General features: G+C 37.6%; 7 protein-coding genes across 11 annotated transcripts in view; all 7 read right to left on the bottom strand.

The window, feature by feature from the left end:
- Positions 1-370: 370 nt before the first annotated feature.
- LOC117596175 (interferon-induced protein 44-like) lies at positions 371-3,285 on the bottom strand. The gene is made up of 5 exons (XM_053229655.1): positions 3,244-3,285; positions 2,208-2,354; positions 1,870-2,041; positions 1,383-1,483; positions 371-1,142 (listed from the first exon to the last, which is right to left on the bottom strand). The coding sequence occupies exons 1-5, from the start codon at positions 3,283-3,285 to the stop codon at positions 951-953; spliced, it is 654 nt and encodes a 217-aa protein (XP_053085630.1). The 3' UTR covers positions 371-950.
- A 2,565-nt stretch (positions 3,286-5,850) lies between these two features.
- On the bottom strand, positions 5,851-12,325 carry LOC113535393 (interferon-induced protein 44). Its single transcript, XM_026928648.3, has 9 exons — positions 12,105-12,325; positions 11,880-12,005; positions 10,871-10,947; positions 9,187-9,220; positions 8,617-8,815; positions 8,330-8,476; positions 8,045-8,216; positions 7,303-7,403; positions 5,851-7,082 (listed from the first exon to the last, which is right to left on the bottom strand). The coding sequence occupies exons 3-9, from the start codon at positions 10,911-10,913 to the stop codon at positions 6,894-6,896; spliced, it is 885 nt and encodes a 294-aa protein (XP_026784449.2). The 5' UTR covers positions 10,914-10,947; positions 11,880-12,005; positions 12,105-12,325; the 3' UTR covers positions 5,851-6,893.
- Positions 12,326-13,480: 1,155 nt separating this feature from the next.
- On the bottom strand, positions 13,481-18,582 carry LOC113535650 (interferon-induced protein 44). The gene is made up of 8 exons (XM_026929114.3): positions 18,465-18,582; positions 17,758-17,828; positions 17,432-17,465; positions 16,202-16,397; positions 15,908-16,054; positions 15,611-15,782; positions 14,561-14,661; positions 13,481-14,324 (listed from the first exon to the last, which is right to left on the bottom strand). The coding sequence occupies exons 2-8, from the start codon at positions 17,792-17,794 to the stop codon at positions 14,145-14,147; spliced, it is 867 nt and encodes a 288-aa protein (XP_026784915.2). The 5' UTR covers positions 17,795-17,828; positions 18,465-18,582; the 3' UTR covers positions 13,481-14,144.
- A 2,513-nt stretch (positions 18,583-21,095) lies between these two features.
- LOC113535678 (interferon-induced protein 44-like) lies at positions 21,096-27,893 on the bottom strand. The gene is made up of 7 exons (XM_034300330.2): positions 27,602-27,893; positions 26,440-26,473; positions 24,757-24,955; positions 24,153-24,302; positions 23,784-23,955; positions 22,525-22,628; positions 21,096-22,350 (listed from the first exon to the last, which is right to left on the bottom strand). The coding sequence occupies exons 1-7, from the start codon at positions 27,636-27,638 to the stop codon at positions 22,189-22,191; spliced, it is 858 nt and encodes a 285-aa protein (XP_034156221.1). The 5' UTR covers positions 27,639-27,893; the 3' UTR covers positions 21,096-22,188.
- Positions 27,894-28,482: 589 nt separating this feature from the next.
- Positions 28,483-33,992, bottom strand: LOC113535670 (interferon-induced protein 44). 3 transcript variants are annotated; one of them, XM_026929147.3, is made up of 8 exons: positions 33,693-33,992; positions 32,986-33,079; positions 32,239-32,272; positions 31,206-31,404; positions 30,674-30,823; positions 29,992-30,163; positions 29,666-29,766; positions 28,483-28,938 (listed from the first exon to the last, which is right to left on the bottom strand). In XM_026929147.3, the coding sequence occupies exons 2-8, from the start codon at positions 33,005-33,007 to the stop codon at positions 28,771-28,773; spliced, it is 846 nt and encodes a 281-aa protein (XP_026784948.1). In that variant the 5' UTR covers positions 33,008-33,079; positions 33,693-33,992; the 3' UTR covers positions 28,483-28,770. The 3 variants fall into 3 exon arrangements, with proteins under 3 accessions (XP_026784948.1, XP_026784949.1, XP_026784950.1); XM_026929148.3 differs by having other exon boundaries at positions 32,986-33,076; XM_026929149.3 differs by lacking the exon at positions 32,986-33,079.
- A 1,031-nt stretch (positions 33,993-35,023) lies between these two features.
- Positions 35,024-38,331, bottom strand: LOC113535771 (interferon-induced protein 44-like). Of its 2 annotated transcripts, none has more exons than XM_034300339.2 (8): positions 38,166-38,331; positions 37,711-37,796; positions 37,209-37,242; positions 36,882-37,080; positions 36,474-36,623; positions 36,023-36,194; positions 35,576-35,676; positions 35,024-35,364 (listed from the first exon to the last, which is right to left on the bottom strand). In XM_034300339.2, exons 2-8 carry the CDS (start codon positions 37,772-37,774, stop codon positions 35,203-35,205), a joined length of 882 nt encoding a protein of 293 aa, XP_034156230.2. In that variant the 5' UTR covers positions 37,775-37,796; positions 38,166-38,331; the 3' UTR covers positions 35,024-35,202. The 2 variants fall into 2 exon arrangements, with proteins under 2 accessions (XP_034156230.2, XP_034156229.2); XM_034300338.2 differs by having other exon boundaries at positions 37,711-37,799; positions 38,166-38,330.
- Positions 38,332-49,385: 11,054 nt separating this feature from the next.
- The window catches only part of si:dkeyp-9d4.3 (caskin-1), a 32,759-nt gene continuing 21,196 nt past the window's right edge, over positions 49,386-60,948 (bottom strand). Inside the window, exons 11-22 of one of the 2 annotated variants that reach the window (XM_034300421.2) lie at positions 58,510-58,749; positions 57,706-57,807; positions 56,792-56,973; positions 56,628-56,697; positions 55,995-56,104; positions 55,738-55,848; positions 55,180-55,281; positions 54,936-55,074; positions 53,746-54,536; positions 52,898-53,486; positions 51,912-52,665; positions 49,386-51,651 (exon numbers count right to left, since the gene is read on the bottom strand). In XM_034300421.2, coding sequence (XP_034156312.2) covers positions 51,555-51,651; positions 51,912-52,665; positions 52,898-53,486; positions 53,746-54,536; positions 54,936-55,074; positions 55,180-55,281; positions 55,738-55,848; positions 55,995-56,104; positions 56,628-56,697; positions 56,792-56,973; positions 57,706-57,807; positions 58,510-58,749 — 3,287 coding nt within the window. In that variant the 3' untranslated portion in view covers positions 49,386-51,554. The remainder of the gene's footprint in view (positions 51,652-51,911; positions 52,666-52,897; positions 53,487-53,745; positions 54,537-54,935; positions 55,075-55,179; positions 55,282-55,737; positions 55,849-55,994; positions 56,105-56,627; positions 56,698-56,791; positions 56,974-57,705; positions 57,808-58,509; positions 58,750-60,948) is intronic. The other variant, XM_053230190.1, reaches the window with a different exon arrangement.

The following is a 60,948-nucleotide window of genomic DNA, read 5'->3' as shown; positions in this document are numbered from 1 at the left end:
TTTTAGCAATGCAAACTTGGTACACTTCTCTATTTATAAATCATGTAATAATAAGGCTTTTTGCAGCTTTGGACCATTACCTTGTTGCATCCCTTTCTCTCTGTATGACACACACACACAGACACACACACACAGACACACACAGGTTTGTAACCTGGTAACACTCCTTCTTGAAAGAGCATGATTTACTGTAAACTGAAAGTGAAAGTATTTTAGACCATCATTAGCATTTCAACTGTTATCGTTGCACTGGTAAACATTAACTTGAACTTACTCTTTACATCAAGTCACGTGTTTTCCAGGTGCACCTAGTGTGCTTTTACATCAGCTGCTGCTGTGCAGTGGTACAGCAGTGGACTTGTATTAACGTAGAGAGTTTTAACACCTCAGATATAGTTTATTTATATAATATAGTAATTATTAATCACATAAATAATCACGAAGAGTTCACAAAATTAGATAATATGTTGTTTGATTCAGACATCTCTAATATTACACATTTCATTAGACGTGTTATGTTAAATCTGTTTAATAGTGTAATTAATGGCAACAGAACAAAAAGCAAGGCACAATTTCAAACCAAAGACAGATACAAAACCAAAACTCTTGGCTAACATGCTAATTTTGCTGATTTTAAAATCTGATTAACCAATGGCTGATCAGCTAGACTCGAAGGTCTGAGGATTGATTATGTTGTATTGATTATGATAGTTACATCTAAGGCATATTAACTCTGAGAAAGTAGTGAAATCTTTGTCTTACTCTAACTGTAACTAAAGTAACACAATCTAATGTATTCATAAAGACAGAATATTTCATTACACTTATTTTAGCAATGCATACTTGGTACACTTCTCTATTTATAATTAATGTAATAATAATGTTTTTTTGAAGCTTTATAAAGCACACTGTGTTGCACTAATTTCCCTGAGGCATTGGGATCTGAGACCTTACTCAGATTTCTCACCAAAGTTAAGGGATGTTTTTCTTTTCACTGCGTCACAGGCGATGTTCACAATCTGATCAAGTGCCTTGAGAATCAGAGCATCCATGCCATCGTCTGTTTCAATCTCCTCATGGTAGTTTTTAACAGGGAAGATGTGGTTCACTGGAATACCCAGCAGATTCTTACACTCTTCCATCTGGAAAAAATGCAAACATACAGCAACTGATGCTGAAGGCCAGTGGGGCTTTCTATGATTGTTTCACTCAGTTTTTCATTTGATCACAGAATCACATTTTTTTCTGTCAACTTTAATTTACAATAACACTACTTTTTTTTTTCAGCAGTACCTGAAGTATCTGGGGAATAAAAAAATGAAATGAGCATGATTTGTGGGACATCCACAAATAAGTCTGCGCCTATATAACCACATAATTACCTTTTCTTTGATCTTCTTGCTGATGTAGATCTTCTTTATGTCTTGTTTAACCAGTGGGCATGCTAAATCTGGTCTTGTCAAGATGACTACTTGAGGCATGTCTGGATGATATAATAAATCATTTACAAACAATCTATGCAACATGAACAACATTCTTTGCAAACTTAATAGTTTTGCGATTTGCATTAAGGGCTGTATTCAGAGTTAAGTGCAATTAAGAAGGATTTAATAATAATTGTGCACATCGACATCCAGACATCAGACATACTGCAAACTACAAATGTTTCACAAGTTACACAAGAGTTGTGCATGCATTTTTAAGTCCCAGTCTAAATATTGCTGTAACCTTTGGACTTGCATTGCCAACTCTGAGTATTGCCTACGGATATTTAAAAGTAGATTGTCCTTGCTTGAGAACTCGACCATAATTTGACAGAACATTATCATTTACTTGTGCACTCTTATAGTGTATAACGATTAGCCTTACTCAATTGTGTAGCTGCCTCACGTATTTTTTTCATCTTTTCAATGACCCCCTGTTTCATCACTGATACTATGTCTGCTGCCATAATGTTGACCAGGCAGAAGGTTTGATCCTCAAGACTTGGGTTGCTTCTGTAGCCAAGGTCCTTCATAGACGCAGAGGATGCAGGATCAAACTGAATGTGTACATGAAAAAAAAGACTAAATAGGCCTATAGATCACCTAATAATATGCAAAATTTCTGAAATCAGCTACTTGAACAGTGGTTCAAAATTTACAATCAATGATAGAATTAATTGTTTATTCTTTCTGGTGAATTCATTAAGTTTTGAATTTTCTCACATTGTATCCTTCCTGAAGAATGCCACTTAAGGCTCTGATGATGTCCTGTGAATGTGCACCAGCTTCACCTACTTCAAGTCCCATGACATCATTAAAGACAAAAGGCAAAGGGCAACCATCCTTTCCTTCAATGTAATGGGTTTTGTACTGTAAGACAAATCAAAATATGTTACATACTGTAATATGTTCTAGTATTTCTTGTTGTGTTTGTTTTTGTTGCGGATGACTCATAAAAAAAAAATCAGTCATCTATTTGTCAAAACTTGACAGAAACTTTAAAAGAAACTTGGATTTAACCAAATGAAATTGTAGCTTTAAATGAAGCTAACCATCCTGGATAGCTGGTGATGTACAGTGATTATACAGTATATACATATAGCATTGCTGTTGAATGCTTGATTCTGATTGGTTGCTGATTAATTTTGTTTTGAGTTTCACAGTAACACAAGCTGCATTTTTATTCTAGGTCACTTAAAGAGAAAGAGAAAGAGAAAAAAACATGTCTGGTTATGGATGACTGTTTATAGCTTCTATAAATGGACAACAGGAACTCACTTGGTTCTCCAACATTAAATGCAATATAATTGGAAAAAAAAAGTATTCTGTAATTTTTCAATAAATAAAAAAATTGTAATCACTGGCAAATTGTTGTGGCACAATCATTGGAAAAAGAAAGAGCACCCTCCTTTAGTTCTATGTTTTTATTTATCAGGGCCTAAACAACAATTGTGTGCTCCTCACCAACTTCTATACACAAACAAATAACCTGAGGTGACAACAAAATATCACAACAGATTTCAATATGTAGTCATTTTTTCCCAAAAAGTAAACCAACAAAACAAGATTCATTAATCATCAAGAAGTACCTCAATAAAAGCAGAACATTTGGCAGTTTGGTATTCTGGAGCACTGAGGTGCGTGTCATGCCAAGAAGAAAGGACATCAGCCAGGACCTCAGAGAAGCTCATCAATCTGGGAAGGGTTATAAGGCCATCTCCAAACAATTTGAAATTTTACGGTGAGAAGGATTGTTTACAAATGGAGATGGTTCATTACCAGTCTTCGCAGGAGTGGGCATCCCAGCTAATTCAGTCCAAGATCAGACCATTTAATGCTCAGAAGAAAAACCCAAGAGCCACATCATGTGACCTACAGGCTTCTGTAAGCACATTAAATGTTTATGTTCATGATAGCACCATCAGAAAAGACTGAACAAGTATGGCTTTCATGGAATGGTGGCTAAGAAAAAGCCTGTTCTCTTCAAAAGAAATATGGAGCACAACTTACGTTTGCAAAACTGCATCTGTACAAACCACAAAAGTTCTGGAACAATATCATTTGGACTGATGAGACCAAGGTGGAGATAGTTTGGTCATCACGCACAGCACCATTTTGGTGAAAACCAAACACAGCATATTACCACAAACACCTCATACCAACTGTCAAGCATGGTGGTGGATGGGTGATGATTTGGGCTTGTTTTGCAGCCACTGGAGCTAAGAAACTTAGTCAATGAAACAATGATGAACTCCAATGTACAGAATATTCTTGAGACAAATGTGAGGCCATCTGTCCAGCAGCTTAAGCTGGTCCGAAATTGGGTCATGTAAGAGGACAATGATCCCAAGTAGATCAGCAAATCAACATCTGAATGGCTAAAGCAGAAAAAAAAAATCAAGGTGTTGGAATGGCCAAGTCAAAGTCCAGACCTCAACCCCACTGATATGCTGTGGTGGGATCTTAAGAGAGCTCTGCATGCATACAAATGTAACATTTACTTTTTCACAAGGCTCAGTTCCAGGGTGACTGCTTACTTCCCTATATATGATGCCTCTGAATACAACTATTCACAAGCATGGTATTAGCTTCCACTGCTACGCTGCAGAGACACAAGCCAGATGACAGACATCAGCTTAATAATGTTGAGAAATATGTAAAGGACTTTAGACTGGAAGCTGGGTGTCTTTCTCCGGCAAAAAGAAGTACTTCTTATAAGGGCGCAGGCAGCTAGAAGTAACCTTTCTGTTATTATAGTCACTCTGGATGTCCTTTCAGTTAGATCATTAGCCGCAGTGCAGTGAAAGACTTGGTGAGATTATTGACCCCAGTCTCTCATTTGAAGTTTGTGTAGATAATATTACCAGGATTGCACTTTTACATTGCTAAACTAAGAAATATAATGTAGGTACATGATTCATCAACTAGTTCATGTTTTTTGGGTTGGACGTTTGTAATGCCTTGCTGTCCGGATGAACCAGTAGGTGCATAAACAAGCTCCAGTTAGTCCAGAATGTCCAGCAGTCAAAGTATAAAAATACATTCCAGGCTCCTATAAACCATGTCAACAACAGTAATGGGTGTTTCTATAGCTTTGTGTAAGAGCTTATACTTACAAAGGGCACTGACACCCTTTCATGCTCAGTATTATGTGACAGAACAAAACAGAACAAATCTTGAAATTCCTGCTCATGATAAAGCAGTAACTCATGGAATGAAATGTCTGTGGATGACCCAAACGTATTTTTATATTTTTGATAGTAGGTGCATTTATTGCAAATTTAAAAACAAACAAAAAATTATTCAGGTTCAAGTGGTGCCTAAAATAAGATGACTGGTAAGTCTGTTACGATAATAATTAACATAATATTTAAATATACTCCCAAGTTTTTACAGTCTCCCCTATCATATTTTAACTTGATGATGCCACATGCCACATGCCACATCCATGCCATAGACACCTGACATCTGACTGGAATTATAAAATGCACCTACTGTTAAAATCTATTTGCATACACTGCATCAGATCCTGCCTAATCACAATCATGGCCAATCACAAAGCTGGGCAAATGACACTCAGGGCATAGGGAAAGACATCAATGGTCAAGCATATCTATTTCAAGCAAAAATGTATGTTTCAACAGCTATATACAATCGTTCCCTCACCAGCCTCTCTTTTTTCTCTATCCTGTAGTTAATAATGCCTAAGCACAGCTTGTCATGTTACAGAAAACCTGCAAAGTGTAAACACCTCCATTCTTTCCTGTACTGGGAAAACTTAAAGTTACAGCTTTACCTCTGACTGCTACAAAGCACCAGCCCCTACACTGCCAAGCTGCCACTGTTGGGCTCTTGAGCAAGACTCTTAACCCTCTCTGTTCCAGGGGTGCCATATTATGGCTGACTCTGTGCTCTGACCCCAACTTCCTAAGAAGCTGGGATACACGAAGAGAACAATTTTGCTGTATTATAATGTATATGTCAGAAATAAAGGCTTTTTTTTTACCTGGCTTATTAGCTGTTTAAGCTACTTGCTAGTCAGCCAAATTAATTTTTATCCTCTGTGTATCTATCTCTCACTCTCTCTCTCATTCTCCTGATTTCTTTCCCTTTCACATTCTGTATCTTCTCTCATTTGCACAGTTTCATGTGCCTAAGACGTGAACATAAACTGCCAACCAGTGACGTGATATCAGCCTCGCTAACCAATCACGCTTTATTCCTGACATAGAACTCTGAACTATGAAGAGTTTTCACCTAAATCTGAATACTACAAAAACTCTATAAATAAATACGTTTTGTACATATTGTTAATAGACGTTTTTATCTATAGTTTTTTTGTAACATTTCACAAGAGGAGACAAGATGCATATGAAAATCTGTTTACTAAGCACAATAGCAAACCAAAGGCAGATACAAGGTCAAAACCAAAAACCTTGGCTAACATGTTGAAAGGGATAGGCTAATGCTTCCAATATGTATAACATATTCACACTGGGTAACATTTAAGTCCTGATTAGTCATCCATCTCACTAATTTACCGTAAGATTGTATATATACTATTCACAACGCATTATTTATTAAAATTATATAGCTACAGGAAAACACATACAACTTTTTACACTAGCCACTACATGAAATGTGATTTGTAACACTTGGTTTTTAAATACTAACCAAATTTTTTATTGGTATTTATTTGGTGTTTTCACAATACCTTAAATTGCCCAGTGCCTTACTTGAATACATTTATTGTATATCTTTTCTCACCAACATTGTTATATATGTCTGTATGTTAAATATTTCCTTTTTTATGACATACTTTTTTTGCTCCAATGCTGTACAATTTCTGTACTCTACTGTATTGCTGTAGAATTGCATTGTTCAAGGAGCTTGTGCATATAATAACAAAGTATTCTTGAATCAATTTGCAGAACATAACATAACATTATTCAGCTCCAGAACTACAGTTCCTCGGTCACTTCAGCTCATAATCAGGTTCAGTCAGATGCCCTATGGAACTTTCTGTCAATATTTCTATTGAACATGGCTGAGAAAGCTAGGGTTCTATCTTTCAAAACAATGGTGCCTTTCCCTATTTAGGGAACTAGTGATTATAGTTGATAACAATAGCCACCTAATGATATTTTATCAGATTTACGTCATGTTTTGGGTTTGGTACTTTCCAGAAAGATCAGAAATGTTGACTGTACACACAGTCAGAACATACTACGTAACTGTACATGTAAAATTCGTAATACATAATACAAAATTTTGTTTTTAATAGTATTTTTTTTTTTTTCATTTAGAAGTAACAACAATGCTATTATGTTTTTTTTTAAACTTTAGAAATCACTGTATGATGCAATAAAGTCAGCATAGTATTAGGATCTTGGAAAGTGTTGGGAGTCTTTACTCATGCTGGTAATCAGAGTTACGTAGTGTTTCCTTCAATGCATCAGTGGCAATGTTCACAATCTGATCAAGTGCCTTGAAAATCAGAAGATCCATGTCATCAACTGCGTCAATCTCCTCATGGTAGTTCTTCACAGGGAAAATGTGATTCATGGGAATACCCAACAGATTACTACACTCTTGCATCTGAAAAAAAATACAAACATGTAGCAAGTGATCAAAAAAGTTAAAGCATTGATATAGCTATATCATAGCTATAGCTAACTATATAATAGTTATATCACAGATTATAGCACATTGTGTGTGTAAATTTAAAGTAAAGTAAATTTAAAGTATATGCACTGGAAGTATACTCATAAAAAAAGTTTCCTAATACTGTATATACTGTATTTAATCAAATAATTACCTTTTCTTTGATCTTCCTGCTGGTGTAGATCTTCCTTATGTCACATTTAACCTTTGGACACGCTAAATCTGGTCTTGTCATGATGATTACTTGCGGCATGTCTAGATGATATAATAAATAATTTATTAAAACAATCTGTGCAATATGAAGAACATTTTGTGCAAATATAATAGTCAATACTGCAATTTAATTACAAATGAAAATGAAAATGAAAGTGTTATTTTATAAGGTGATGAATAATGAGGGTGAATGCCATCTTGTTTAACTAATGATCCAATTTTTCCATGATTAATATGATAATTATTAAGTATTATTTATTAATTATTAATTATTATTAGAACTATTCATGCAGCACTATATTTGCAATTTATAGGGGGTGGGGAGTAAAGGCAAGTGCTTATGTTTAATGGCTGTGGTCTAGACTCTACTGCAAGAAACCTGTCTCGGACACTTCTACTCAAGTATTCAGGCAACCTTGGAAGCATTAATTCCATGCAGGTGATTTTGTTAATCTGAAAGGAAAGCCCAGAAAGCCCACTTAAGCAGGTGTGTAGCTGAAGTCTGATTATGCACAATTCTCCTCAAATAAATATTGGCATAACTTTTGGACTATGGTAGATTGTACATGCTTGTGAACTCTCCTAATTCAACAAAGCATTATTATTTACTTGTACTATGAAAAGTTCTTTGTTTCATCACAATAAGTGATAACTTATAGATTTTCACATGAACATTGGCTTACTCAGCTTTGTTGCCTCCTGGCGGATTTTTTTCAGCTTTTCAAAGACCCCATTCTGCATCAGTGATACTTTGTCTGCTGCAATAATATTGACCAGGCAGAAGGTTTGATCCTCAACACTTGGGTTGCTCCTGTAGCCAGGGTCATTTGGAGACAGCGGGGATGCAGGATTAAACTGTGTGCATGGAAGAAATGATAAATAGGCCTGTAATTCATGTGTTAATACGCAAAAATCAGTTTCTGATATCAGCTTCTTGATCATAATCATGCTCTCAAGGCTATTCTTACTTTGTGTCCTTCCTGAAGAAACCCACGTAAAGCTTTGATGACGTCCTGTTCATGTGCACCAGATTCTTTGTCTTCAAGTCCCATGATATCATTGAAGACAAAAGGCAAAGGGGAACCATCCTTTCCTTCAATGTAATGGGTTTTGTACTAAAAGACAAACTCAAATATATTATGTACTATATTATGTTCCGATATATTCTACTGTGTCTGTTCCTTTGTTGCAGGTGACTTGGTAAGAATCAGTGTATCCCAAGCAGTTGTAAATGATAAATAATAAAAATACTTACTATTTTTGTGAAACTGGTTCCACCTATTCCATCAACAAGAGCCCCACTGGTGATTCTTCCTTGAAAAGCATTATTGACTGAGTTTATGAAACTGGACTTTCCTGCTCCGACTTCACCAACAACCAGAATTCTGACAAACCGAACATTTGGTTTGTTGAGGCTGAGGTCCCTCAGTTTCTGTTCAAGTACATCTTTTCTTCTACCAAAAACAAACAGAAATAAAAAACACAACATTATGAGAGTACTTTTTATTCTCAACCTCATTTATGCATTGAACCGTTGTGTGTTTTCTTGGTATGTTCTTTGGATTATCCAATGGTCTGTTTGCACTGTGATCTCTGACCACAGCCTGTTTACCGACTTTCTTCTGGATTGTGATTTGTGTTTTCTGTGTTTTGTAATAGAAGTTAGAGAAGATGTTTTAATATTTTTTATTTATACTTATTTTTTTTAACCAGTATCAAATCAGAGTCAAATTTTTACAAGTTTTCTTTGCTGACAGTGGCTGCATTTTACTCTCACATGAGTAACAGGAAAATATTTTTTTAAAATAAAAGTTATAAAACTTACCCCCAAGGCATTGTCCTCCATGGCCTGTCAAATTCTGAAAGACAGAGACATCCAAAATGTTAGGTCAACCCAGTCTAGTGAATCCAGATCCCAACTTACACCGCGGCCTCCAAACATGGCCGCTCTGGACTCTTCCCACAACACACACATACACACTGCCTTGCTCTCAGTCACCGGACTTTTGATTGTGCACACCTGCACGCAAGTAGACATCAAGACCTACACCCTTGGCTGTGTCTTGATATCATGTCAGTGAAAACCATAAACAGGTGAAGAGAGAAGACACCCTTGATAGAGTTTGACATCCACCTTAAACAATTTTGACACCAAGCTTGTGGACCCAGCTCTCATTGTGCTCATTCAGACTGAATCACACAAAGTAGTGACTCCGATACCCCAAACTCCTGCAGTACCTCCTACAGTTCAAAGGCTCTGCCCTGATCTCCATGCAACCTTGTCCTGTACCTTCAACCTCTCCAGCCGAATCTCATCAACCCATACAGCCTTGCGACTATGAAGGTTTCTAGCCACCATCGTAACCTCCGCTACAGAGATAGACTCCAAAACACCTGAGATTTCTGGCACTGCCTCCTGAGAGGAGGGCATTTCTACTGGATTAAGGAGTTCCTTCTTCCATCATTCAACAATACCACAAATAGACTTCAGCTCTCCCCCGCACTTGCTCGGAAGGTCTTGTCTGCTCCACCTGAGGCACAGAACCATTTGTCAAAAGATATTTGGGGCCACTTGAAGTAATTTTCAATGGCCTCTCCAAACTCCTCTCATGGTTTTTGCAGCAGCTCGACTGGCTCTTCTATACCTCTCAACTGAACCAGGAGAGCCCTTTGTAAGCATTACTCAGAAGGCCTCCTCCTTCAACTTGACAGCTTCCCTCACTGCTGTCCACCAATGCATTCTAGGGTTACTCCTATGACAGCTTGATCTCTACACAAATACTTTTGTAGAACGAGTGAGTTAAATTCTTCTTTCACTGAAGCTTCGCAGCAACCCAGACTCTCCTGGGTTGACCATGTAAATTTGGCCAGTGCCCACTGTGACCAATCAAGCTTACTACCAAGTGGTAATCAACAGACACCTGTGCTCATCTCTATACAAAAGTGTCTAAAACATATGGCCTCAAATCTGATGATTCCCTCTTGTTCCCTGGAAACTGTAACTGCAAGGTTCCCAGCCTGGGACTAGTGAGTATCCCCTGTTGTGAATTATGATCTCTTAAGCTTTGCTAGGTTGGGAGTTTAGTAAGAGAGCTTGCTGATACAGACAGAGAGGCTGCAACAGAAACTACAGCTTAAGTCCAATGCCAGAACATTGTGCAACTTCGACTTTTGGATTTCTGTATTAACTCAACCCTGAGTATGGCTCCAAACATCTACTACATGTACACTGTTTGAAATGGTGCTTTGAATCTAACTCCTATAAATGCAAAAGCTTGAACACGTGGGCCTGTTGAAAACAACAGAGAAGGCTGTGCTTTGTTCTCTTTAATAATAATAATAATGATAATAATAATAATTTCTTAATTGCAATAATTCCTTGTCCCATGTGCATAACACTAACTCGAACTGTGCAGACACTTGGAAACATTGATGAACATTCTCACAAATGCTATATGAAAGACTGAAAGGAATTTTTGCACTTGCACTTGGATGGTTATTGGAATTACCTGGTGGAGGTACATATGCTGGTGTGGACTGTGATCCTCCCATTTTTATTCAATTAACTGAATTGTGCTGAAAAAACCTGACAAAGAATAATTAAAATAAAAAAATTAATGAAATGGTGAATTTTCATTAACGAATCAAAAACATGTAACATTAATGTAGCAGTGTAGCTCATCTTTTAAGACTATATTTATGCACATCCTGATAAGTCAACAGTGATTTCTATTAAGAAACATAACTCACAATTCAAAACTTAGACAGTGCTGAAAAATACAACGTAATTCACTACTGCTATTAAAGTTTTATTTTAAAAAATCCTAGCTTTGAGCAGACACTACAGTGATAGAAAAATGGAGAGTGCTGAATTCATGTGTGAGTCATCTTATGTTTAGCACCAAGCTGCCACTACTGGGCCCTTGAGCAAGGCCCTTAACCCTCAACTGCTCAGTTGTATAAATGAGATAATTGTAAGTCGCTCTGCATAAGGGCGTCTGCCAAAATGCCATAAATGTAAAAATGTAAATGTAATGTGAAAAACAGCTTTGATTTCAGCTATACAACAACATTAAATTTAACTTTGTATTATTCTGTATTTGTTTGCCTTTTTAATTTTCAATTAAATTTAAAATCCTTTCTGTTTCTATTCTGTCTCCTACAGCAGTATTGAAAAGAAAACTAATCCCAAGATGGCCCAGACATGCATCATAATATAGCATGCACGACCATTTTCTTTTCTTCACAACAACATGCAGGAAAATCATGAACATGGCTTTAAAACGCATGACACTGCTGACCAAATCATTACATTTATCTAGATTGACTGCTGCTTCTCAGATTTCCTGTCACAATCGACTGCTTTAATCTTCATGGTGATTAATTAAAAGTCTCGACACATCTAACCTCTTTTGACTGAGGGGGAAAACAGCATCAATACTAAGCCATGCAATACTAAGCCAAGCCAATTTAAGAGGTTTTAATGCTTCTTAAGGTCCCTGAACCATCTGTACTCACAGTTTAGCTGCTTTTAGTTACTTTCTGTCTGCTTTCATAGCGTCAATCTTCTCCTCCTGTGTTACTTTCGGATTGTCTGCCTTACAGACGCTGGCTCCACCCACTGACTTCTCACAATAACGTTTACTGTAAATCGAAAGTGAAACCAAAAAAATGACTCGAGTGGCGTCTACAAGAAAAGATGATTGTTAAATATAGTATGACTGTTATTAACGTAATAATTACCCTCGTATATATTTCCCACACTCTCCCATATCATCATTTTAACTCGTCTGCGCCCATTTTTAAAAATTATTAGCATATTTATTGCTGCGTTCGAGGCTAGCTTGTAACTTGTAACTTGTAATTCCCTCCTACAAGCGGTAAAAGCCACCGAAAACACCCTCTCGACATGAAATTTCACCTCGTCCACTTGAGGTAGTCTTCTCAGCTACCAGTTCCTGGTCTGTTTCACTCAGTGACGTCAAACCAACATGGCCGCTCTGGTGAGGACTTTCCACTGTTCACTGAGTGAGCGGCCATATTGGTCAATTTTAAATTGCAGTATCGGCTTTAGAGCAGTGAAAACATCTATAACACTGACCATACTAATCTCTGTTTTTATGAAGATAATCATCAGCGTTAGAGTTATTACTCATATAACTAATGCTAGCTGGTGAGCTTGTTGCTAACGCTACTCGCTGTTGCCTGCTGTTGTTGCTGTGCTGCAATTTCAGTCCAAAATGTTGCAAAATGTTTGAAGTTCACTATTAGAACAGTACCAATAGGTGCTCAGGCCTGTAAAAATGCGGTTAAAGAAGCTTTTATGAGCATGATGTGCTCTGATGGAGCAAAAAAATAAAAATACATAATCATGAAGGTGTTTAAGGGTTTTTTTTTCCCCCATTTCGCACATTCAACGTTGTGAGGTGGGAAAAATGTTATTACAACTTGCAAATTACCATTTACAAGGCACCACAAATGCAGCATAATTGTTAGGAATTTTCTCTTTCTTTCTTTCTTTCTTTCTCTTCTTTTTCTGCCATAAAACAAATCATGCAGACCAAACCGTAAGTCTTAGAGACATGAAACTTGGTTGACAGGTAGTACTCCCTCCCACTACACAGGCAAGTGAGATGCCCCTGATCAGACCAATCATGGCACTATAGCATGGGCTTTTACTTTTTGGTCTATATCTCATGAACCATGTATCTTACAAACAAAATTCTTTGCTGCCCTGATTCCCTGAGTTCTCCCAAACAAAATAATCCTAAGAACCATTGGCTCCCCCCACTTAGATTTTTTGCTAATTTGACTGTCCCAAACTTCCTAAGAAGCTGGGATATGTGAAGAGAATAATTTTGCTGTACTGGATATGTAACAAATAAAGGCTTTCTTTACCTGGCTTATTAGCTATATAAGCTACTTGCTAGCCAGCCAGCTAACTTTCTCGTCACTTTCTCTGTATCTCTCCCTCTCTCTCTCTCGCTCATTCTCCTGAATTCTTTCCAACTCACATTCTGTATCTTCTCTCATTTGCCAACTCATGTTCTACTATCCTTTTAAAAATATTTGAAAAAGGTTTTGCCAATAACTCTATAAATAAATACACAGAACATAAGTTAACAGAGGTTTAGCTTTTTAATCTATAGTTTTTTTTGTAATACTTCACAAGAGGAGACAAACTGCATGTGAAAATCTGTTTACTAAGCACAATCGCAAACCAAATGCAAAAAATACCAAACCAAAAACCTTGGCAAACATGTTGAAAGGTCTAGGCTAATAGCTTATAGAGGTTAAACACTGAATATACCAAGGCATGTGCAATTTCAATATTTATAACATATTTTGGCAACTCATTACTTATTAGCTAAGAAGCAAAATGTTTCAAGGTTAAAGGAAAACACATAGAAAACTAGCAACTACATGAAATGTGATTCATAAGCATAAATTCTGAATAACCACATTGTTTATTGCTATTAATGGTGAGGATTTGTGTAACACTAGGGCTCGAATAAGGGTTTTGATTACGCATGACTGAGACTAACTGACCGAGACATCTTTGTAATCATTTTATTTGATCACAAAAGGTTTTCTTCATAGTTTTATATATATGCATAATTTTATAATATATGCCTGTATTATTTCCCAAGACCTTTATCTTTTTTTAAATCTCTTTTTTAGTAACCTACTTCATTTAGAAGTAACAATGCTATCATGTTTTTTAATACATTAGAAATCATTTCTTGATACATTAAAGTGACTGAGGTGTTCGAATCTGCATCTTTACTCATGTTGGCCGTGGGATATCTCCTTCATTGCGTCAGCAGCGATGTTCACAATCTGATCAACCGCCTTGAGGATCAGAACATCCATGTCATTGTTTGTGTCAATCTCCTCATGGTAGTTCTTCACAGGAAAGATATGATTCATGGGAATACCCAGCCGATTACTACACTCTTGCATCTGCAGAAATACAAACATATACAATACCAAGTGATAAAAAAAACGAAAAAGCCAGTGGGGGCCTATCAAAAGCATTTCACTCAGTTTTTCTGATTGGCACAGTTTTTAACACTTAGTTTTAAATACAAAAAAATGTCTTTGATTTTACACAATTATGAAAAAAAAAACCATTAATTGAGCATAAGTTTTAAGCCACCAGCAAATAAGTTTTCTCCATTTATATAACTAGTAATTACCTTTTCTTTGATCTTCTTGCTGGTGTAGATCTTCCTTATGTTACATTTAACCAGTGGGCATGCTAAATCTGGTCTTGTCATGACGATTACTTGAGGTATGTCTGGATAATATGATAAATCATTTAATCTATTCAGTATGAACAAGAACATTCTCTGCAAGCTTCAAAGTCAATATTGCAGTATGCATTGAAAGCTGTGCTCAGAGTCAGTTACATGTGCTTATTGAAAATAAATGCTGAAATTGCAGTATATAGACCTCAGCTGTACAGTAACTCAGGACTTAAATTTAGAATTTAACCAAGAGTTACGAACATGGGATGGAGTTAGAATAAAATAAAAGCTGTGTCTGTGTTACATGCATTTCTGATGTTGAACTCAAGAGCAATTTGGTCGAGCTAGGAGCAGCTTTAGTCCAGCGCCACTGTCTGACAATTTGATGTAACCACAATATGTCATGCTGAAATTCATGTTTTAGGTTGTAAATGCACTCAAAATACCATGGAATGCTAAATAATTAATGCCTATTAACTCCAGCCATCAAGCTAATCCAAATTATCATAGATGGATAAATTTATGAGCAACAATTAAGTGAGCTCTAAGTGTAGCAGATGAGTGCTTGTTCAGTAATCTTTCAAACTGTTTGCACCTTTTCTTTATCAATGAGCACATCAGATTAACAAAAACACGTTTTATTAATTTGACAATTAAAGCATCATAAATTGGCCTACAACCCTCTACACTCAATTACTTCAGCGCCTGAAATTAAAATGAAATGCAAAATAATAGGTTATGCTGGATCAAGTGCTATTTTATAAGCTGCTATTTTATAAATTAATAAACCAAATTTGCAGTGATTAATATAATAGCTATTATTAGGACAATTTATGTAGCACTATTTTCACAGTATTAGCTTGCCAACTTCTCATATATCATTGCTTTAATGCCTGTTGTCTAAACAGTCATAAATAAATATTCAGTACTTGTACTATATGAAAGGCTTTTTATTTCATCACTATATGTGATGATATTGTCACATGAACACTGGCTTACTCAGATTTGTTGCCTCTTGGCGGATTTTTTTCAGCTTTTCAAAGACCCCATCATGCATCAGTGATACTTTGTCTGCTGCAATAATATTGACCAGGCAGAAGGTTTGATCCTCAACACTTGGGTTGCTCCTGTAGCCAGGGTCATTTGGAGACAGCGGGGATGCAGGATTAAACTGAATGTGTGCATGGAAGAAATGATAAATAGGCCTGTAATTCATGTGTTAATACGCAAAAATCAATTTCTGATACACATCAATTTCTGTACATATCATAATCATGCTCTCAAGGCTTTTCTTACTTTGTATCCTTCCTGAAGAAACCCACGTAAAGCTTTGATGACGTCCTGTTCATGTGCACCAGATTCTTTGTCTTCAAGTCCCATGATATCATTGAAGACAAAAGGCAAAGGGGAACCATCCTTTCCTTCAATGTAATGGGTTTTGTACTAAAAGACAAATTCAAATATATTATGTACAATATTAAGTTCCAGTATTCCCTATTGTGCTTGTTCCTCTGTTGCAGATGACTTGGTGAAAATCAAAAAGTATCCAAACCAGTTGTAAATGGCATAATAAAATTATAAAATACTTACTATTTTTGTGAAACTGGTTCCACCTATTCCATCAACAAGAGCCCCACTGGTGATTCTTCCTTGGAAAGCATTATTGACTGAGTTTATGAAACTGGACTTTCCTGCTCCGACTTCACCAACAACCAGAATCCTGACAAACTGAAACTTTGATTTGTTCAGATTGAAGTCCCTCAGTTTCTGTTCAAGTACACCTTTTCTTGTACAAAAAAACAAAAACAAATATAAATGCCATAAAATATGACATTCTGAGAGTGCAAATGAGTTTCCTTACTAATGTAAGTTGTGAAAGTTCTGAGCCTTGTTATTCTCATTTGTTTATACATTAAACCTGTGTGTGTTTTCTTTGTTTGTTCTTTGGATTATCTTCTGGTCTGTTTGCACTGTGATCTCTGACTACAGCCTGGTTACTGACGTTGATCTGAATTGTGATTTGTGTTTCCTTCGTTTTGTAATAAGTCACCTCTGGGCAAGGTTTCTAACTTTTCCTCTGAGTCTAATATGTAATACTGGAGATAAGGGCGCTAACATTGCTAATTTCAACACAAACTTCCATTACTCAGAGATATACGCCAGTTGTCAGTAACAAACAGGATTTTTTCCCCATTTTCTTTCCAGTATGTACAGTGCTTGCAGAAAGTATTCACCCACCTCCAATGGTTATTTTTCTTTTTGCTGTATTACAACATCAAATTTAAGCATATCAGAATGAGACTCACTACAGAAATAACATAAATAAAGTAGCTAAAAGGCCACAGAATTCTTTGAAAATAATGCTTAACTGATAAGTATTCTCCCCCTCAGTGTGAATTGTGCTTTTGCAGTAATTACAGAATTGAGTTGTCCTGGGTATGTCCATATATAAGCATTGTATATTTGAATTCATTTATTCCTCAATACAATTTTTCTCCAGCTCTGGAGAAGTTATTCCTTGTAGTTTTTGCCCTGTACTTTGGCTTACTGTCCTGTTGGAACATATATTTCTGTCCTAAATGCAGATATCTGGCTGACTGTACAAGATTCTCTTCAAAAATTTCTTATATTTTATATGCTTCCTCTGAGAGGCACAAAGAACTTCCTATCTTGCGAGAAAGAACTTCCTGCCCTCTTCTGCAGACAATTGACCACATTTTTTTTCAAGCTTCCTTTGCTGACAATGGCTGCATTTTGCTCTGCATTTCACAGAAAAAATTATTTATTTATTTACTTTAAAATAAAAGTTAAAGAACTTACTCCCAGGACATGGGCCTCCATGGGCTGTTAAATTCTGAAAGACAAAGACAAACAAGATGTGTTTATTTTTAAATGCAATATAATTAACCTCTAAGTGTTTGATTAGATTCAACAACACAAACAGTGACTATATGCAATATAAATTGAAGTCTTAGTGCAAATAGTCTTTTTTTAATTGACTACCACTATAATATTTGTATAAAATCTACAAGAAGTTAGAAAACACAGTTGTTACTTATGTTGGTCAGTCAGCTATTTCTACCACTAAACTATTAATGTAAAATCTATAAGTCAAATATAATCACTTGCACGGTCATTGGAATTACCTGGTGGACTTGCTCCTTTGGACTCTGATCCTCCCATTTTTATTCAATTAACTGAATCGTGCTGAAAAATCCTAATGAAATATAATTAAAATTTAAAAAATTAACAAAATGGTGAATTTTTATTAAAGGATCAAACCCAGTCTCCTTATTATATTATGTGCATGCTAATAAGTGAACAGTGATCCATATTAAGAAACATAGTTCACAAATCAACAAGAATTATTAGAGCTGCTTTGATACAGTGTTGTAAAATGCAATGTAATTCACGATTGCACTTTAAGTTTGATTTTTATAAAAGTCCTAACTTTCAGCAGGGTACAAAAAGAACAAGACAGAGATAGTCAGATAGTGACAGTGAGATACAGTAACAGCTGCAACGGAAGCCATTATTTGAAGACAGGAAGTGGAAACTGTCAACCCCTGACAAATAAGGTATGACTAGAAAGCCTCTTCAATGTCTTTAAAAACACATGACACTGCTAAACTGCTCATTACATTTATCTAGATTGACTGCTGCTGCTCAAATTTCATATCAGAATCAACTGCTTTAATCTATATGGTGTCTAAATAAAATGTCTCAACACATCTAACCTCTTCTCATCCTCTTTTCCAATGACTGAGAGGAAAACAGCATGAAAACTTAGCCATGTATTAGCTATTTAAAATGTTCTAATACTTCTTAAGATCCATGCTCCATCTGTACTCACAGTTTATAGTTGCGTAGGTCTACTTTTATTTCAGTTTTCCTAGTTTCACAGTGTCAGTCTTCGCCACCTGTGTTTCTTCTCTGCCTTACAAACATTGGTACCACCCACTGACTTCTCACTATAACTTATCAGCTGTAAAGTGAAACTGAAAGTAGGTGCATTGCTCTTTTCAAACTGAAAGCAGAGAAAAAAGAATCAAGTGGTGTCTAAAAGAAAATGATTGTTAAATCTAGTATGATGGTTATTAACACAATAATTACACAGCATCCCATATTTCTCCACACTCTCCCATATCATATTTTAACTTGTCTGCACCCATTAAAAAAAAAATTTGCATTCTATGCATCAGGCCCCACTTACTCACAAGCTTGGCCAGTGGGCTGCTTGCACTCAGGGTTATGAAACAAACCCCTTTGAAAGTGCGGTTCTCGAGTTTCCAGCTGCATTGGTTACATTCAGCAGTACTGTTTGTCCTTTGTAATGTGATCAAAATGAGTGTCTCAGTAAGGTATTTAAGAGCAAACATTTTCATTTTCAATATGCAAGTTCCGTTCACACAGGGTGGAGGCGAGAATCTAACCCCCAACCCTGGAGGTGTGAGGCAAACATGCCAACCACTAAGCCACTGTGACTCTCCCAACACACACACACACATTTTATGTTGACTACATTTCTTCTGGCAAATCAGTTAGGGCCTCTAAATTGTTCACATCAGAGGTCATTTTAAAACAGGGGTGTCCAATCTTATTCAGAAAGGGCCAGAAAGCAGGTTTTCATTCCAACCAAGCAGAAGCCATACCTGAGTCTATTGAAAGCCAAGATCAACTGATTAAATAGGTGGAATCAGGTGTGGCTCCTGCTTGATTGGAATGAAAACCTGCACCCATACTGGCCCTTTCTGGATAAGATTGGACACCCCTGTTTTAAAACAATCGATTAGAAGCTCTAATTAGCTATATCACCATTCCAGTGGGACAAAAGTTTACTTACACCAAGATGACTCTCTTTAAACAGTCTAGAAGATTTCTTGATGTGATGACTTTGTGCACCTGTGGCTGTATTTAAGATCCTACCTTTAGAGCCAGTGCCTTTTTGTCCTTGATACCAAAAAAAAAACCACATGTCCAGAGCAAAACTGAAGCTACCATGAGCATATGTACAAGCAACTGTATGCATATATAAAAATCTTGGGACCATACAGACACAGCATCCTCAGAAAAGAGGGAAAACTTTGGTCCAAAATTGAGCTGAACCCCAAGACAACAACAAATGAACTGCTGGAGGAGTTGGAGGCATCAGGTACCAAATGTATGTGCATCCACCATTAAGAGAATCCTACATCACCATGGTGTGAAAGGCCTTTGTGCAAGAAGAAGTCCCTACGCCAAGCCCAGCATAAAAAAAAAATCCAGACTGAAGTTTGCAGGTGATCAGCAGGCTTTTCTCTGCTCAGATAAAACAAAAATTGAATGCATGGAGGGAAACGGAAGAGGCATTTAATCCAATTGCAAAGCATTTTCGTGGCATGATATGGGGGTGACATGAGCCATAAGGTTAAAACTTGGTTGCAACTGGGTCTTCCAGAAGAACAATGATCCTAAGCATACCTCCAAAGTTGTAACAAAATGGTTTAAAAACAACAAAGTGAAAGTTTTGGAGTGGTTATCACAAAGCCCTGACCTGAATCCCACAGAACATTTGTGCACTGAACTAAAAAAGCATATCCAAGTGAGGAAGCCCACAAGCCTGACTTACAGCAGAAGTACACCAGGAATGGGCAAAAATTCTGGTCAGAAGCTTGTAAAAGGCTACGACACGAGTTCAAGTTAAGCAATAAAAAAAGCAATGCCACCAAATACTTCCAGACTGAAGTATGAAAAGTCTTTAGCCTAGGTGTACGTAAACTTTGCCTTATCTGTAGATAAAATGTATATTCAAACAACTGCTTTATGGTTCTCTTTTTAAGCAGGAACATTTAAGTTCAAAGTAAAATCAAAGGAAGGATGCAACATGTCTGTTTAATTAAACTTGCTCTTATGAACAAATCATACAAATTCTTTGCAATTTTAAATGAATGTGTTTTATTTCTCATATCTCATTCCTCATATGACAGCAATTTACCAACAACTGCACCTAATTAAAGAATGACCAATGGTTTTATCCATTTAAAGTGACATTTAATTGACCATAAAACAGGTTAGTTCCTGTTATCACTTACAATATAGCAGCCGTAAACAGGCGTTCCCTCACCAGCCGCTCTGAAAATCATATATATATGATATTTATAAAAACAATGCAATAAGTATTAGAATGAACTCAACCAGTGATTTGCCTTGAAGCTAGAACTGCTCTCAGAGCTCTGTTATAGGATTTTAATCAACATATTCTGACCAATCAGAATCCAGAATTCAACAGTGCTGTGGTACAGTATGTAACATTTTATGATGTAGAAGCTACACAAAAGGATTCCCCACAGGATTCCTCCACACTCTTTGAACTGGCAGAGAGGTGTTTGACTATAGCAAACTCCAAATATGTTGCAGAGAGGAAGATGTACTGTTAAAGCAGCTTTCGGTTTTGCAACAGTCTTTGCAAGCAGAAAGTGACAGAATTCTTACAATGCGAAAGAACTGTGGTAAGAGGTTTTTAATCATCAGCAGTTTCACTATTGTTGTACACAGTCAAAAGTTCATCACAGTTAAAAGTTGCATTGTTTTGGCCTGCTGTTGACATAAAGTTACCTTGTACCTAACTGGCAGCAGAGTTGGCAGGTCATTATTGTAATTCATATTTAGAACATTCTTAATATATTTTTTGTTTGCAGTAATGGCACATTTACTATAATTTTAAACTACATTGACTTATACAATAAATTTCAATGACTACATATTGGTGGTAGTAGAATACCACAAACAAAGCGGGGTTTTTATAATTGTACCGTAGAAGTTGTACATTTAAAATAAATTTAAAATAAATATAGAAATAATTAAATAAACACAAAATATCAGAATACATAATAAGATACTGCAAAATTGGAAAAAGTGTCACAGTGCACAGAAAAAAAGAAGCACTGAACCACAATATATCACACTGAAGAAATTATGTATTTGATTGTAAATACAAATTAAAAAAAAAAAAAAACATGGAATGCTAATCAAAGCCAAACATGAGACTATTGATTAATTCATTATTAATATCATCACTTTAAAGTCCACAAAAAAGTGTTTATCACTCAGGATATAATAGGAGGCAGTATCTTGGTCAGAGACATTGCTTTTTTCAAGCACTGAAATTTTTTATGGATAAAATTATAAACAAGTGATTTGTAGCATAGCAGATGAGTGGCATTAATTTAACAATAGCCAATCAAATGAGCTATAAATTAGCCTACATAACAGGCACACATTACAACTTTATGATCTTGAGTTAGTATCTTGTTGCTGTATAAAGCTGTGCACAGAAGTAGCTGTCATCACATAATATAAAAAAAAATACAAAATAATAGCATATGCTGGATCAAGTGCTATTTTAATGCGCTGCTGAATAATGAGTGTGCAGAATAAAGAGAATAATCAATAAATGCCATACAAAAAAAACCTGTAACACCATTAAGGGTCGCTAATTAATAGTCATTGGTCATTTATACACAAAATTTGTATATGAGTTACATAAAGAACTCCCTTTTTCAAATGGATAAGGAAGAGAGAATGCTTTAGCATATAACTCAGAGATCTTCAATATAATCTTTAACAAATCCTGCAATTGCCTTTAATGCCAAGAGAATAAGCACATCTTTTTTGTCACTTGTTTCACTCTCCTCATAATAGTTGCTCACTGGGAAGATGCATTTCACTGGTGGACCAAGTCTGTGGCTGCATTCCACCATCTACAGAAAATAGTCATGGAAAAATACTTAATAAAAATTGTTTTAAAAAAGCTAATTGTAATTTGCACAAGAAAGCAGGAAACAGGAACAAATTTGTATTAATTATTAGAAAAATTAGGCAAATAATAGAACAATGCCTGTGTAAGATGGATACCAAACATAGGTTCAACAAACCTTTTCTTTTATTTTAACGCTTTTGTAAACCTCAGTTAGATCCTTCTTAACCAGTGGGCAGACATTAGCATCTATCTTCGTCATCAGAACCACATGAGGGATGCCTGGCAAACACAGATAAGTTTTTAAAAAAATACAGTCAATGTAAATGAAGGAATTTCTTGTGTTATTTTGAGCCATATTAATAAAATTGAGAATTTAAAAAAATCATTAATAAAAACAAGGAAACTACAAGAACTCAGCAGCAACGGTGTGGACACAGACATCTAGTCTTTCTTCCTACTACATTCTATGCCTCATATACCCTTAAAATATACTTCATACAGGAAGGAATTATTTCAGACTTTGCTGTGATCTTGTTTGGATCAATTCCAACATCTAATCAGTTTATCTGCAAACATACAGCCACACATTCTTGAGATATGACGCCAGTAAGTCTCAGACAGACACAACTCAAAACTACCACCTAGTGCTGAAGGCATAAAAAGGCATTTTCAGAGTGCTATTGAATGAGAAAATAAAATATATTCTTCATGCACCACTTCATGGGTAAAGTCCGTGTAAAACATACATTTTCATGAAAGTCTTTTAGACATTTATGGATTTATGGATGTTTATGCAAGCAACCAAAGAATAAAGCTATAAATTGTTGGCTACAATATAGTAGAAGCATATTAAGTAGGTTAATAAGGATTTAATGTCAGAAAAAAAATGGGTGCTGGCCTGGGAAAACCCTTCACACCCTGGCTTTATGCGTGACATGATGGAAGCAGTTGCCAAGGCATGGTTAGAATGTAACCTAAATAAAAATAATAGATTTTTCAATGACGGATTTACACAGACAGCCACAAAAATACTTTGGTTAAAGTAATTTAGTTTAGTTCACAGGTCTATAAAGTGCTGGTGTCACCTGATGATTGTCATTACAACCAAACAGGGGCAATTACTTTTTTTTTTTTTTTTTTTTTTTTTTTTTTTTTTACAATTAGGTATGGATTTATTTGTCTGAAAAGAAAAAAAAAATGCAGCAAATACAGTGCTTTTCATATAGAATTGAAATCCCCTTTATTAGATAATAAATAAATAAATAAATAAATAAAAACCAACCATTCTTAAATTGCCCTTAATTCAAATGCATTATTTAAAAAATACTCATCTACAAATTAGTGTACAAAAAATACTAAATATAAAACTAGCAAAATAATAATGCAATAACTGCAAGATTATTATATATTCTATAGCATCATTTAGTAACTCACCCAAACGGAGGGCTTCCTTCCTGACAGTTTGCATCTTCTGAACAACCTCATTTGCCAGAAGCGAGATGCTATTCGCAGGCACTACACTCACCAAACAGTGAACTTTGTCATTTGGACTGGGTTCGTTTATGAAGCTTGGGTCTGATTCACACAGTGGAGAAACAGGATTAAACTGAGGACAAAGAAAAATGAAAGGATTTACTAGATCATCAAAATGGTATCAATGCTTTAAAATACTGCATCATTTCATGAAGTCTGTAGATAATCTATATTTTTGTGTTATGTTTTTTCAATGATCTGCTCTGTGTAAACATGTAAAGCACAGATTAATGAGTAACTGCAATTAAAACATGTTCATTCTTTTTCTACCTTATAGCCTTCTTTTACTTGGCCACGCAGTGCTTTAATGATATCTTCAGGATCAATTCCATCTTCCCGACGATCTTCCAGACCCATAACATCATTGAGGACAAATGGCAAAATCTCAGAATATGCATCAGTGATTTTGTAAGTTTCGTACTGTGAAATGAACAGCAAAGTGTAATAAAAGACGAAATGATGATGTACTGTAGTATGAGATCACATTATAACATTTAAAAAAATTTTCTTAACAAAATGGATTAAAACTGATTAGATGTTTGTGGACATTCTCTGCTGGTGGAAAAAAACACTTTTGTTTGTTCTTTTTGATAAGAATGTGGTGCCTGAAAAGTCAGGAACTGATATGAATGTCTTAAGCAAACATGTCGATCCAAATATGTTGAGCAAAGAAAAAAATTTTGTAAATAATGAATACAAAATTAAGTTCCTGACTTTTCGGAAACTCTGTACTATGCACTGTTTTATGCAAATTTGGGACATGGCCCAAGTATTTGAGACTTAAAACATTTATTTGTCGTTGTATTCTCCTCATTATTACAGAAATATAACGAGAATAATAACATTTTGTGCACATTAGTGTAACAGTTCTTACTGTTTTTGTGCAGCTCTTTCCTGCAGATGTCTCTTCCACTGCTCTGACTACAATTTTTCCTTTGAATACGCTCATCACAGAGTTTATGAAGCAGGATTTCCCAGCTCCGACTGGTCCATGAAGCAGTATTCTGAAACGGCTGATTTCTGGATGGTTAAGCTGAAACTGACTTAACTCAGTTTTCAAGCGGTCTTTTGTGCTGTTTAGGACAAATAACAAATACAGACAAAATGTAAATCTCTGAGGGCCTCATTTAACGGTTCTGGGATATTTTGATTAATTAAAAGAAGAAATGTTATCCACAATCAGTCAAATGTTTGTAGACCATGGTCATTATTTTTTTTTTCTACCATTCTATATTAATAATGAAGACATTAACACTATGAACTAATATATATGGCCTTATGCATTTACTAAGAAAAATGTTAAACAAATCAAAACTATTTTATATTTATTACAGTATTTAATAAAAGTATTCCTAATGAAGCTTTTCATGCTCTCTGCATCTTCTCAACCAGTTCAATCCTAACCTCAAGTTACTCCAGTTCCCCAGTTTCCTTCCACCTCCTAAAAACTAACCCACTGGGTCAATACTTGGTAGAACCACAATTCTCAATCAGATTGGCTGGGCCATTCCAACATATTTAGCTTCTTGGTTTGAAGCACTTCAATGTAGCTTTGGAAAGACAATTAGGGTTGTTGTCATGTGGGAGCATGAACCCATGACCTTGTCTCAAGTCACTTGCAGACTGGAACAGGTTGTCTTCTAGGATTTCCCTGCATTTGTCTCCATCCATCTTGTCCTCTACCCTGACCAGTTTCCCAGTCCCTGCTGATGAAAAGCAGCCCACAACCTGATGCTAACACCACCGCGCTTCACAGTGGTGATGGTGTACTCATGAGCAGTGTTAGATTTCTGCCAAACATTGCACTTTTCACCAAGACAAAATGTTCAGTTTTGGTCTCATGAGAGACCTTTTTCCATGTTGTCTTAAACATTTCATATTGCTTTTTTTCAATAATGGCTTTCTTATCACTACTCTTCCATAAGCCCAGCTTTATGTATTGTCTGGGCAATGGTTGTCCTGTGAACAGCTCCACCTGACTAAGCCTTGAATCTTTCATGAGTCTTGCCTCTTTTTCTCTTCTTCTTTGACTAATCTCCTCTATACCTGGTCAATGACTGCCGGTGGATGGGCTCCCTCGAGGCAGAGTCGTGATGGTGCCTTTTTATTTACACTTTTTAATAGTGGGTTTAATGCTGGTCCATGGGATGAAGTTTGGGATATTTTTTTATAATGAAGTCTGACTGATATTTTTCCAGGACTTTATCCTTGACTTGGTCTTCATGATGGTATGTTCTCTAATAAACTCTGGGCCTCCCAAGAACATATTTTTTTATTGAGATCACATGACGTTTAAATTACACACAGGTCGACTCCATTAAACTAATGACCTTAACTAATTTAGGGGTTTCACACCAACAAGGATGACTTATGCAATCACAACTTATTTATTTATTTATTTTGGTAAATATTCTTGAATCTATACAGATTTTTTCCTCCACATCAGAATTCTGAGCTTTTTGTGTAGATTCATGGAATATAATTTAATATAGAAATTATATAAAGAATATAAAGCTTGAGTTAAATCAAACAAAATATTGCTAAATCAATTACTCACTTCCAGTCCACGTTTCTCCATGGTTTGTCAAAGGCTGTAAATAAAAAAAAAAATACAGAACTCAAAGTAAGGAACAGAAAATATTTTTTTATTTGATGTCTTTTCTTTTAATTTGTTAGTGTCCCCTGGTGCAGAGGGTAGTGTTGCCCCCTCACAGCTCCAAAGTTTGACCCTGAGCTTGGGTTAATGTCTGTGTGGTGATTCATATGTTCTCCCTGTGTCTGTATAGGTTTCTGCCCATCTTCTAAAAAAAACAAGTATGGTTTAAATTAAACTTCTAGCTTGTAGCATATTTATATATTTTTTTAGTTTGGCGAAATCCAGCCAACTAAATTCGTTAGAAAATATTGCAGGCAGATCCAAACAAAAACTGATGTCAACTATAATATGTCGATAGCTTGCTAATTTGGAAATAACATGGTTGTTTTAAAACATAAGTCCCTAGCTTACTCTATCGTATCAGCTAGAAAGCTTACCAGAAATTTCCACAGGGCATCTGGTTAAGACCAACTATGAACTCTAGTTAAAAAATGTACAGGTTAAGGAGTTATTCTTCTGCTACTTCCTTTTCCTGCAGCCCTGAGGTTGTTTTCAGTGCTTTTGAATTTATTCTGTGATCTAGTTTTTGCAGTGCTTTGCGCCCCTAGTGTTTTGTTTTAGTTTTACGATTTAGGAACTTTCTTGTTAAGATAGCAAACAAATGTACAGTAATACAGGGTGTTCCAAAGGTCTCCATACATAGGGGAAATTAACACTTTTTAGCAAAATGTCCTCCAAAATTTTTCATCCTTAGTTTATATACCATATATTTTTTTCAGATAGTCTTTAAGAATGCCTTTGACATAAGAAGAACGTATTGAAATCATTCTCATGGCTGGAACAGGAAGCTGTCGCAAGCTTGCGAAGAACATGCCATTACATGCATAAAAGCAGACGCTTTTAAAACGAGTTTATCATGAGTGAGAGAGACGGCTCTTTGTGTGTTTACAAAGAAATGGCAAGCATGTAGAGGACGTTTAGTAATTAAGGTTCATTTTGCTAAAAAGTGTTAATTTCCCCTCTGTATGGGGATTTTTGGGACACTCTGTATAACAGCTTAATACAAAGAGCTAAGTTTACTTCAGTGTATCTCTGATGAATTGTTCTAACAAAGTGATCTTACCTTCTGCAGGCACTGGTTTTGATTTCTTTCCACCCATTTGGTCGATTTTCTTCCTTTGAAGCTGATCTTCTTCACAGGCTAAAGTACATCAACACAATTTTAAGCCAGTAAGATAAATCCGGTGTGATATAGTGGATCACAAGGCTGACACCCTGAGTAACCCAAAACATGATTTTACTTAATCAAAGATCACGTTACATTGAACAGTATATATTTTTTTTTATCAGATTAGACATTATGTGAAATCACGATAGGACTTATTTATTTCTCTGCTAGAGCAAAAATAAAAAGGTACTTACCAACTCTAAGCTCAGTATAACTGTTACAAAAACTGTAATACTGATGGATTCTGTGCTTTCACTTTCACTTTGCAACCAGCACTTCCCTCTCTCTCTCTCTCTCTCTCACACACACACACACACACACACATACACACAGCCTCGAAGATTACCAGAAGACATTGTCACAAAGCAACTTTACAGAAATCCAGATATAATCTTTTAAATTTAAGTTTAAATTTATCCCCGCATGAGCAAGCCAGAGGTGACGGTGGCAAGGAAAAACCCCCTGAGACGACATGAGGAAGAAAAACTAAGAGGAACCAGATTCAAAAGGGTATCTTTTGATATCCTTAATATGGATTTGGACTATCAAAATAGTATATTTACCAGTAAAAATTAAATTATGACTTGTTACACTTATACTATTAAAAGATAAAATGGCTAGCTATGTGTCAGTTGTGGTGAATAGTTCGATTTTTGGAGCCAGCCACAAAAAATGGCAGTATGGAAATATTTTGGAAATATATCTCAAAAAGGTTATATACATGTAAACATGCATTTAAAAAAAAAGTTATTGCTGTTGATTAATGATGTCAGGTGTATGCAAATGCTTAATTTTACTGCATCCTCCACTCTTTACACAATGTTACAGATGTGATCACATTAAAAATCTATAAAAGCATCACAAATGATACATCATATAAACTGCTCAATCCAGAGCAATGAAACTCTGATTCAATATTATATATCAATATTAATGTCATACAGTGTCTTCAAAAGTATCAGACATCTTCATAACATTTATGATCTCAGATGTTACCAAAGACAGGGGTCAGTTACATGTAAATTAAATGTACGAGAATGTCTTTGTGAAGGTCTTTATCAAATTTATTGTCTAAGATCATTCATGTAATCAGTGGCACAGTTAATAATCTGCTTCATCGCCTGAAGAATAAGTGCGTCCATGTCGTTGTTTGTATCGAGCTCTTCATGGTAGTTCTTGACAGGAAAGATCTGATTCAGGGGTATGCCTAGTATGTCACTGCAACATTGCATCTGCAGACACACACAAAACATATAAAAAAGTTAATACAACTATAGCTTTTGTGATGTGCTTTTTTTTCCTTATTATTTTATCCTACTGGATTTAAACGTAGACACACTGGGACTTCCTTTAAACTGTTTCTTTAAACTTTTACTCCTAATTTATGCTAATTTGTTACAAACAAATGTGAGTACATGTGCAAAAATATGCATTTTTCTTTTTTATTCACACTTCAGCACAATCTTTCCTGGACTTTTCTATGCTAGCACAACACAGTTATTTCAAATTTAATCCCTTCATCAAGCAAACTTGAAGATATTAATTTTATAAAGCTATCTGAGGTGCTAGACACAAGTAGCATTTTTTAATGATACATAAAGTCAGCACTCCCAGGAAACAAGTACTCACTTATTTTCCATAGTCTGTATTAATGCTCATAAACTGCTTATCATTCTTCTGAGCTAAATTATGTTAGTAGTCACTTTTTTTAGCTTTGTTAATTTGACAACACAACATGGGACCAAGCAGCACATTGGTAGCTAGCAAATGAATTTATGCTTTGTCCACTCCTGATTCTACAATCTCACATCCAGACGTCCTAACTGGGACCTTGCTGATGACTCCACAAAGGTCATCAAGTTCAGATGGAAATAATATTTTCATGCTGCTACAATAAATGGAAACATGGCACACCAACAACAAACAGAATCATTAATTAAAACCTTTCTTTGAACGTACCTTTTCCTTAACATGCCTGCTTTCGTAGATGGCTCTTAAATCCTTCCTAACTAATGGGCACGCCTCATCAACATGTGTCAAGACAACCATATGAGGGACATCTGCCAGACGAAAAAAAGCTTTTACTCTATTAGTCATTTTCTACTCGTTCTCTGTAACAGAATATTTGATTATGTTGCAAAAAAGCTGATTGTAATGCATCATTCATATGTCACATTGCTAGACTACTGCTCAGGAGTTTAGTATTCACTGTCCTCTAAACAATAAGCTTTTACAGAAATAACTCTAGGAATGTGAAACATGGTTAAAGAGGAACAGAATCTTACCTAGCTCACTGGCTCTGAACCTGATAGACCTTAATGATCTTGCAATGCTGTTGTTGAGAAGACACACATGTGTTGCTGACAAGACGGAGACCAGACAGTGAGCTTTATCATTCAGAGCAGGGTTACTAATGTAGTGTGGATCTTCAGCAGTCAAAGGAGAGATGGGGTTAAACTGAAAGCATAGATATAGTATTTATAATAATGTAATTTAAAAATGATAGCAATAACATACAACACAACATTTTTTTTCAATTAAAGAATGACATGTCATCTTTTATGTTTATCCTTACATGTTATGTTGCGATACAAGTTAGTTCCTGTTATAATTTCCTTTACTGAAGCTACAAATAGTCCTTCACCATCATGCTCTTTCTTTCTTTCTTTCTTTCTTTCTTGTGAAATTAATAAGACAAAAAACCCACAGAAATTCCATGTCAGAAAAACTCACTGACTGTTACAAAGCACTTACACTGGAGACTCCTTCCATAAATGTTAAATAAGCATATAAAACGTTTCCCCTGGATTTTTCCCTTATCAACCCACTTTGGGTTAAAAAGCTAAACATGGCAACCGAAATGTAAATACAAGCGTGCATTATTATTTGAATTTATATTTCTTGAATTAACTGAAATTGGACAGTTTACATTTGTTTAAGTTTATTTAAATACATTTATTTTCTTACCACATAATTTTCTTGCACATGGCCCATTAGAGTGTTGATGACATCATCTGGATGAATGCCAGATTTATCCCCATCCTGTGAACCCATCACGTCACTCAGGATAAAGGGTAACCTTCCACCATCACAGCTTCTTATTCCATAGGATTTGAACTGCAAAGAAAACCTTTCAGCATTGGTACAGTCATTTCCTTAAAGATGAGTGATTCTATGAAAGTTATTACTAATGCACCATCTAACATACTAGCTGCACAGTTCAACAATTTTTCCTCAAGTTATAAAAACACTACATGCAAAAACACGACATGCATACTATAAAATACGCTAACATAATTACTAAATTATCATTGGTGGTTAACACCCATCAAAAGAAGATGCTAATTAGCATTAAAATAGTACACATACACTATGTTATTCAATTGTACATTTTTTTTTCCAATCAAACTATCTAAAAGAAATTTTGATGGGACTAACATTGTAGCTAAAATAAAAAAGAAAGAAAGAAAAATCAAATGCTATAAACAAATATATTTACTCTTTTTGTGCAAGGCGGCATTGATTTTGGTGCTGCTGGTGCTCTGACTGTAATTCTGTGTTGGAAGACACTTCCTACTGAATTCACAAAACTTGACACTCCTGCCCCCGTAGGTCCATGTAGCAAGATTCTTAGATGACTGACCTCTGGATTGCTGATCTGAAAGTGTCTTAAGAATGTTTCCATCTGGTCCCTTCCACTGTTGAGTTACATAAATATTAATACCAGTACCAGTACTGAAAAAAAACAAATGCTTGATTTTAATATTTGTGGTATTAAGCTACATATTGATTACGCTGCTTTATACCACAGTGCTGTTCAATTCTTAATTCTGATTGGTCAGAAGGTGTTGAATAAGTTTCCACCACAGCAGTTCCAGCTGCCAATCACAGGTTTATATTAATGGACTCTTTATAATATAATCACCATTTCTATAGTAACAGCTCTTTCACAGGGACTTGTATGGCAGACGCTCCACATGGGATATGGTGACATTTTCTGTAAGGAGACATTTATTTAACCTTTATGGAAGGAGTCTCCGGTGTCAGGGCTTGTGGCATGTGTTCAAGTAGTTTTGGTCAGAAAAAAGTGGTGTTACATTTGACAGCAACGAAAAAAAAGGTGATCTGCTTCTTCAGTCCACATTTTCAGCCCCCAGATCTTTTTTGGTTTAAAGGTGGTGGTCTAGAAATTATAGAAAAATCCCCCATCTTGTCAGCTTATACTCAAGATAAATCTGGCAACCTCAGAGGTCTGACATACTAATCTGATTGGCAAGTGTGTTACATGACTCTGAATAAGAGTAACTTTCCTTGCGTAAATATTGACATAACCTTTGGACTTAAGTTGCCAACTGAACATGGCCCATATCATTTCAACACCGTACTCAGTTACGATTGAAATAAAGCTGATTTCATGGATAAAGATTACCAGAAAGTGACCAATTCAAACAATGTGCTTGAAATTAATTGGTGCTATTTTGCAAAGTCTATTTTTTCTCTGTACATTAAACGGAATATTTTTATTTACTTACCCCCAGTCTACTGTCCTCCAGGGACGATCAAACTCTGCAAAACATTGACGCAAAAGTATTATTTTGTCTTAAAAATGGCTTATTATTATCAAATATTAAAAAAAACATACAAAATATCTTGTATCTTGCAGTCTTTTAATCAGTGATGAATTTGATACAAAAATTTGATGTGCAACACTATTGTTAAATAGCGCATAAATGTGGTGCACAAGTGAAAACAGGGCTCTACTGTTTAAATTTTCTGGACTTTTTTTAATCCTCCAGACTGTAAATTACGTTGCGTCAGAAGGCAAAGACCTCTGCAACTTCAGGCAAATGCTTTTACTGAAGGCAGACAAATCCAAAACGTGACACAATAGCGTTGTCACAAAACAGGTAAGAGTAATGCGATCAGTAAAGAGACTCGGAGGAACAAAAACCCGAATCCAAAAACCAGAGAGCGAAAACAAGCTCAAAATAACAGAAGAGCATACATAAGAAACAAGGCTTGGTGTGTTACTGGAAACACTGGACAATACTTTGCATTGTGGAAATGTTGTAGAGCCCTACACCCACTGACTTAAAGCCAAAGGGATTGCTAATGTTTCCCCTGGTGTTGCCCTGTATACCATGCCTATATACCATATACTATACAGTGACGTCGGTGCAACTGCAGACATACAGAATGTGTGTGGTTCCTTCTTATCCAGATCGTAGATTAATGCTGCACGTCACATAAGCATAAAGAGACTTAGAGAACAAGCTAACCTGGAAATTCTTGCCTTTCCATTTTGTGTTTTTTGTTAACTTGCGAGTAAGCTCTTCTGGGTGTGACTTGCTGGGAGGGACTTGTGACTAACTTCTAAAAGAAAATGAACACAATTAAGCAAACAGGAAAAAAATGATAACGCATAATATGGAAACACTTTATATCTACATTCATAACCATAAGTATATGCGTATGATGATACTGGAGGCTTTATGCAACTTTGTCTTTACTTTTATTTGGAAGCGAGAAATAGAACCATCATTGATCATTGAGTTCATTGATTTAGATACTGTATTACTGTATTGTTCTTTTTTTTAATCCATAACTTGCAAATTATTAGCTTGTTTTAACTAACAGCTCATTCAGGAGACTTGGGGAAAGTTGTAGAAGGTGCACATGTACATTGTATTCCACATGAGTATAAGATTCAAGTGGGTTCCATCAAATTAAAATGGTAGTACTTTTTGTCAGCATGCAATGTTCATCATGATTTATGTGAAAGATTTTTGAAGCCTGGTTACATCAGGTAAATCTTAATAAAGCTTCATCCAACAGATCAGCAAACCTTCTCTTTAATTTAAAATACTCAGCACCTATCAGAATAATTATGACAGGGATTAAAAGAGATTTTGTTCATATTTTGTAGACAAGACACTTAATGCATAGTGATTAATCTAAAACAGAGGAAGGAAGAGCGATTACCTACCTCTCTGTCTCACGTCGTTTATTTTTCTTTTTTAATGATAGTGTTCCAATATTGCAAATGTGTTTTAACCTTTCTGAACAAGCAAGTCTGTGATATATGTCCTTATGGGTGCTATCCCTTAGTCATCTAATGCAAATTAAATTCTATTCCGATGTCTTCAAAATTTCCAGAAAGCCTGATTTATTTCAGCTTTTCTGACCTATTCAGTGCTGTAAAACAAAACATGTCTCTAAAGTACGACATGGTAATGCCCTAATGCTCCGTTCCCAGGTAACACACTCTCTCTCTCTCTCTCTCTCTCTCTCTATGTGTGTGTGTGTGTGTGTGTGTGTGTGTGTGTGTCAGTCACCTTGCAAAACAACATCCCATTGGCCAGTTTGTCTTACAGGAATAGATTCCATTTCATGTAAATAGAAACCAAAAGTATGAAAATGACCTAATACTAGGGTGATAAGCCAATTTTACAAAATATTTCAGCATATTTGAATTGAATTCCTTTTTTAATTAATATTATATATCTGCATATCGGTATTTGCAAGAAATCAAGATCAAAAGAAACACAAAGCAAACACCTCACTTAAACAAAACGGCAGCCAAGCCCTACACCTGCTGACTTAAAGCCAAAGGGATTGCTAATGTTTCCTCTGGTGTTGCCCTATATACCATGCCTATATATCATTTACTATACAATGATGTCAGCACAACTGCAGACATATAGAAAGTGTGTGTGTGTGTGGTGTGTATGGTGTGTGTTTTTTTTGGGGGGGTTTGGTTGTATATATGTGTGTGTGCGTGAGATAAAGTTCAGGTGTAAGCAGTCAGTAATCAGGTGAGCTGGAACTTGACACTGAGCATGTGGCTTGGGACGTGTAGTCTGTAACAGTCATGTTTGTAGGCAGCGGTGCATTCTGGGAAGTGGATTTCAACTCTGATTCCAGCGTTCACATGACAGATTGAATAAATGTACATTGAGTAATTGTAGATTGAATCACAATTAGTAAAATGCAGTGGTTTAAGGTAGGTTGTGCAGATCCACCAGCACATGTGTTAAGAAGACCCTTTGCCTTTTTTCGGACATTGTATTCTCTGAGGTATGTGGGTGTTAAATATTCAAGGCCATCTAATATAAATTAGTAAGCAGGGCTAAGCTTCATCCATATTGTCTTATTTGCTGTTAACAAATTGATTGAGGTGGGTTAATTTAGACAATGGCGGGAGATGATGTTGCAGGACCCTGGCAGTAAAGCAGCAGCACTTTTTTTGGACACAACACAAAACACTGAACAAAGACACAAACACATGCACACATTTAGCTAGGACAAAGATACACATTTTATTTCAATTTTTAACAAGTTTAACAGTAAATCGTGTTTATTTACATGCCAGGAGAAAAGCATTTTTCAAATTTATCTAAGCAGTACTGAAGTTACACTACGCCTTTACTGTATCTTTAATTTTGTTCAACTTTATTTGGACCAGTGTTCAAACCAAGAGAGAGTAAGAGTGAGAGTTACAGGTCTTCCACATAATCATTAGCAAAATTGAAGATTTGCCTCAGAGCCAAAAGAACCAGGACGTCAGCGTCATTATTGGTGTCAGACTCTTCGTGGTAGTTCTTTACAGGAAAGATGCAGTTCATTGGGATTCCCAGTAAGTCACTGCATGCAGACATCTGAATTCAAAGAAGAAAAATGCAGAACAGGATGGAAAAAAGGATTTCATCTTATCATTTATATAACAACATGAGGTCTCTAGCTAAACTCGGCATACTGGGTAAAACTTGACAACCATCTTACAACCTCTTGGATGACACAATTACCACCCAAGGGGACTCAGCATTAAAAAATAAACACTTCTGTAATAAAGCGGAGTATATGACAAACCTTTTCTTTAATTTTCTTGCTGATGTAGACATCTCTCAAGTTTTTCTGAACCAGTGGACAGAGCTCATCAATGTGTGTCAAGATGACCACTTGAGGGATACCTGAGAATGAGAGTAATTTTCTTACAGCTACAAAGGATTAACAATAATCATTATATTCTTGATTATACAAACAAACGAGAACAGAACAAAATAATAATTGGGCAACTCCTGCATGTTTTTATTTTGCTTGGTCAAAAAAGCTCATACTAACTTAAATAAATTCCCTAAAGTTTTCCCCTTCACTTTGATTGTTAGCTTTAAAAAAAGAGATTTTATATTTACATATTTACATTAGCTTTATCTTTAGGTTTTATTTATCAAAAAATATTCTTTACTTGCCTCATTTAAAAGATAATGGATCACAATGATTAATAGTAAAGCTAAGAGTTTTACTCGCATTACTCACCAAGGTCACTGGCCTTTTCCCTAACATCTTTCATGCTTCTGATGACTGCATTATGCATGTTAGAGATGGTTTTTGCTGATATAACGCTCACCAGACAGTGAACTTTATCATTCAGAGTGGGGCAGCTAATGTACCCTGCATCACCATCTCTTAAAGGACACGTAGGATTAAACTGAAAAATAGAAAAGTAATTTTATTTTACACAATATTCTTTGACATTCAAGAATATACTTGGACAGGCAGGAATACATTTGGACAGGCAGGAATATAAATCATGTAGGTGGGAGTATACTTGGGCACGCAGGAATATACTCAGAAAGACTGAAGTATACTTGGAAAGGTTTGAATACACTTGAAAAAGTCAGAAAATACTTGGACAGGCTGAAATACATTTCTGAAATACATTTCAGTGTGAAATGTGTATTTGTATTAAATAACACATTAACCATACAGGATAGTTCTCTTTCACGTGGCCCAGCATAGCATTAGTGATGTCACCAGAGTGGATTCCAGGTGTCCCCGTATCTTGTAGTCCCATGATATCATTAAAGATAAATGGTAGGGTGCTATTTTTTCCATCCCTGATTCTGTAGCTTTTGTACTGCAAAATTACAGAAATACAATATTTTAACACAATTGTAAGATTCAACACAGACTCTTATATTGTCAGTCTTAATTGCCTTTAGTTTGTCATATGGTACATAAAGGTAATGCATTTATTAATATATTATCCATAACATTTTAAACTAAAATAGCTACACATGAAGAACATTGACCTTTGATAAATTGATGACAAGTTTTTTTAGCTCTGGAAACTAAACTGGAAACTGAATTGTCCATAACTAAAAACTATATTTACTCGTTTTGTATGACTCGTGCTCGAACTCGATGCTGCCCCGGCTCTGGTCATTACACGGTGTTGAAAGACACTTTTAGCTGAGTTGATAAAGCTGGATTTTCCAGCACCAACTGCTCCGTGAAGAAGGATTCTCAGATGGGTGATCTCTGGATGACGGATTTTAAATTCTCTCAGATCTGCTTCGAGTTGATCTCTCCCACTAGCAAAAGAAAGCAAAAAATGCATTTCATGAGAGTAGGAACTTACCATGACATTCCAAAGCCATGCATTAATAGCTGTATTTCTGATTAAGATCCTGCTCTACTACAATGGATTCAAAATACTTACTCCCAGTTTACACTCCTCCATTCTCTGTCAAATTCTATTTAGCAATAAAAAACAATGAATAAATTTTAGTCTCATAAATTCATTAACTAGGCTAGCATCTTTATTTTCATTGCTGTAGTTTAATACTTCATTGAAGTGTTTAAATGCATGGAGACTTTGTTGTGCTAGCATTAGAGCTATATAAAAGTTGAGTTATGTCAACAGTGCACTGAGCCTGCTTGTCCACCAGGCAACTGTGAATGAATAGATATGAAGATATACCCACATTCTTAATCTACTTGTCCAGGGCACAAGGATATTGATTTGGAGTGGACAAATCAAAATCCTGGTGCCCTGGACAAGAAGATTAAGTATCTGTAGAATACATAGAAAATAGAAAGTTATCCACATGTAGAAAGATATCTAGATATCTGGTTAAGTCTTGATCAAGTGAGCAATAAGCTAAAGTATCACAATATAATTAAACACAAGTACTGGGCTTCTAGAAACTGGGTTGACTTACGTTTGGAAGGTGGAGGGCTAGAATTTGATTTTGATGAGCCAAAGAAAGAGGCAAATGAATGCATGTCTCCTTCTTCTTTCCAAATCCTCCTTGTGATGAAGGCATGTGGTAGAAAATTGAATAGGTAAATAGGTAACCAGTGAACTGCTCAAATGAAAAAGCCAGCTCCACCGTCTGACAAATGTAACCACAATACTGTATGTCATGCTGACATTGATCTAATCCTATTTGGGTGCCACTATTAAATACACAAAAGAGACAGTTAATGTGAAAATTTGTCAAGATATCTAATACAGAACTGTGCCTCAACACTCCTGTCTGTTAAGTCTGTTATGAAAGTGAGTTCATGCTCTCTTTCCAGTCTGTTCAAAATGTCTTTCCTGAAATCAAATACAAGAATTAGAATGACAGGAGCATTTAGTAATCTGATATAGAAGAACAGAATTAGTACTTACCAGGTGAAAGTTGAAAGTTTCCTCTGTCTAAATGTGATTTCTTTTCTGTCCCTGATTATCTGAATGCCTCTGTTTGTAGTAAAGAGTGCTCCCCTGAGCTATGACACACCTGTTCAAGGTATCACTTGCTTTATAGTAATCATGCCAAGCAACGCCTCAACAGAGAGTCAGCTATAAATAGACAAAAGAAAACTGAAAGTAATGTTGATTATACTGCGTCATGAGCATCTGTGTGCAATATAAGTGAAGTGAAGTGAAGCGAAGTGACTTGTGGCCAAGTATGGTGACCCATACTCGGAATTTGTGCTCTGCATTTAACCCATCCAAGTGTACACACACAGTAGTGAACACACACACACAGTAGTGAACACACACCCGCAGTGGGTAGACTTTTTTTTTTGTTGCAGCGCCCAGGGAGCAGTTGGGGGTTCGGAGCCTTGCTCAAGGGTCTCACCTCAGTCGTGGTATTGAGGGTGGGAGAGAGCGCTGGTCATTCACTCCCCCCACCTCCAATCCCTGCCAGACCTGAGACTCGAACCCACAACCTTCAGGTTCACCTTCGGGTTACAAGTCCGAGCCTCTAACCATTAGGCCACGACTGCCCCCTACCATAAGGGACCTACCATAAGGGACCTACCATAAGGGACCTACCATACAAAAATTAATATTAAAAAAATCTACAAGTATCAACTTGCACGTTATATTACACATTTTCTGAAATCTGTTTATGTGTAGCATCCTCCTTGCAAGTTCCTGTGTAAGTTGTTACTATAAAAGCAATAACATAGCAATAACATATAATATTGACTTCCTGTTTTCGAATTGTTTTGCCGGGAGTTTCTTGCCTGCATCGGCGTCTTAACTATACTGTTTCTTTCTTTTTTTAAATCAATAATATCGCGCTATCGTTTTCATCTGTTGTATTTTTCATGTTCTCTTCTACCGTATTTTCATTTTTTTTTTTCTCTCGAAGTGCGCTTTTGTATTTTGTCAAGACAGCGAGCGGAGGCCATTCACACCGGATCCACGCCGTCTACAATAATATCAACAAATCTTCGACTAAGGTGCGTTAAACAACATGTCTAACATTCAGCTTGTTCAGTGTGTTGAGTGCAGGATGTTTAGTCACTCTTCCTCCGTCGTTAGTATTAACTTTATTTGTGATAAATGCATGTTAGTTAGCTCTCTGACGGAGAAGATTGCTGCATTAGAGGTGCGCATCCAGTCTCTAGAGAGGGTTAGTGAGAGTGAGAGCAGCGTAGTTTCTGTAGGGGAAAGTCTGGATGCCTTAGGCGGAGTTAGTAATCCCCCAACTCCGGCATTAGAGCCCTCACAGCGGGGCGAATGGGTGACGACTCGGCGGCATAATCGCAAAGCCAAAGCTAACGCTAAGGCTCGCCCATGGGAGCACCACTCCTCTCCGCTTCACGTGTCCAACAGGTTTGCTCTCCTCAGTGAAGCACCCGCTGAGAAACCTGAAAGAGCTCTGGTTATAGGTGACTCTATCTTGCGGCACGTGACATTAGCTAGGCCTTTAGGGGCACCAGCAGCTTTAGTTAGGTGTATACCGGGAGCCAGGGCGCCGGACATAGCAGGTAATCTTAGGGTCTTAGGCAAGCACAGGTTCTCAAAGATAGTTATTCATGTAGGAGCTAATGATATACGCCTTCATCAGTCTGAGGTTACTAAGATTAACTTGGTAGAGGTGTGTAAATTAGCGAAGGCGATGTCCGATGCTGTAGTATGCTCTGGCCCCATCCCAATGCGGCATGGCGATGTAGCTTACAGCAGGTTATGGTCGCTGAACTGCTGGATGTCCAGGTGGTGCTCCCGAAAACAATGTGGGCTTTATAGATAATTGGACTAACTTTGAGGGCAAGGCTGGCCTGTTAGGGCGGGACGGTGTCCATCCCACTCGGGAAGGTGCTGCTCTCATTTCTTGCAGCATAGCACATAGTCTCAGAACAGGCCTAGTTAATCGGTGACAATCCAGGGCCAAGGCCAGGGAGCAGACAAGCAGGCTAAACCGACGTAGCTGAGTCGTCACTTAGGTTCCACCGTATTGAGACTGTGTCTGTTCCCCGAGCTAAACAAAATTATACATACTCAGACAGTTTGTTTTAGTAATCTAATTAACATAAAATTAAACCATACCGAATGCATAGCCAGCACCGTTGATCTGAAGCTAGGACTGTTGAATATTAGATCTCTTACATCTAAAGCGCTTATTGTTAATGAAACCATTACTGATCAGGAGTTTGATGTACTGTGTTTAACAGAAACGTGGATTAAACCAAACGAGTTTGTAGCATTAAATGAAGCTAGTCCTCCCGGGTACAGTTACATACATCAGCCCCGTCTAACTGGCAAAGGAGGAGGCGTCGCAGTCATTTATAATGATAATCTAGCCGTCACACAAAAACCTAGTCATAAATTCAACGCATTTGAAGTTCTTTATTCTAACATAACATACGTAGCCACTAAAAATAAGTCTACCCAGGTGATTCCAGTAATTATTATTTACAGACCCCCAGGGCCATATTCTGAATTCCTGTGTGAATTTGCGGATTTCATCTCTAACCTGGTTGTTTCTTTAGACAAGGCATTAATTGTTGGAGACTTTAATATTCATTTTGATAATCCAGATGATCCTCTGAGAACAGCAGTTGTGTCCATTCTAGATTCTGTAGGGGTTAATCAGAATGTAATAGGACCCACCCATAGTGGTGGTCACACTCTTGATTTAATACTAACATTCGGATTAAATATAGAAAATATAGTCTCATGTCCACAGTCTGAAGCTATCTCAGATCATTACCTCATCTCATTTAAAATGTGTATTAATCATAGTATATGCACCTTGCCACGTCACCGTGTCAAACGTACGTTCACGTCAACAACTGCACAGAGTTTTATCAGTAATCTCCCAGATTTATCAACCATGATTGGATCACCATCTGATCCCGAAGAACTTGACCAGGCAACTGAATGTTTAGAATCAACGTTCTGCAACTCACTAGATAAGGTAGCTCCACTTAAAAGAAAAATAATTAGGGAGAAAAAGCTAGCACCCTGGTATAGCGATCACACACGAACTTTAAAACAGACCACTCGAAAACTAGAACGTAAATGGCGTCAAACTAACTTGGTAGTATTTCAAATAGCATGGAAGGAGAGCCTATTGAGCTATAAGAAAGCTCTTAGTGAGGACAGTTCTATAACTAACCCTGTAGATGATAATATGATAATATTAGATAAACAACTACAACGCTTTAGTCCCCTTGAAGAGACTGAACTAATTTCACTAATTTCATCATCAAAATCATCAACCTGTATGCTAGATCCTTTACCTACTTGTTTCCTCAAACAGATAATTCCTGAAACAATCAAACCTCTTTTAAAGATAATCAATTCTTCCCTTAGCATTGGCTATGTACCTAAATCTTTTAAATTAGCAGTTATCAAGCCCCTGATTAAAAAACCTGACCTCAATCCCTGTCAACTGTCCAACTACAGGCCAATATCAAACCTCCCCTTTATTTCCAAGGTCCTTGAAAAGGTTGTAGCACAGCAGCTATGCTCATACTTACATAGGAATAACATTCATGAAATGTATCAGTCAGGATTTAGGCCTCATCATAGCACAGAGACAGCACTGGTAAAAGTTGTAAATGACTTACTACTGGCCTCTGATCAGGGTTGTGTCTCCTTGCTGGTGCTGCTTGACCTTAGTGCAGCTTTTGATACCATTGATCATGCTATTCTCCTCAATAGACTAGAAAATGTAGTAGGCATTAAGGGAACAGCCCTTTCCTGGCTCAGGTCTTATTTGACTGATCGTTATCAGTTTGTAAACGTAAATGGTGACTTCTCTTCTCATGCTAAGGTAAAGTTTGGTGTTCCGCAAGGCTCTCTTTTAGGCCCACTGCTCTTTTCTTTATATATGCTACCTCTGGGCAAAATTATTCGTAAGCATGGTATTAGCTTCCACTGTTACGCTGATGACACACAGTTGTATGTTTCAGCAAAGCCAGATGACAGACACCAGCTTAATAAAGTTGAGGAATGTGTAAAAGACATTAGAAACTGGATGCTTATTAACTTTCTCTTACTTAATTCTGACAAGACAGAAGTACTTGTACTAGGACCACATGCAGCTAGAAGTAAGCTTTCTGATTACATAATAACTCTGGATGACCTTTCTGTTTCATCATGTGCAGCAGTAAAAGACCTTGGTGTGATTATCGACTCTAGTCTTTCTTTTGAAGCTCATGTAGATAATATAACTAGGATTGCTTTCTTTCATCTCAGAAATATTGCTAAAATAAGAAATATATTGTCACTACACGATGCAGAAAAATTAGTTCATGCTTTTGTTACCTCTAGGTTGGATTATTGTAATGCCTTACTGTCTGGATGTTCCAGTAGATGCATAAACAAGCTCCAGTTAGTCCAGAATGCAGCAGCGAGAGTCCTTACTAGAACCAGAAGATATGACCACATCACCCCTATCTTATCCACACTGCATTGGCTCCCAATCAAATTTCGTATTGATTATAAAATACTACTATTGACCTATAAAGCACTAAATGGTCTCGCGCCACAGTACCTGAGCGAACTTTTGGTCTTTTATGATCCGTCACGCCTACTCAGATCAAAAGATGCAGGCTATTTGTTGGTACCTCGAATAATGCGGGCTACAGCTGGGGGTAGAGCTTTCTCATACAAAGCCCCACAGTTATGGAACAGCCTTCCACTTAGTGTTCGGGGCTCAGACACAGTCTCAGTGTTTAAGTCTAGGCTGAAAACATATTTGTTTAGTCAAGCCTTTTGTGAATAGTTTTCTTAGGTACAGGGGCAGGTCTGGAGGGTTTCACAGGCATAGAGTGTTGTGGTGAAATGGGATGTTTGGATGCTGTCGCCCCCCCACTCTCACACGTTCACTCAGGTTTGTCGACGGTGGAGTGGCTGGCTGCCTTATGTCCCAGGGTGCCCTCATGTCTGTGTTAGCTTCTGGCTCTCCCTTTCAGTTATGCTGTCATAGCTAGTCTTGCCGGAGTCCCTGCTTGCACTCTGCATGCAAAGTACATCGTGCTTAACCATTAGAGGACAAAAGCTCACCTAACAATCTCTTCCTTTCTCTCCATCTCTCTCTCTTCCTCACTCTCTGTCGAGCTACACATGCTACTTCTGAGATGCCAGTGATGCCAGTGATCCTGACCCCTTCTGCTCCTCCTCGCTGCCTGACCCATCCTGATGCCCTACTTCTGGTTGGAGTTCTCATCGGTTGAGTTCGCTCGCTGCTGCTGGGGGTGGCCCCATATGGACTGCCTGAAGAACTGTTTGGATTGCTGGGGATGGTGCCACCTGGGGGCTGTGGAGATGGCTTGGGGATCACATATGGGGAGCTGTACTGTAATGGCTTGGGACTGCGATTGCTGTGGTGGCTTTGGGGCTGCAGTTGCCACGAGCAGCTTCGTACTCAGGACTCCATCAGTGGACAGTGGATAGATTTTAACCAGCCGGACCTCTTGCAAATACTGTGATGAATTTATTGGTTGCACAATTGCACTATTTGTCCATATAGTACACAATAGAAGGGATTTATTTATAATTGCACTATCCGTTGCACCCAGATGAGGATGGGTTCCCTTTTGAGCCTGGTTCCTCTCAAGGTTTCTTCCTCATATCATCTCGGGGAGTTTTTCCTTGCCACCGTCGCCACTGGCTTGCTCATTAGGGATAAATTCACAGTGATAAATTTAAATATTTACAATATATTTTTGTGAATCCATTTATTTCTGTAAAGCTGCTTTGTGACAATGTCCATTGTTAAAAGCGCTATACAAATAAAATTGAATTGAATTGAATTGAATCAACATGTGAGTTGCCTTTTGGCAGTTGGAAGTACTATCAGAGGTGCTGATACAGAAAATGTATCAACACCTGACCAATCAGATTTAAGAATTCAAACAATCCTGGGGTATAAAATAATATAATATAATACTGTACATCTAAAACTACAACATATGATCATTCATTCATTCATTCATTCATCTTCAGTAACCACTTTGGGATGCCAGTCCATCTCAGAGCACCATGCACACACATTCTCACCCTCATTCTCTCACCTTTTTATTTACTGTAGCCAATCCACCTAACCAGCATGCTTTTGGACAGTGAGAGGAAACTATAGAACCCGGATGAATCCATGCAAACATGGGGGAAAACGCGTCCACACAGACAGTAACCTGAGCTCAGAATCAAACTAGGGACTGGAACTGTGAGGAGGTAATGATACCCACTACGCCACCATGCTGTCCACAGGTTATAATGTTTTTAAAATTTTGTCTGCACTCTAAACCTGAACTGTAGTGCTACCCTGTTTATTTGCGTTTAATTCTCTTATCATTTGTAAGCATTGAATGGTTTGTAAAGGCGACTTACTATGTGCTTATTATGAACTTACTATGTGCTTATTATTATTATGTGCCCTTGAAATTCAGCCATGTCCCTGATTTTTTAACCCTAACTGAAAAAATCTTGGTCAAGTCCAAGACCATATTTAGTGAGACCAATGCACAGGACCCGACAATTACTAATACAGTTAATAATTTACTATAAAGCTGTAGTCTCTTGCTGAAACCTGGCAACGCCTCCCCACAAGCTTCACTGGGCTGTTCTTTAAAGCTCAACATTAAAGTAAAATCCTCATGCTCACACAACTTTTTGTTTCTGATTCATCTAGTGGGATCCACACACCATGAAAAATCCTAGTCAGTGTCAAATAATCAACAATCCAATTCAGCTAACTCCATAATCCCCACATGAAGAATGGGGCCTTGTTTGTTCTGAGAACATTTTAAAAATAATTTGTCAAGTGTTTGCTGTGGATTGAGAAAGGATGGTTTTCCCCTGTGTGTTGTTACTGGCAGCATACATACATGCCTATTTTTCTTTCAGTAGGCTCTGGGAACGAGAAAGAGACAGACTTGGCAGCACATGTACAACACAACCAGAAACACATGAACTTAAACTTGACACAAACAGTGAACTGTTTAGAGTCTTAATTTTTATTTCCCTTTAGAATTATGAAATGGTTGGAAATGTACCCAATATAAATAAGAAGTAAAATAAAGGAAAAAATGAAGCAACGCTATGAAACAGCCAAATTTCCCCAATCCTGTAATTGATGGTGATTTTACATGATGTTCAGAATTTACCTGAAAACAACTGCCAAGGTGCAACCTATACCTTTAATCTGAAGTTAGGACTGCTAAATATTAGATGCCTTACAACTACAACACTTCCTGTAAATGTATATTTACTCTAAATGAAGCAAGTATATAACTTTAAATTAAGCTAACGCTCCTGAATACAGCTACATATGAACACCATTCTTAGCTAGTTAATAATAAGGATACTCTAGGTGTATATCCAGATACAGAAATATGGATATAAACATTAAACATATAAACATTTTGGTGGACTTACCATTGATTTGATAGTGACCTTTAGCATAAATATAGAAAACATACACTAGCACAGTCTAAAATGATCTCTGATCAATGGCTCATTTCATTTAGTCATAATATATGCAGGTCACCATTGCATCAAATGTGCAATCATGTACCCAGCTTTATTAAAATCTTTCAGTCAGGATTTAGGCATTATCACAGGACTGAAAAAGCTCTGGTTAAAGAAGTAAATGACCCACTACTGGTCTCCAATCATGGTTGTGTCTCCTCACTTGCGTTAATTCAGCTCAATGGCTTTTAATATGGTAGATCATGATATTCGTCTAGGAAGAATGGAACATTTTGTTGAAGTTTAAGGAGGGCTCATAGCTGACTGTTTGTAAATATTAATTGTGCCTTCTCTATGCATACAAAAGGTCTCGTGTTCCACAAGATTTCTGTGACTGCTTCTTTTTTGCCTATATATACTACATCTGGGTCCAATTATAAAATGTGTTTATAGCTTTGCATAAGAGCACATACTTGCAAAATGCGCTGGCATCCTTTCATGCTCATTGTTCTGTGAACAACAAACAAGTATCTTAAAAATCCTGCTCGTGACAATTCAGTAACATGTCACTAAAATGATACCATGACGCCTTTTCTATCTCTGACATCGTTTTGTTGCTTCAGTTAATCGTTTTGTTGCTACAGTTAATCGTTTTGTTGCTTCAGTTCATTAATGTTTGAGGGCATTCATGTCCACACAGCTCTCTGAAGATCGCACCACAGCATCTCAGTGGGGTTGAGGTCTGGACTTTGAGTTAATACAGACATTTTGGAATAAATATAGAAAACATACTCAAGCTAACCCAGTCTGAAATTATCTCTGGTCACTCCCTGATTTCACATAAAATCCAGCTTAATCATAATACACGCACTTTACTTTGTATGACATGTATGTTGGCTACTGTATCCACCTTTTAGCCCTCATCACAGAACGCAAACAGCACTGGTTAAAGTAGTAAATAACCTACTACTTATCATTTACTACTTTTGATCAACTTCAGTGCAGCTTTTGATACCATAAATCATAATATTTTTCTAGACAAATTGGAAAATGTTACTGGAATATAGAGAGTAGCACTTTCCTGGCTCAAGTCTTATTTGACATCAGTGTTTAAATGTAAATGGTAAGTTGTCTGTTCATTTCATTAAATTTGGGTTTCACATGCTCAGTTCTAGAGTCACTACTCTTTACTCTATATGCTAGTTTTATATTAGCCAGATGGCAGACACCAGCTTGATAAATTTGAGGAATGTGTAAAAGATATTAGACACTGGATGTTGAGTCAATTCCTCCTACTTAATTTTCACAAGACAGAAGTATTTCTACAAGGGCCACAGGCAACTAGAAGTAATATTTCTGATTATGTAATAACTCTGGATGGCATTTCAGTTGCAAGATACCTTGGTGTGATTATTGACTCAAGGCTCTCAGTAGAACCTCATATAGATCAAATTCTTTCATCTCAGCTCATCTAAGAAATATATTGTGGTTACATGAATCATAAATTTTTTGCTGTTTTCTCATGTCTAGACTACTGTAACACCTTGTTGTCAATCTAATCTAACAATATGCAGCAGCCATTGTATAAAAATACATTTCAGACTCTTATAAAGTGTGCCCATCCCAGTCATGGGTGTCTCTATAGCTTTGTGTGAGAAAGAAACTTGAAATAAAGAATCTTGTAATTCCTGCTTATGAAAAGGCAGTAACTGAAACAAAGCCACACACTGAAATGTCACTGGATGACCCATGACTGGGCCAGATGCATTTTATAAGAGCCTGGAAATGTACATCTACAGTCAGGTCCATAAATATTGGGACATCGACACAATTCTAACATTTTTGGCTCTATACTCCACCACAATGGATTTCAAATGAAACGAACAAGATGTGCTTTAACTGCAGACTGTCAGCTTTAATTTGAGGGTATTTACATCCAAATCAGGTGAACGGTGTAGGAATTACAACAGTTTGCATATGTGCCTCCCACTTGTTAAGGGACCAAAAGTAATGGGACAATTGGCTTCTCAGCTGTTCCATTCCATTCAGAAACAAAGTGGGGAAACATGAATACACCCTATAATTCCGTAACAGGTAGAACCACCTTCAGCAACAGTAACTTTGTTGCTGTGTCATTCCAGTACGCATGTCTGTTAGCTGTGGCTCTTCAGGGCAATCCCATCATACAATTCAACTAAAAGTAAACATTTTCTAGATGTGTGGTTTGCTTTCACATAGTTCTCTTTTCATGCACTTAAATTTGTGTTTCACAAGGCTCAGTTCTGGGGCCACTACTCTTTTCTCCTTATATTCTAATTTTACATTAGCCAGATGACACACCAGCTTAATAGTTTTAAACTTGCTAGGGTAAGATTTCACATTTTAAACATTCAGAAGCCTAAATACTAATCACAAGAATTCAAATGATCAAAAATACAGATTTAGGTTGAATTGTCCTGGAATCTCAGGGAAAAGCAGACACATTCAATGTTATCAAACTTAGTATTTAGTCAATCACTATCACCTGCCTGCTTGTGCCATGACTGTGAAGAGAAGAGAAGAGAAGAGAAGAGCAGAGCCATGGAGTGGAGTAAAAATAGACAGAAGATGAACTTGAAGGAGGTAAGTGCTTATTATGTTGTACTCAAATAGATGGTTTTCTACAGTGATATTAAGTGCTCCATGTTTAGTATATGCCCAGTCTAACTATTTAGGTAACATTCCAACTAGTTAGGTTACAAGAATGTTAACCTGCAGATTGTTCTTTTTTAAAGCAGGAAAATTAGATTTAAAAGATATTCAATGAAAAAATGCAACATATCTGTTTAACTGAACTAGATCTCATGAACAAATTTTATTAATGTGGTTGAATTCTGGTCAAGTCCCTCTAATAATTTACATTATAGTAGCTACAAACAGTTTTCTTTCTTTCTTTTAAAGTAAATAAAAAAAAAACCTAGTTTTTCAGGTTACCAAGAAACTTACTGGCTGTTACAAAGCGCTGACACTGGAGACTCCTTCTATAAATGTTTAAATTAGCATCTCTTTACAGAAAACCATACTAACAATTATAGGAATTTATTTGTTTTATTTGTTTATTTTATGTTTTTATATTATATAAAAAAGAATCCGCCTTCCAGTTTAGCTCACACCCACTTTGTGGTAGATATTTAGAGAGTTAAACAGATACAGAAACAGATAGTTGCATTGCGATACACCTCATGGATGATTTGTGTGAACTGTCCCCCAGCCAATAGTCCGTGTTCATTTCTGACCACAGCATCAGTGATACCTGGATATTTTGGTTGGTATACTATTCTAAACCGTACAGATATGGACCCAACTGAGTGTGTGTACGCATGTACTGTATGTGTGTGTTTAATTTATGCATAAAATGTATGTGGGCAGCATTTGTAGTGCTGCCAAAGCTCCACAATGTCCGTGTGTTCCACATGTCCGTTTTTGTTTCCTTCGGGTTCTCCAGTTTCCTCTCAGTAGGTGGATTGGCTGTGCTAAATTGCCACTAGCTGTGAATGAGTTGCATAGTGTTCTGTGGTGATGTAGATTACCGACCAAGGTGCATTCCGGCCTTGTGGTCAATGTTCCTGGGATAGGCTCCGGATCCACCATGACCCTGACCAGGATAAAGTGCTTAAGATGAATGGATAAATAAATAAATGAACGTGCTTGGCGTCCATAATTCATAAAGTTTATTTAATCATACTTCCACATACTCTCAATATGCTTTACATGGAAGAGGTCTCCAAGGATCATTTCACCAGGGTCAAACACATTAGCCAGTTGAGCATGTACACAAAATAACTTGAATATTACATAGATATATGTTGTTTTTTTGTTTTTTTTACAGGATATAAGGTTTAACTCTCTAATGTCCACCTTTAGCAGAATTAATCAAACATGATAAAGGATTGTCATAAAACTAAAATTACCAACATGGAGAGTTGATAGAAATATTGCTCTGTAATTATATAACATATACACTAAATTATGTTCTTTTGGCCACTATTGTCTTGACTGCAAGCTCTCTCCAATGGGCCAATGCATATGCAAAACATAAAAAAACTTCTCATTTTGCATCTTAAACACGCACATTCCTACCCACCCACACACACACACACACACACACACACCCTAAACTCTTTGTCACACACAAACACACAAGAGGGCTGTATTCAGAGATGAGTGCGGATTTAATATTGAAATTACTCGTTCAGACCGCAGATGTAACTGCAGAATCATGCGCTACTCAGATGTCGTGCAAGAGTTATGCACATGGAGCAGAGTTTGCCTAAAACTACGATTTTTTCTGCATGGAGGACTTTGGAAGAGATGCATCTTAATCAGAGACATTGCTTAATTTTGGCAGTGAATTTTTTTCCTGCATAAAATTAGGACTTATCTTCCAGTGAGCTGTAAGTCTAGCAGCTGAGTGCTCAGTCAGCTTATCCTTGAACATGTCATCTTTACAGGAGAGTGCATGGAATTAACCAAACCTTTGTCATTAGTTTATTAATTAGACAAATCAAAATAGCAAATTAAAAGCATGGTGAAATCGTCTACAACCTGTGCACACGAAGATTTCATGACCTCGATTTAGTATCCCATTAAGTTGTGGACACAATTAACTGTCAGAGCAAAAGTAAAATAAAAAATAATAGGATGTGCTGGATCAAGTGCTATTCTCTAAGCTCTTGAATAATGAGTGTGGAATACGTTTTATTTTTTTAAGTTTAAAAGTGGTGGTCTAGCTGCTATTGAAAAACCCGTCTCGGACGCTTCTACTCAAGAAAAATCTGGCAACCTCGGAGGCATGAACTACACGCAGGTGATTTGAATCATCTGAATGGTGCACTCTGAGAAAACTGACTTGAGCAAGTGCGTAACCCGACTCACTTGAATAACTTTCCATGTATGAATTTTGGACTCTGAATACGGCCCATAATGCTTGTTCACATTAATTGGGACTGAAGGGGTGCTTGTTGCATTCCAAATCCTACTCTGTTATCTATGTCACATTTACACTACATCACGCAGCATCTATAAATGATAAATTATAAATTACACTGCTCTATCTGCTGAAAATTGGGATTTGTCGATGCAGAAAATACACAATTAAACACATTCACACACACGAACGACTACAGTGACAACATAAGGATCACAATATCAGCTTTTTTTGCTTTAAAATATGGATTCAAAGGGGAACCCATTAAATGGCTTGTCCTACTTTTGATTTTGTTGTTTGTTTTTTTTTAGCTAGCTAGCTAGCAAAGTTCCTCAACCTTTAGCGTACTCCTTAAAATATCAGATTTTTATTCCAAATTTTGTCCCGTGTTCCCCTTTGAAATCGGAGTTATCGCTAAACCTCATAGCCAGCTTCACATTAAAGCACAAAAATGGTGATTCCAATTATTATTGAAAAATGAATACACAAATGTCGATCGCCAGTGAAGGAAAGCCCAAACATAGTACACACATAGAAACACACATACACTCTGACACATTGCTAGCATTTCTTGACCTTAACAATGTTTAAATAGTTTGTTAGCATTTAGTTGTGCTTATTTCTGGAAGCAGCATGAGAGTAGTCCGTACATCCTGGCTCCAAAACCTTCACCAAACGTGGATGTTTCTGGATTTAACATTTTAAACCCAAGATCTCTGCCCTCCAGAAGGTCCATAACTCTCCTTGATAAATTCAACAAATCCCTGTTTATCGTATCGTTTATCGTAATTCCCCTTGGATTCGCTTGATCATTAAAGCGTGGCCTTAAACAGATCTGGCACTCAGATGAAGACTATGCTGTGCTTTTCTGTCTATGATTTATTTTGTGCTTTTTTTTAATCCAGCATGGCCTCCAACTGGTCTGCGAGGTCATCGAACATGCTTCCGATGTCGTCGAGAATGTTGACTGTGCTTTTATTCTCCATTGCAGAACTGGAACACGAGAGAGAAACAATGTGGGATTTATGTGATAAATATGATGCTAATATGCAGCTAAGGTCTTCAGAGAGTCACATAAAATGTTCATTTCATGTTCAGTTTTATTAACATTAATTAATATTCTCATACTTATCCACTTATACAAACATTAGATTAAATAATATGTACTTTAATATTTTAAAAACATTTATTCATTTTAATTAGTATAAAAAAATATTGATTAATTGTAATATTTAATGTCGAATAAACAATACTTGTCTTCAGTCATGATCCTTTCCTCTACGACCTCCAGCGCTGCAGCTAAGGAGGCACTGGTCTCGTCCAGCCTTAGCTGGTTTATTTCTTCTTCTCCATGAAGTCTGGCTTCATCCGATCCTCTGGCATTTGGCGCCCCCTGTCGAATTTCCTCTGCAGTTACACCGACATCTTCTGTTGTGCTTTCTATCTCTCCCTCGATCTGCATCTGTCTGGCCACACCCACTTTCCTGCGCCTGATCAGCACCTGCCCTGACCCCTCTGTGACCCTCGTGACCTCGTTGGAAGTTCCCATCTCTTGCCCCCTAACCACTGCGACCTCCTTCCTTTGTCTCTTCTGCTCATCATCCTCGTTGTGTTTTTCCATCTCTCGTGGCTCTGCCTCAAAAGGGCTGGGAATGTCCACTGACAGCCCTGCCATGGAAGATCTTGGGGGTTTGACCGGGGCAGATCCACAACCAGGGGTAGAAGGAGTTTGTGGGGTTTGTGGGGTTTGTGGGCTCTGAGCAGGAGATGTCAAAGGTCGTGGGGACAAAGTGTGAGATTCTGCTGGTTTCGGGGTCTGGGTTGATGGACTGAGTACGGGATGCTCCACTTGTTCAGGCAGAACAGTTGAGGAGTGTGGCTGTGTGTTTAGGTCACTGGGTGGGGAAAGTGTATGTGTTGGCAGGGGCTTAATTTTGATTGGTTTAGGAAGTGTAGGAGGAGGGCTTGGTTTTGGAGATACAGGCGGTGGAACCTTTTTGACCTCCGCTAAAGAGACAAAAACATCAGAGAGAAAATTAGGTATATACACATAAGATATATAATCTAATTTGAAAGAATCATAAATGTCATGTGCTTAAAGATGGTTATGTCTAACAAAATAGTTTAAGTCTAAGTGTGAACAAAATTCACTATGATGTAATTTTGGCACTTTCAGCACGTGTTTCAGGCTGGTTTAGCAATTTTTCAGGAATTATTATCCATGTTAATTTATCAATACCTGTGCTGTGCTGGTTTTCCGGTCCTGGAAGTGGGACTCTCCTAGTTGGAGTGGGAGGCTCAGGCTTCCTGAGGCCCAGAGCTGGTTTGGGGGAAACTGGAGGCTTCAGCGCTCGCTTAAAATCGTCGCTCATATCACCTTCCCGATATACATTTTCCACCTCTGATACAGGTCTTACACAAATAGCAGCATCTGGCGCATTTGCAGCTACATTATCCCTCCGAGAGGGCGCTATTACTTTTGGCCGTCGTCTCACAGTGCTGGTCTCGGTGAGCTGGAACCTCTCGCCACCCAAATCATGAGGTGTTCGGGGCCTCCTCAAGGTTGCCGTGGCGTCCATACGTGACCACTCTTCTTGAGTGAGCATAGAGCGGGGGCGTGGCTCTGGGGTTCGCCTCACAGGCAGTGCTTCCACTGGTTCATCAGTAATTCTCGGAGATTTGGTAACTTCGCCTTGTTGGGTGCCATCTTGCTGTGCAATGGGGTCCTCATAGTCAGATATGGGGCCGCTGATGGTGCGACGGCGACTCTGGATCTCTTCATCTGAACTCAGAGCATCACGGTTTCGTCTGAGGATGTCCGGGCTCGCCTGGAGAATGGGGCAAATACGCAAATTTAGCATTTCATAACCTTAAGTATGGAGATATACTAATGTCAATTCAAAACAATTTAACTTACTCATTATCAATTTAAAAGAAAGATGAGGAAAGGAACTTAAATATATGTTTTAAAAAAACAGTGTGCCTCCTATTCGTAACTGTTTATCATTTCATTTTGAATAATGTATTCATAGTAGGTTACATCTAATGGGTATGTTGTTGTTTGATTTTATAAAAAAATGGTGTTACCTGTAAATAGTTCTTGCTAGCACCTTTGGCTCTGCCTCCTAATGTGGACATTTCTAACATGGCAGCGATATCTCGAACACTTCCTCCTAAAACCCCTGATTCGGACGCAGGGCCACAGTCACTGCGACGCCGTTCTCTGTACGTTACGCTTAGAAACGAATCACAAGGCTCGCCTTGGTTAACCCCACCCTCATTTGGCAGGTTTCCCGTGGAGATGGAGGAGCAAGAGCGCTTTGGTGGTGTTGGGGGGCGCGTCTTCCTGCGAGGTCGTGTTGTGGCGAAGGACTGGCTACGGTTTACTCCTCCAACATCCAGGGAGGACACAGTACGGCTGGCTCCACCCACCGTGGCATACTTCATGGTTGAGTCAGGGAAGGGCGGGTCTTTCCGTCTGGGTAAAGGAGGTGTGCCGTCTTCATCTTCCTCAGCTGCGCTTTCTTGGGGAAGGCAGAGCAACGGGACTGAGCGGGCTTGAGAATTCGGGCGAGGGGAGGAGCTTTTGACTTTAGTGGGTGTATGTGGTGGTGTGTGGGCTGGACTGTTGCATGATGCAGGCTTTTTTAGCGGTGGTGGAGCATTTGCTCGCTGTATACCACGTCCCTGGGTGGTGTGCCTTGGAGAGCCACGTCCTTCCATTCCTCGGCGCGTTCTTGGAGCAGGGGTGGATTCTGGAGCATCTTGGTGTTTCGATGTTGTGCTTTCGTCTGACTGCCTTTCCTTACTGTAAGAGTCCTCCTCTTTCGGAGGCTCTCCCAGACGGTTAACGGCTAACATTAACTTCTTCTGATGTCCTGCAGTGCAAAGGAAATAATGAAAAAGATGTTGTTGCTATGGTTACACTATTCATATGGTTAAATATATTAAAGGAATGCTCCAATTTAATATCTATTCACTGCATTTCTAAAGGACAGACAATAGCTTTGACAGTTTTTACCTGTTTTTACTTCACCATATCAATGATTAAAGACATTTTTAATCTGTTTATGTGGAGCGTCCACCATACAAGCCCTTCTGTAAGTTGTTACTATAGTATAGAAATGATAATGTATTAGAATGAGGCCATTAATAAATACTTTGCAGACCTACTGTCACCTGGTGATTGACAACATACTACAGGTAGATATTTGGTTAAAGCACACAAACATATTACTTTAAGCTAATAATAGTCTCAGAATTAGATTCTTCAGTACCCAGCTTGGTGATGCCGATCTCCTGCAAGTCCTCCAGGGTGATGTCACTGACAAAGTCCATGTTGTCGTAGCCATTCTGGACAAGAGTCTGATAGTACTGACTAAGTCCAATCAGGGACAACCACTCAGCTAGGCTGGTCTACAGAAACATGAAGATAAGGAGGCCATGAAGACCACCTGTCTCCATAATGATAGAAAAACATGTCATGTAATACATTCGAGAACATTTTACTAAATGTCTTACTGGCTTCTCTTTAGGTATCCAGTCAGGAATGCTCAGTTTGGTGATCTCAGACAGCATCTTTTTCCTGTGCCCAGGTTTTGTCACCCCAATTGCTGTGAGATCCTGGAGTTCAAACATAAGAGATCAAATTTCAGAATGATTAATCCTATTTTTATTATTAACACAATGCAAGTTTCTCATTCAGTATTCAAGTGTCTCATTGATGATACTTGCTTGCTATGATGTTCCAGGTGTTGCTAGGGTGTTGCTATGTCATTCTTATGGGATTGCTAAGTCATTGCAAGACTGTTACTAGTGGTTGCTACAGTGTTGCTAGATTGTTGTTAGGGTGTTGCTAGGTAGTTACTATGGTATCCCAGGTGGTTGCTATGTGATTGCTAGGTTGTTGCTGTGGTATTCCAGGTGGTTGTTAGAGTGTTGCTAGGTGTTCAGAGGTTGTTGCTAGGTTGTTCCTATGGTATTCCAGATGGGTGATATGTTTTCGCTATGGAATCCCAGGTGGTTGCTAGGTGGTTATGGTATAGCCCTGGTATACCATATGTAAGTATGTGTAAGTACCTCTGGTGTCATCCTACTGATGGTCTGAAGGTCGTATCCAGCTGTCAGGAAGTTTGTGGTGTAAAACTGCAGCTGAGCGCTAGTAAGCCATTCAGCCACGGCCTCCGAGCTCTACAACGCAAACAATTCAGAAGTTCTTAATATAAAAGACTTATTATTGTATGCGGGTGAGTACAATTTTATTTCGTTTCAAAATTATAATCTTTCATTCTTTCTATATAAACCAATATTTCGCACAAACACAGACAATCACTTGCCTTGCTTTCTGTTGCAGCACTATCTTTTCTCTGTAGTAAAGGATCAACAAATGTTTTTTTCTTTTCTGGCCGTGGACCACCAGGTGTACTCTGGGTAAGTTGCGAGGAAGCTGCAGTCCACAACAAAATGTTATTACTACAGTCCAGGGGATTTTTTTTTAACAAAATATTGGTATTACAGAGTATCTGATGAAGATGTACTTTATTTTACTGCATGAATAGTCGTAATTATTGTCGCACTATAGACTGAGCAATCATCTGCTACGCCTATAGAGAAACTAAGTTTTTTCATAATTTTATCCATCAAAAATTCATTCCTTGTGATAAGCAGTATCTCTGGTTAAGATCTTCAAAGTCCTCCATGCAAAAATAAATAAGTATGTAAATAAATAAAGCTATTTTGTGGATGATATTATGAATTAATAGTGTCATATTTATGTGAATAAATAAACTTCTGAATAGAGCTTAAATCTGTAGTTACGTCTGAGGTCTTGGTAATTACATTAATTATGAATACAGCCTTATCAGAATGTAATTATGGAGATTATATACATGAAGAATAATGGAATGTGGACTGGGAATGTCCAGTTAAAAACAGTTCTTGATAGGGGTCTGGACTCGACTGTAAGGTACCTGCACTGGTGTCCTGCTCCAGGAGATGTTCTTTCGCTTTGGCTGACTGAGACAACACGGTGGCCAGCAACTACAACACACACACGAAAATCAACCTTTTAATGAGAGAAGCAGTATTTCCATGTCGTTTCTGTACTAAAGGATTTGTTGTGCGTTTGTCGCACCTTTACCCCCTCGGCCTGCGCGTGTAACCCGGGCACGTTTACGCCGTGTGTGTTGAGCCCCGGGGAATGTGTTGGTGTGGTTGGGATGGGAACAGGGGAGCTTGCGAGATGAGCATTGGCGTTGTCCACCGGACCACTGACTGAAGAGCGCCCGCTGGTCAGACTCCCTGTGCTGCCAGCACCTAATGAACAAATAAGGACCAAACAACATGTAAGTAAACAAACCAAAGAAGACATAGTACGTTTTTTGCTTTCCAAGTTTAAAAAATTTGTCAAATAGTCACATTTTCCATCACAACAACTCATTCAGGATGCCGTTATTTTTAGTGTGTCTTATTTTGTTTTCACTTGACAGCCATACACAGGATACAAATCACATTTTCAGCTTCCATACCTTTTTTATTAGTCTACACTTTTAACAATGAAAGTAAACAAATCAGTGCAATAAATGTGCAAATTAATCTGTGTATCATACTTCACTATTTAAGGGTGATCCTTAAAATGCACTTGTGTGGATGAGCGCACAGCAAGGAAGCTCATGTCAGTCAACATAAGTCTTTTTTTTATGTTTTATTTTTATAATGTGCCTTACTTTATGGTTCATTGTATTACATTTGACAGCAAAGAAAAAAAAATCTGATCTGCTTCCAGATATTCCAGGTATGGATCTGTATCTAGATTTTATATCCCTGATTTTTAACCTAGTTTAACCTGGCAACCTTGGAGGCATAAACTACAGTGAATGAGGAGCCCAGACAATCGATGCACGCATAACCCAACTCTGAACACGAGGAACTTTCCCTGTGTAAATACTGACATAACTTTTGGATTAAAGTTGCTGAGTTTGAATTCAGCCCATAGTGTATCTGTATGCGTATGTAATCTAAAGGTGTGTGAATGTATTAACTCCATACCTGCTAAAGGTTTCCTCAGTACCCAGATCTCCTCGCTGGAACTGCTTTGCTGCCCACTTAACGTCGGGGAGCCATGGGGGCTGGACACAGAACCTCGGGAACCTGAAAAACACACATGCACACACACACACATGCACACACATTTATACACATCAGTATTCCACTGCCAAAAATTATATACAAAAAAAAAAGCAGGACATGATATTAGGGGAACCAAAGAGCAGAATACAGATAGAAAGACAGATAATAAATTATCATTACAATGATACAAAAACATGCTTATTTGATATATAATAAAATACATGACTAAACCTGAGACAAATCCATCTTTGTTTGACAAATCTATTTGAATAGCAGACTGTATTTGCATATTATTTCCTTCATTATTATCAAATAACACCAGATAATGAATTGTTAACATACACTTGAAACATTAACTGTCTTCGAATAAACCTGATCTGCTTTTGATCCGCAGGAACACACACATTTTGGCTCGGTGAGGAATGCTGTGGTCTTCTTAGGAAACTATTTGCTGATTCATGAAATAAAAACAGTTATTGGCAGTAGACTCGGCCTTTTAGACGTGACTATGAATCACATTAACGAATGCATCTAATCCAACATTTATTATGGGTTTTAAACCTCAGATGCGATCTATACAGCCTCTCTAATTTTAATTCTGTTCACTGAAGCAAAATTTACTTCTCTTTGGATGCAGAGACTTTAAATTGATCTAATATATCAATTCATTTTACAAGCCCATACTCTGTGTGTGTATGTGTGTGCACTCGTGTGTGTTTGTACCTGTCTCTCTTTTCGGCCCCTCTGAGCGGGAGGAGGGCGGTTCGAACGCAAATGAGCTGCAGGTGGGTGTGTTATACCCAAATGAGGTGAACAGGGGCTGATGGGAAGAGATCAGGGAGGGAGGAGGGGGCAGGGAGGTCAGGGGAAGAGAGAGAATGTGGGAGTCACCGTTCACCATGGCAACTGAGCCAATTGCCGGCGGACGGATGTGTATCTTAAGATACTGCTGAGTAGAGGGTCCTGGGCACGACGGAAATAATAACACAAATGACACCAAAACACAACACAACACGACACAACAGAGGAAGGAAACACAAAATAAAACATGTTCAAGAAAAAAAACAGCTAACTCTAGGCACTAAACTTTATAGATCCTAACAACGTATCAAATTAAAAGAGTTTTTTGAATAGCATGCAAGGAGGAAATCAAAATGTGTGTGTACTGTTACAATAAGATGACAACCATTCCAATGCAAAAGACACACTTACAACAATCAACTATAAAGGTATGTAGTATCGCATGCCTCGTAGAGTCATGTATGTAGAGCGAAAGGTGGGGAAATGCATGGATTTCTAAACTAAGGATTCTTTCACACCTATTTGTCCATTTTCCGAGCACAAACAGAGCAAAATTGATACTTTTGGTTTCAAAATCGCATGTAATTCATTCATTTATTTTCCTTTCACTTTTACTTGTGGGGGCCTCAGTGGCAGCAGGCTGAGAAAAGAGGCCAGACTTCTCTATCCCCAGCCCCAGATTTCATCTCCTCCTGGGTTGTTTGGATCCCCAGAGGTTCCCAAGCCAACAGTAAGATATAATCTCTCCAGCGAGTCCTGGGTCTACCACAAGGTCTCCATCTAGAGGGACATGCCTGATACAGCTCTACCAGGAGCTGAACTGGGGACATCCTTGTTATCCTTTGAATTCTGAGGATCAGCTTCTTTACTCTGAGGCTCTCCTGGACTGTCATGCTCCTTATCCCATCATGGAGAGTAAGTTTGCTTAGCAGAGCTTGGAATCACCTCCCCCTCCTGAGGCACCAAATGTTTCGCCAGAACATCTTTGGAGCCACCAGAAAATCCCTTTCCCTGGCGGCTTCAAACTCTTTCTATGCCTGAGCTTTCACTTCTGCAACTGCTACTGCAGCAGCCCTTCTGGCTCTTGAATCAGAAGAGCCCTCTGTGAGCATTACTCGGAAAGCGGCCATCTTCAACACGACGGCTTCCCTCTACATTGGTGTCCACCAGTGTGTCCAAAGGTTACTGCCATGACAGGCACCAACAGCCTTCCGGCTTCTTGCAGCTGCCTCTTGGTACAAGTCCTTTTATAAGTGTGAGTTAAATCTGTCTTTCACTGAAGCTTTAGCCTGACTCTCCCAAGCAACTTGGAAGGCTCACCTGGGTTTAACAGGTAAATCTGGCTGGCGTCCTGTATTTTGAATCCAACTCATTACCAATTGGTGATCAGTTGACAGCTCTGCCCCATCCTTTACACAAGTGTCTACAAGTATGGCTTCAAGTCTAAATCAATAATTGATCTTTGGTCCAAGGTGCTCTGGTAGCATGTAAACTTATAAGCAAGCTTGTGTTCAAAGAAAATGTTTGTTATTGACAATCCATGGCTTGCACAGAAGTCTAACATCCTTTCCCCACTTGGGTTCAAACCCGGAGGCCGTTCCTCTCAATCACACCACTCCAAGTATCTCCAGGTGGTCTCAATCTAGTTCCAAGTTAACTCTAGCACAATTCATCTTCACTCAGAGTGGTTTGACTTTGAATCCTGACTGCAGGAATTGAACCAAATATGCCATGTATTTTTGGGTTTCAGCATAATTTTTTTAGACATGAGCTGCTAAACTGACCCACGAGGCAAAAACTAAGCCAAAAGACTTAGCTGTAATGCTGCAAACTGCCATGTTCTGAAGATGTGAATCAACAAACAAAAAGAGAAGATGGACACTGGATGCAATACACACAATTTTTTAACACAAGGGTTATTTATATAATTAGATAATCAATTATTCAGCACCAACAGTGTGTTCTCCGTGGGTGATTTTTGATCTCCATGCCTAATTGGTAAAGGTTTGTATACCTTTTTTTTCACCTTATTTCTGACCAGTGAATGAGTTTTTAACCCCACACACAATGCCTCAGCCAACTTTCTTTTGCTTTTTCGTTTCGTTTAATTATTTGCAGTGTGACACCAAACCAAACCAAACAGCAAACAAAGCAAAAGTACGAATCTCACTCTGATTCAGACTCGGCAAATGCACTAACACCCGTAAAAGCACACTAAATGAATATCCTTCTACCTGACAGTGATTGTGTGTCTGCGTGCATGATGTGATGTGTTTTTCTAGATGGAATGATCCCAAAACGTGAGTGGGAGGAAAAAGGAGGATGGAAATGAAGACGCGACTGGATAGAAGCGGACTCTCG

This window comes from Pangasianodon hypophthalmus, chromosome 26 (assembly GCF_027358585.1).
Source record: "Pangasianodon hypophthalmus isolate fPanHyp1 chromosome 26, fPanHyp1.pri, whole genome shotgun sequence".
Lineage (NCBI taxonomy): Eukaryota > Metazoa > Chordata > Actinopteri > Siluriformes > Pangasiidae > Pangasianodon > Pangasianodon hypophthalmus.
This window is presented reverse-complemented; position numbering and strand designations above follow the sequence as displayed.

What these genes read in the sequence shown, in the direction of transcription:
- LOC113535678 (XM_034300330.2), bottom strand. Translation starts at nt 27,638, where the DNA reads ATGGGTGGAAAGAAATCAAAACCAGTGCCTGCAGAAG. An exon ending in AAGTAAAAGAAGGCTATAAG is followed by an intron (nt 23,956 to 24,152) that starts GTAGAAAAAGAA and finishes CTTTGTCCTCAG; the next exon opens with TTTAATCCTGTTTCTCCACT. An exon ending in GAAGGAAGCCCTCCGTTTGG is followed by an intron (nt 22,629 to 23,783) that starts GTGAGTTACTAA and finishes TGTGTTTGCCAG; the next exon opens with GCATCCCTCATGTGGTTCTG.
- LOC117596175 (XM_053229655.1), bottom strand. Translation starts at nt 3,285, where the DNA reads ATGCCCACTCCTGCGAAGACTGGTAATGAACCATCTCCATTT. An exon ending in TGAGGCAGCTACACAATTGA is followed by an intron (nt 1,484 to 1,869) that starts GTAAGGCTAATC and finishes TATATCATCCAG; the next exon opens with ACATGCCTCAAGTAGTCATC. An exon ending in GCAAGAAGATCAAAGAAAAG is followed by an intron (nt 1,143 to 1,382) that starts GTAATTATGTGG and finishes CATTTTTTCCAG; the next exon opens with ATGGAAGAGTGTAAGAATCT.
- LOC113535670 (XM_026929147.3), bottom strand. Translation starts at nt 33,007, where the DNA reads ATGGAAAGGCAAGAATTTCCAG. An exon ending in GTTCAGAGCCAGTGAGCTAG is followed by an intron (nt 29,767 to 29,991) that starts GTAAGATTCTGT and finishes TTCGTCTGGCAG; the next exon opens with ATGTCCCTCATATGGTTGTC. An exon ending in GCAGGCATGTTAAGGAAAAG is followed by an intron (nt 28,939 to 29,665) that starts GTACGTTCAAAG and finishes GTGTGTCTGCAG; the next exon opens with ATGCAATGTTGCAGTGACAT.
- LOC113535771 (XM_034300339.2), bottom strand. Translation starts at nt 37,774, where the DNA reads ATGCATTCATTTGCCTCTTTCTTTGGCTCATCAAAATCAAATTCTAGC. An exon ending in TGGAGGAGTGTAAACTGGGA is followed by an intron (nt 37,081 to 37,208) that starts GTAAGTATTTTG and finishes TTCTTTTGCTAG; the next exon opens with TGGGAGAGATCAACTCGAAG. An exon ending in GCACGAGTCATACAAAACGA is followed by an intron (nt 36,624 to 36,881) that starts GTAAATATAGTT and finishes GTAATTTTGCAG; the next exon opens with TACAAAAGCTACAGAATCAG.
- LOC113535650 (XM_026929114.3), bottom strand. Translation starts at nt 17,794, where the DNA reads ATGGGAGGATCAGAGTCCAAAGGAGCAAGTCCACCAG. An exon ending in TGGAGGCCCATGTCCTGGGA is followed by an intron (nt 16,398 to 17,431) that starts GTAAGTTCTTTA and finishes TTTTTGTACAAG; the next exon opens with AAAAGGTGTACTTGAACAGA. An exon ending in CCAAGAGGCAACAAATCTGA is followed by an intron (nt 14,662 to 15,610) that starts GTAAGCCAGTGT and finishes CATATTATCCAG; the next exon opens with ACATACCTCAAGTAATCGTC.
- LOC113535393 (XM_026928648.3), bottom strand. Translation starts at nt 10,913, where the DNA reads ATGGGAGGATCACAGTCCACACCAGCATATGTACCTCCACCAG. An exon ending in AGCATATGTACCTCCACCAG is followed by an intron (nt 9,221 to 10,870) that starts GTAATTCCAATA and finishes TCTGTCTTTCAG; the next exon opens with AATTTGACAGGCCATGGAGG. An exon ending in GCAGGAAGATCAAAGAAAAG is followed by an intron (nt 7,083 to 7,302) that starts GTAATTATTTGA and finishes ATTTTTTTTCAG; the next exon opens with ATGCAAGAGTGTAGTAATCT.